The sequence below is a fragment of the Astatotilapia calliptera genome, chromosome 22 (assembly GCF_900246225.1).
Source record: "Astatotilapia calliptera chromosome 22, fAstCal1.2, whole genome shotgun sequence".
In the NCBI taxonomy this organism is placed as follows: Eukaryota; Metazoa; Chordata; class Actinopteri; order Cichliformes; family Cichlidae; genus Astatotilapia; species Astatotilapia calliptera.
This window is the reverse complement of record NC_039322.1, coordinates 13,414,827-13,486,915: the sequence shown is the minus strand read 5'-3', so window position 1 is coordinate 13,486,915 and position 72,089 is coordinate 13,414,827. Positions and strand designations below refer to the sequence as shown.

General features: G+C 40.8%; 2 protein-coding genes and 1 long non-coding RNA gene across 3 annotated transcripts in view; all 3 read left to right on the top strand.

Moving 5' to 3' along the window:
* Window positions 1–9,878, top strand: part of dennd3a (DENN/MADD domain containing 3a) — a 28,365-nt gene extending 18,487 nt beyond the window's left edge. The window contains exons 23-30 of the mRNA XM_026156295.1: window positions 1–37; window positions 2,419–2,516; window positions 4,225–4,379; window positions 5,000–5,066; window positions 5,144–5,216; window positions 5,323–5,441; window positions 5,540–5,677; window positions 7,692–9,878. The exon at window positions 1–37 is cut by the window's left edge and continues 71 nt beyond it. Of these exons, the coding sequence (XP_026012080.1) occupies window positions 1–37; window positions 2,419–2,516; window positions 4,225–4,379; window positions 5,000–5,066; window positions 5,144–5,216; window positions 5,323–5,441; window positions 5,540–5,677; window positions 7,692–7,886 (882 nt within the window). The 3' untranslated portion in view covers window positions 7,887–9,878. The remainder of the gene's footprint in view (window positions 38–2,418; window positions 2,517–4,224; window positions 4,380–4,999; window positions 5,067–5,143; window positions 5,217–5,322; window positions 5,442–5,539; window positions 5,678–7,691) is intronic.
* A 7,400-nt stretch (window positions 9,879–17,278) lies between these two features.
* On the top strand, window positions 17,279–37,369 carry LOC113014191 (uncharacterized). Its single transcript, XR_003270936.1, has 3 exons — window positions 17,279–17,449; window positions 18,630–18,711; window positions 37,063–37,369. It is a non-coding gene; the product is annotated as an uncharacterized LOC113014191 (long non-coding RNA).
* Window positions 37,370–37,400: 31 nt separating this feature from the next.
* Window positions 37,401–71,298, top strand: slc45a4a (solute carrier family 45 member 4a). The gene is made up of 14 exons (XM_026155556.1): window positions 37,401–38,410; window positions 61,123–61,311; window positions 62,569–62,748; window positions 62,851–63,041; window positions 63,128–63,308; window positions 63,703–64,164; window positions 64,418–64,689; window positions 64,783–64,944; window positions 65,232–65,331; window positions 65,439–65,519; window positions 65,616–65,746; window positions 65,910–65,978; window positions 66,064–66,218; window positions 67,004–71,298. The coding sequence occupies exons 1-14, from the start codon at window positions 38,092–38,094 to the stop codon at window positions 67,182–67,184; spliced, it is 2,673 nt and encodes an 890-aa protein (XP_026011341.1). The 5' UTR covers window positions 37,401–38,091; the 3' UTR covers window positions 67,185–71,298.
* The last annotated feature ends 791 nt before the right edge of the window (window positions 71,299–72,089 follow it).

The following is a 72,089-nucleotide window of genomic DNA, read 5'->3' as shown; positions in this document are numbered from 1 at the left end:
TCACCTCAGGCTGTGGATGTTCTTCTCTACACATCAGGTACACACACACACACACACACACAGCTTTTAAATGTGTCCCGTAAACGAGCAGTTTCTCCATCATTTCTCATCAACACTGTTACAACAAGTTTCAGCCTCTTCCCCTTTTTTATTGGTCATTGTGGGAGTCGATGATGTGATTGGCTCTTTGGAGCAGCAGAGCAATTTCCCAATCTAACTGTGACACTAACGCGCATGCACTGACATATATGTTGACTAATGCACAAAAAAAACCAACCTGGTGTTTATCTGTCATCACTGTGGCACACACTGACATAAAAAACATGCAGATGCAATAAAGTTCCTCAACCACACTTCCTCCCCAGTCTCATATTACAGTAAACAGCAAAAGGAGTTGCAAGATATTTAAAAACATGCTGGGAAGGAAACCTCTCCTCAATCTCTTAAATAAATGGTCATAAATATGTGGACTCTCTTCTTTTTATTGTGAGCTGTGAAATCATAGGAAAGCACAGGATAAGTGCTTTACATAGTGATTACAAAACTGCAGCGGGAATGGCTGTATGGGCTGTCTGGGTCCTGGGGAGGCCATGACTGAGGGTGTGCAAATGTTTTTTGTTTTTGTTTTATCAAGGTTTGCTTGAATTGCGTCGGCAGTGGGTCTGGGATCATTGTCATGCTGAAAAAGTAAGCTGTTAATATTTCAGGGTGTAAAAGTCTCATGGTACTTCTTTTCTCTCATAATTCTGTCAATTTAAAAAAAAAAAAGATTGCAGACTCTACTTCTTTCTAAAAGGAAGTATAAAGAACAGACACTGACACAAGTTATGAAGAAATGTAAGGACTGCAGAAGTAGGGCTGTTCGATATAACGATATATATTGGATAACGATATAAAAACGTCTATCGTCTATCGCCGAAAACGGCGGCCTTTACAACTTATGTCTAAAAATGTATAGTTTCATGCATCTGTTATACAGTCATTGGTTAAAACACTCGACTCCAGCTACATGACGCGCAGCTGGAAACACTTCCCGCAAGACGAGCTGCCCGAGATTCACATAATTTATAGAAAATGTTACATTTCTGTGATTTATATCGTTATCGGGACGATAGAATTCTTACATCGGGATATGAGATTTTGGCCATATCGCACAGCCCTATGCAGAAGGTTGGGTTTTTTTTTAAGTAATTACTTTAGGGGTTTTTTTCTGTCCTAATTAGTTGTTGACTGTAAACAAGGGGAAGAGAGTTTGTGTAATAAAAGTCTCTGTCTGGACGTGACCTGTGGACTGTTGTTGGCTGGCGGCTTGATCCTGACAGGCCAAAGGGATGAGTGATTTGATGAGAATGCAGATCATTTTATGGCCTTCACAGTCACCTGATTTAAACACCTAAGAAGACACAGTAAACTGTGCGTTCCACCACACCGGAAAAACATTAAATAACATAGAATATCTTCTTTTTTTTTTAATGATATTCATCCTTATATTAGTGTAAAGCAATAGAAGAGTAACTGCCAAGGAAGTGAAACTATCTTCTTGTAGTTTGTGGTTTATTTATTTCTTTTCTTCCTTTAATATGTCACCTATGAATTGTGGTTATTATTTGTGGCCTTTGTTGTTTAGTGCATCCTTGATTTTTATCCTGGGGCACCGACAGCCTGGCACATTATATGGCAGGAAGACCGTGAGTGAAAAGCTTTAAAAAAAGATCCACAGAGCCATTCAGTGGCCTTCAGCAGGCAGCCATCTGGGTCCACTTAAATACATGCTGGTGGCAGACTAACCCCTGCCACTAGCACAGTCACACTCAGTGATCCACACATTAACAAACACATTTCAGTTCTTCTGTAGCAGTCTGCTGCTCTTTGGGATTTCTGCTGGTGAAAAAGAACAAATCTGGCCATTCAGGTCCTCCCTCCCCGGCCCTCTCGGACTCTTTCTCCCTCTCCGGTTTGAATATAGGTCACTGAATTGAGTTCCTGGCACAGATCCGGTTCACACCCCCTCTCCTCTCCCCTCTGTTCTCACCACACTTTTTTCTTTTTCTAACTTTTTCACTTCATAAGTCCTCTTACCTTCTGTTCCACTGCCCTTTTCTGCTCCTTGAAGTAAAAACACAGGATGTTACTTTTTTTTTTCTTCTCCATGAGCTGGGGCATTTTTTAAAAGTGCTGAATCCGTTGGGAGAAATCTGACCGTTGGTTTGGTTGGGTGGAGTCGAGCTGCAAAATAACATTGACATGAAGTGCTTCCCTTCACACTGCTGGAAGAAAACTCCTAAGTAGCCTCTGGAGTAGAAGACAGAAATCTGTATAAGTAATATTCACTGCAGGCCAAGTGTAATGATAGGGTGTTGAGAAATAACTGATAAAGTGTGTGTGTGTGTGTGTGTGTGTGTGTGTGTTCTATTTCAGGTCAACTATGGGTATCGGTAAATAAGGGGAAGGTGATGGTGTTTGATGCCTCAAGCTGGTCCCTCACACACACCTGCCATGTTGGGAATGCTAGACTGGTGAGAGGAACACATGAAACGAATAATCAGGCTCAGACTGCTCTAAATGATTGTTTCCAGACATTTTTACTTAACGTCTGGTGCATGACTCCGGTTATCAGTGCAAAAACTCCACCCATCTGCCGTTCAAAACTTTATTTCAAAGGGGCAACCAATCAGAAGAAAGCTAAAACATCTTGTTTAAGACAACGAATGAAATAGATTTTTTTTTAAACTGTAAACTTTAGAACTACAACAGTTAAGCTCTAATATAAATGTCAATACAATATGGAGCTGGAAATGAACATTGCAGGTCCACTCTTAACACAGTTACAATTTTATTTTTATTCATGAAAATATTTGTATTCAGTTATATGGGTTGGCTGATGCCTGTCCCAGATGTGACAAGGCAAAAAGGAGGGGTACGCTATGGACACGTTGCTTGACTAAGGGCTAAAACACACAGGCAGTCAGGCATTCCTGACCAGATTCATACATGGAGTCACCAGTTAGCCTAACCTGCATGTCTTTGGATTGTGGGAGGAGGCTGGAGTATTGGAGGGAGAGGGAAAACTTTCCAACTCCACACAGTTCAAATCCACTGACCAGTTGTGTCAGTGGATTTGAACCTGGGACTGTCTTGCTGTGATATAACAGTGCCATAGACTGCACTACTGTGCTATGCATGAAAATCAAAAGAAAAGACCCAAAAAAGCAGTAGTAAATATTCAAATTTGATCCTTTCACACAGTTAAGCCTCTACATGTTAAACTGGCTTCTCTAAACCTCTGCTAGTAGTCTTTTTTTCCACCACTAAATAAAAACACCTGGCCAGATGTTTGCTCATCGCTGAACTAAATCAGCAGATAAGCACACCACAGACATCAGGTACATATTAAGTATATATATTAAGTGGTTTTTGTTTCTCCTTCTCTGGCTTCACTTCAAACATTATCTTTCAACATGAAATCTCATGTTTGTAGGGAATCCATGGTGTGTTTTGAATAGTTTACATTCCCTCAAAGAACAAAGCATTTTCCAGTGATAGCTGGCTGGAGGGTTGAAAGCACCAGCCAGTGGTCGAGCTTCATAAACATTTTCTCCAGGAGAAAGGATTTGTGAGGTTTTAAGACACTTCTTAAGTCTAACCCTTACTTCAACTGTGCAGTTCAGTTACATGAAATATGTTGGAAGTGTGAGACAGAGATGGGCGGAGTATGTGTTTTCACTTATAAAACACTGGCATGACGATTTCTAACTTTCACCAGCAGCGTGAAAACAGCTGTTGAGAAAATATCATGAAATTATTGTAGACAAAGTAATTTAAACATTTTTTCCTATTGATAATTTTTAGCTGTAACTTCCAAGTCTATTTGCACATTCTGTAACACAGAGGTACTTGATATTAGAAGTAATGTTTGTCAGGTAGTGTTTCAGTAGTTTATTAGAACAATTTTGCCGCCTAGTGGACATGCTGAGTATTGCGTCCTGCATGAAGCTCTTAGCAGCTCAGCTGGAAGAGCTTCTGACATTTAAAAATATGCAAAGACACCTGCTGTGGCGACCCCATTGTGAATGTGGGAGCAGCTGAAAGGAGCTTTAGAATTAATTGACTGAGTTGTTGGTTTTTTTGTTACCCAGGTAGAAGATTTTGAAGATCCAGGTAAAAAATTTGTGTAAAGCTGTAATACCTGCGGACTCGTGCTCAGAAACATGTTTCTGGTTTCAGAACTGCATGTTGGAGGTTGACAAAGATCAGGTGTGGATGGGCTCTGAGGACTCAGTGATCTACATCATCAGCATAGTGGCCATGGTGTGTAACAGACAGCTGACTGAGCACAGGGCAGAGGTCACAGGACTGGCGGTCGACAAAGACAAATACAGGTAACGCAGAACAACAGCCACAACAAAAATACACAATCACCCCCCCCCCAACTCGGGCCGCACTGCCTCACTGCCCTCACATCACATACCGAACACACCTTCCCAGATTTTCTGCTAAAGCTGCAAATTGTCTCCTCTCTCATTCTAATGTGCTGTTCTTGCTGTCACTCTGCTGTTTCGACCCTTAAACCTCCAGTATTCTCATGGAGGCTTTATAAAGAAGTTTATTCATCACTGCCAATATGATATGTATGAGTACCAACTTCTGATCGAGGGAACACCCAGTTTCTGTTTGTGTATTCTAATCAAACAGTTAATAATTTCAGTTATAAATTCGCAGTTTAAAGAAATGAACTTTGAAACAGAAAGTTAAGAAAAACAGCAAATAAGCCATCAGCAATATAAAAGCATTCAATTTGTTTGATGAATTTCTTGAACTTGTATACTATTCTTATTCAGATGAATAACAATATCATAAGTCGAGTGGTTGTTTCAGCAGTATTATCATTATTGTTAGGTAATTAAAGTTGTATTCAAGGAATGGAAATGTTTGTGTCTAATCCACTCTGTTCTTGAAATGTACATTAAAAATAATCTTACCAGCCTGCTTTGTTCTTCAGCCAAAAGGTGGCATACTCCTGCAGTGCAGAGGGGACAGTCATGGCGTGGGATGTCTCCACATTGCAGGTTGGTTTAATATCAACCATTGTTCACACCTGTTTGCATTTCTCTTTCAGCTTGTTTGACTTTTCCTTTTCCTTCAGGTGAAGAAGCACTTCCGCCTCTCCTGCAGCCGTCTGCAGTCCATTTACAGCTGCAGCGGCACGCTTTGGTGTTGTAAGTTTCCTTCACACTGGACAGTTGGAAAAATGGAAAATCTGAGACTTTGATGATGTAAAGTGAATACCCTCTCTTTCCGTCTTTCCCTCTGGTCTGGTTTAAGGCTCCAGAGACAGGATAATGGAGGTGTGGAGGAATGGTTCATTAAAACGTTGCATGAATTTACCAGAACAACAAAAAGGCTCCACAACTACTTTCAGCTGTGCTCTGATCTTACCAGAGGTACAAACACACATTTTGCTCTTAATATTGTTTTTCTTTAATAAATGTATTTTCATTTTGTAAGAGTGACCCCGTTTCACCTGATGTGTTTGTGTCAGCGGGAGGAAATGTGGAGTGTGTGTGCAGATTCTGGAGAGGTGTCTATTTGGCACATTAAAGACTGCAGCAAACCGTTCCACCGCATCACCCTACAGGACTGCACCGGATGCTACTGCATAATTAAAGTTAAAAACCAGGTTAATACACACACGCACGCACACGTACAGAGCAATATGGAAAATATTCTTATTTTTATGGTTGATGTTAATATGATAATCAGTGAGTCTCAGAAGTGCTAATTTTTCACATTTGAACATTCAAAATACAATGTTTTTGTTTTATTTTTATTTGTTTTAGTCCTTCTTTAATTTGTTAAATTCTAAGAGAAGTTAACTAGTTGCAATAGGAGCTTAGGGGAGAGTGGGGCAATGTAAGAAATCTTTCAGTGAAGTTAGCCTTTCAATCATGAATACAACACAAGAATAAAATGGGTATAATGCGGCTTCAGGATCTTAGTTGTTATTCAAACCATAGCAGCAGAAGCAGATCATTAAAAACAATATAAGGCACAAATAAAGGGGTCCTTCAGTCTACTTGCCCTTATGAGGAGCAAAGCTCCATCCACACAAAGCCCCCATCCATTCACCATAAAAAGTTAATGACATTCAGCGACTTCAAGTTTATTTTTAGAAAGAGGGGCAATACATATTAATGAACATTTTAACAAATGTAAATATGCCAGATTATAGCCTTGGGCTAATTTCCATCTGCAGACCCTCTGGCAGGTTGGTGTTAAACACAAGTTAGTAAAAACATACAGAGACACTATTTACAGGTCATGTGACAAGGACAAAAACAGTGATCACATTATACTAGAACAAACAATGACAAGGAGAGTGGACACAGAGGACAGTATAGATAACAATAACGGAAACACATCAATTATATTGCACAAACCCAGTATTGTATATGCCCTGACCGTCGTGATATTGCGTTCACCCATTGCACTAACAGTTGTTTCCCTTTTTGTAATACACTAACTCTTTTTCCCGTCCAATATAAAACATGATTATTAAACATGATTACATGTTTGTGTGTCCCTCAGCCGCCCTTTTAAGTGACTCTTAAAGATGGGTAGACTTGTACTTTCCCTCACTGACAGTGGAAGACTATTCCAGAAGCTCACTCCCTGATATGACAGAGCATTCTGTGAAAAGGTGGTCCGCCTGAATGCCAGTTCACAATCACCTCTAACAGTGGCTCGAGTCAGTCGAGACCCGGCAACACTGCTAGACTTTTGTTTAATAAAATCACTCATTGGTGGAGGCGCCAGACCATATATAACTTTGTATATTAGACAGGCAGATATAATTTGAAATTAGTAAAATTTAAAAACTTGTATTTTTCTAAAATTTGACAATGGTGATATGAAAAAGGTTTTTTTTATCTAATATTTTCAATGCTCTTTTGTAGCATACTTCAATTGGCCCAGTAGCAGCAGAGCTCGTATAGGACCAACTTGTAATACAATATTCAATATGAGCCAGTATCATTGAGTGCAGGAATGTAATCGCTGCTGTGTCTGTTAATGATGTGCGGATATGTCTAAAGTTCTGTATATTAACATTTACAGTTTTCACTACTTTTTTTTAATGTGTTTTTTAAAGGATAATTTAGAGTCTAGTAGCACTCCCAAGTACTTAAATTCCTCAACATTAATTAATGTTAATTAATTCTTGTGCACCTTTGATCATTGTATTGGTGCACGACAGTTTCAGCTAAGCTTTAGCTGTCAGACTGTCGGCCTCACATTTGACTCTGGAATACTTTGGCATACACAGAATTTTGTGGTCAGCTGCAAAGACTGCAAGGTACCCAAGTCCTGGCGATGCAAAACAAGCCCAAATCACCATGTTTCACAGTTGGTATGAGGTGTCTGTGCTCACATGCTGTGTTTAGTTTTCACCTGTGCATTATAGCTAAGCGCCTCCACTTTGGTCTCAGCTGTGACACGTGATGTCACATGTTATCTAAGACTGCTCCTTTGCTAGCAAAAACGGAAAAATTAGTGTATAATTCTTTAGGATGAATTTGGCCCCACCTGCTCATCTTACCCCACTTTCCCCCGGTTGTTAACGAATGTTAATCTTAACTGATGCTTGAGAAACTATTTGACATTTAACCAAATTAACTAACCTCTTTGCTGTGTAGGTGTGGGTTGGCGGCATGGGTCGCAGTTCAACCAAAGGGAAGGTTTACATCCTGGACACAGAGCGGTACCAGGTCCTGAAGGAGCTTCACGGCCATACCGACAAAGTGACAGGGCTGTGCTCAGCTGAGGACCGCTACGTCCTCAGTGGAGCTGGAAAACATGATGGGAAGATCGCCATCTGGAAGGTGGAGTAAAGAGGCAGAAGGACTGAAATTATGTTTTATAGTCAGAGTGCAAGTTCTCACTGAATTCCCTCTGTTCAAACAAATCCTGGATAATGAAGGGAAGATCCATATTTGGAAAGCACAGCAAGGAGAAAAGCAATCTGCATCACCGGGATATGAAGGAATGCAAAGAAGCTCAAAGTCTACATGAAGTATGACCAACCCGGGCAGCTTCTCCTGTCTTCTATGAAGTTAAGATTAGAAATACTAACAGAACTTATTTTATCATTTAATGAAGGAAAACTCAAGCCTGAAAGAGGGAAAGTGAGCTCATGTTCTGCTGGATAATTTTTCAATCCAAAATGCATCAAAGTTCACTTTAATGAAGGTTTTGAACACATTTAGTGTTTATGTACGTGCGAACACACATGTGGTAACAGCGTGTGACTGAGCCATACCTCCAACCGTGTTTTTGACGTTAGTGTCTGCAGCTCAGAGGAGTCAGAATACCCCGAAAACAAAACTGCGGTTGAAGATTTCACCATCACAGTGGGAAAGCCCCGATAGAAGATTATTTTGATGAAGGGGATGCTTTAATGGACAGGAAATATGATGATACGCAATGGTGGGAACTGGGCTTAAACTTGATCGACACTCAGGTGTGGGTCAGAGGATCTGCAGCAGCTGGAATATGTTTGAACAGGTAATAAAATAGGGGCTAACTGTACAGTATGTCAACAGTAAGAGATATTTTTCCATTGTTGGACAAAGTTTTTCCTTTAATTTTTTTTTTTTAAATCTTTGTGAAGGAAGTTATGTATTTGTAGTTTTTCCCTCTATCAGGAGGATTATGTAGAAACCAACTGGCCAATTTCCCGTAAAATTGCCAAGCAGGTGGAGTATGGGTAAATGAAGGAACCATTTTATTGTTTTCTGGGTTTTTAACACTATGTAGCCACTTGAAAGTCAGAGTTGCACATGTTTGTGACAAATTACAAAGGAGTTAGCATTGGGTTTCTTTGGATCAAGCTGAAAAAATCTATCACATTAGATTTTCCCCGTAAACTTTATCCAGAATTCACACAAGTGGACTGCAAACCAAGCTTTACCAAAGTTATTGTATAGATTTTTTTTCTTTTCCAAAGATTTTCAGTCTATTATAGCCAATCAAAACCAACGACAAATAGGAAGTTGTGTCACGATGCTGCATCGTTTTGATCTACAGGTTGAACTTGACATACAAACTTGGACTTCAGCATTAGACCTCGAGCATGCTCAGTGTACAGAGGCATCTAGTCTGTTTATTTTCAGAGCAGTTTAACAGTTTTCTCTTTGGCAGGCTGCTGTTCAAGAAGATTAACCAACCGAAAGGTCAAAATTCCTGTTCACGCGGTGCCTTACAGATATTAAACATTCAGATATTTATTAGGTTAAATCAAAACCAGAGGCTATAAAATGTTTCACGCATGTTATAATATATTTATATTTTGTGATTTTAAGATGGCTTTCAACTCGGTGTTGTTTTAATAGTAGCATTATTTATATTAACTTAGTGGAACTGGAGAAAGTGTCTCACACATAGAGAACATTAAGAGTTTTAAGCGTTTATTAAGTGTATTATAAAACTAAAGCCAACTTCATCATCAGTGGTTCTGGTTCACAGAACTATTTTTACATTTTGTCATCTGAGGTTCAAACTGAAGGTTAAACTTGTCCTTTACTCTTGTATTTATACTCTGTATATAACTGCGACAAATGACGATGTTGTAAATTAAACGAATGACAACTCAGCCATTGTATTTATACCTTTGCAACCTTTGCTTTTGCACAAGCATGAAAATGTACATATTCTCTTTTTTTCTTTTTCTTTTTTTTTAAACTGACAGTCAGTACACTTATTAAAGGAAACCTCAAGTCTGTTTTTATTCTCAGCAAACCGAAGCTTCAGTTTACTTTCTGCTCAGTTAGAAGGATGGTTCACAGGATGGACAACAATAAATACTTAATGAAAAAACAATTTAAGACTCCTCTGACTTTGCGTCTTTCTTTTGAACTAAATCCAAATAATAAAAAATGCTGTTTGCTGATAAATCCTGAGTGGTTTCTCGGACTCACAAACTATTGCTCTATTAGTTCAGTTGGCTTTGTCGTCTAACCAGTGTAATGATTTGTTACTGCGCAAATCTCGACCTGCATACTGTTTGCAAAACTGTTTATTTTGCACTTTCTAGAGTTCGTCAGAAGAGGGCGCAATTTGATACCAAGTTCATATTGGGTAAAGCCTGAGGCTTGATGAAGTGGAGGTTCATAGTTTAGAGTTAGCGACATTAACACAGTTCAGACACACATAACCTGCTTGTTTCCCCTGTGAACTAATAATTGCTTGTAAAACGTTTGAAATCAGTATAAATGACATTTTAATTTTCAATCACCAATTTAAGTTGTTTTACTTGGAGTAGAATTTATTTTTATTTCAATAAATATAAACTCATCACACTGACAAACATGCAACTAGCAACTATTACCCCAAGATTAAAAGAATAAAAACCGGTTGATAATTTCAGGTCTGCAGTGTAAAACTGTTCAGAAAACAAAGAGGCTATTTGACTCCTGGCTCAATCCCTGCTTAGGCTGCAGGGTGGGAGACCTGCAGTAACAAAGGTACAGCAGACTGGGTCCACCCTGCTCAAGTGTCCTTGAGCAAAACACTGAATCCCTGCAGGGCTGCTGTTATGTGAATGACCTCCCTGTGGAGTTTGCCAAGGTGTTTTTACAACGAGGCTTCTCTGAAAATCCTTTCTAATACTCAGAACACTGTGTTATATGCACTTGCGTGCAGTTGTATTTGTGTGTGTGTTTGACATTGTTTTGTAACATAAAGCCATAAGCAGCTGTTAATCTCTCACCATGCAGGTCCACTAATGCCTCAGCACAGTACATGATAAGTTGTTTTCTGTGCCTCCTGCAGCTTTTAATCAGTTTCCTTTAATCCATAAACTTTTACTTCAGGAAAAGGAAAACACAACTGTTTGTGCTGCACTTTAACATACAAAGGCACAGTAGTCTGTGCTATAATGCTATAGAGAAGTTCCTGATGCCTTTATTAAGAATTTATCAGCTAATGCTGACATGCATGTTTTATTCATCTTCTTTTAACTCTCTGTTATATATAAAATAGGCAATACCTCTGTAGTTGTTGTCCAAACAGCACCCTTCAACATAATGAGTCATGCCCTTAATGTTCCATTCTTTTTTTTAAAATTGCCTTCTTTTCAGTTTAATTTATACAGCATCAAAACACACGATTAACGTCAAGATACCTTATACCTTTTTTATATTAAAAAGTCTACACAACATTTGGCAACAGTGTGGGGAAAAAAACCCTTTAAAGAGGACGAAAGCCCCGGCAGATCTAGGCTCAGGGTGGAGCAGCTGCCTGCATCGGCTGACTGGAGTGGGGAGAAAGAGAAACGGTAAACTGCAACCGCAGCAGGAAGAAGAGAAAATGTGGACATGCATGTGAATGTGGCATACACAACAAATGCACCGCATGTGATAAAGAGGGAGTATCCCAGCAGCCTGAGCCCATAGAAGTGTTACAGCAGCAAGGGTTAAGCCCGGGTTAAAGAAATTTTGAAGGCTAATTTTAAAAGGAGACAATGCGTCTGTCTCCTGAATCCACCTTGGGAGCTGGGTCTACTGGAGAGGGGCTCTTCAAAGCTTGTTGAAACACAAGCCAGCATGCAGTCTTAGAGCAAAGTGCTCTATAATAACATGATAATATAACAAATATGATAGTGTAAGGTCTTTGATAGCTTAAAGTTTTCAGGCTTTGCATATAGGGAGAAAAAATTTGAATTCAATTCTGGATTTGATAGTGAGCCAATGAAGAGATGCTAATATAGTGGCAATATGATCTCTCTTTGGCCTGTTTCCCCATCGATGCGGTGCTGATGCAGAGCCATTTGTGCCTTTTGAAAACCAGCCTGCATTTCACAGGAAATGAAAACTGAATGCTACGCAGCGTTAGGATAACTTGGGCACATTTCTGTGGAAAGAACATAACTGCTGAGTCAGCAATTCATAGCTGGGCCCAACACGTTTGTGCTAACTGTAGTTTTGTCAGTGGGAATGTGTGGAACTGGTTCTAGATTTGGCTTGGGCACCTTGTACATGGAAAAGGGGCATTTTCAGTACCCTTGCTTATTGAAAGCATTAACAGCATAAACATATTAAATGACTGTTTGTAAAGAATATAACCTGTTCCTTGAGTTCCTTGTCTTGTGTTTAGTCTTCACGCTGTGGGTTTCAGGGGGAAGGACATGTTCTGTATATATGGGACAGCTGAAAAAAAATGTTGACGTTGTCTGTGGTTTGAACAGACAACAGTTCAATGCTCAGCAGAATTTTTTGCCAGCTGACCATTGTCCACTTTAAAACAGTAAGAAGACACTGCTTTGAGGGTGGGACAATATTTTTTCATGTCAGACAACTTACATTGCTTTAACATGTAAACAGCGTTTATGCAGAGCCACATAAGTCACAGTAAGATTAGCAAGACTGCATTTTTGAGTCTATAAACGGGGTCTTGAGATACAGCAGGTCATAGAGTTCAAGCGAGACGTGATTTTATGTTTTCTGTAACAACTAGTCGGTTTAGTTTTTGCAAACTTCACTCAAACAGAAGTAAATAGCTCCTCTGTTGGGACCTATTTCTACACATTTATTAATAATGACTACAACGAATACAATATTTAAAACACATATTCACAGAAAAAAACATTTACAGTACTGACTCATTGGTTTACATTATTTCTAAAAGCATCATGTTTGCATGTCTTCAGTTAAGTATGGTTACAGTTACGGTTAGGGGTCAGCTTTTGGGCCGTCATTGATGACGGCCTTGACCTCAGAGGGTTAAACTTTGGAGGACGGGAGCTCTGCTCATGGAGTCGCCTGTAAAATAATACAGTGTGTTTGTTTTAGTAACTCTGGTTTCTTAAGTTTAAAAAGGCTCTGATATTACACTGTAATAAATGATGAACTACTAAGACATGCATTTTATCATTGAATGCAACCCCCCCCCCCCCCCCCCAATCCAAAAAACCACCCATTCTAATATACAGTAACATTTTCCCTCCTGAGTTTCCCTCATTTGTGCTTTTCACATTCATTGTTTCAAAAAGAAAAGACAGACACTGTGGTGCAGAGCTGTAACTCACACAGAGCCATTAGCTATATTTTATTTATTTTCTGTTGATGGAGATTGTTTTCCAAAAAGAAGTGTCACTATCATATTGCAAAGCTGTAAATCCATCATTTCACTTTCAGTTGTGCTTAAGTGCTGCAGACCAAGCAGATTTGAAGTTAGTTAAATTAGTCATTTGCAGTCAGCTGACTGGGGCTGCTAACAATTTATATACAATTAAGCAGGCTGCTTGAATCCTTGACATCTCATCAGTTATGAAAATTGCTGCCAGTTGAATCAATTAGTCAGCTAATCTATGGCTTGTTTACATCATTAACACCTTATGAAATGCAACATGTATATGATTGATTAAAACAAAAACAGCTCTAAAAGTATCATGGTGCAATTGTAGCTTTAAAAAAGCAGCTTAAATTCTGTTTAAAGGAAATTTGTCCCCTGAAAATCCTGCGATACAGTTAGCAACGCATAACCATGGATATTGCTTTGTCAGCTTCATGAGTTTTACTGATTTTATGAGAAATTTCCTTTTGATTAGATTTTTCATGTTTAAAAGTCCCAGACAGAAAACGAGGCATCAATCATTTCGTATCTAAATTATGTTAATATATAAGCACTTTTGTTAACCTTCCCTCCCAAATCAACAGGCCTATTTACCTTTCCAAAGGTGTGAATATGGAGCTTATTTAATTTGACCTTTCAGCAAGAAAGTGAAGCCAAAGTTAACATTGCTAGAATTTAGACGATGGTCTTAGAATAATCAATGAAATGACATAAAAACAATCTGTTATAACTGAGGTCCTGATTTCAAGGGGATGCTGTGGTGTGTGAGTTTTCCCCTAATGTTGTAGCCATGAAGAGAGAGCAAATTTAACATTTCTGTTTACTCCTTTATAACCATCACTTTTGCCTTTATGATGTTGCTGTTGTCACTATATTTGTCCTCACATTCATTTGCATTTGAAATTTTATATGAAAGAAAGAAAGAAAAAAAAGCAATAATACTGAAACAATAAATTTAAAACTTACAAACTGCAGGGATCCAGCTTTCTCATACTTATTGCCCAAAACAAATTAGATGTTTTGAGGCCAACTGCTCCTTATTAGGCTGCACAATAAATAGGGAAAACTGGTTTCCAGCAGTTCGTTTTATTTTCTTCTTTTTTCTTCTTTATAAAACTGGATTTTAATACAAGGATGTTATACATTATGCATTGACCCAAACCTGGAGGTCTGTGGGCTTGTTTGAAAGGATTGCAAGGAGAAAGCCTCTTTTACTTTGTGAAATGAACATGGAAGCTTCTGGAAGACTTCTGGAACAAGGTCCTTTGGACAGATGAGACCAAAGTGCAGATGTCTGGCCAAAGTGCACAGCAGCAATTTTGGTGAAAACCACCCACAGCACATTGGCAAAAACCAATTGTTAAGCACGGTGGTGGAGGGATGGTGATCTGTGTACAGGAACTGGACACCTTGCAGTCGCTGAGTTGATCACGAACTCCTCTGCTATACCAAAGTATTCTACAGGGAGTGCAGAATTATTAGGCAAATGAGTATTTTGTCCACATCATCCTCTTCATGCATGTTGTCTTACTCCAAGCTGTATAGGCTCGAAAGCCTACTACCAATTAAGCATATTAGGTGATGTGCAACTGTGTAATGAGAAGGGGTGTGGTCTAATGACATCAACACCCTATATCAGGTGTGCATAATTATTAGGCAACGTCCTTTCCTTTGGCAAAATGGGTCAAAAGAAGGACTTGACAGGCTCAGAAAAGTCAAAAATAGTGAGATATCTTGCAGAGGGATGCAGCAGTCTCAAAATTGCAAAGCTTCTGAAGCGTGATCATCGAACAATCAAGCGTTTCATTCAAAATAGTCAACAGGGTCGCAAGAAGCGTGTGGAAAAACCAAGGTGCAAAATAACTGCCCATGAACTGAGAAAAGTCAAGCGTGCAGCTGCCAAGATGCCACTTGCCACCACTTTGGCCATATTTCAGAGCTGCAACATCACTGGAGTGCCCAAAAGCACAAGGTGTGCAATACTCAGAGACATGGCCAAGGTAAGAAAGGCTGAAAGACGACCACCACTGAACAAGACACACAAGCTGAAACGTCAAGACTGGGCCAAGAAATATCTCAAGACTGGTTATTCTAAGGTTTTATGGACTGATGAAATGAGAGTGAGTCTTGATGGGCCAGATGGATGGGCCCGTGGCTGGATTGGTAAAGGGCAGAGAGCTCCAGTCCGACTCAGACGCCAGCAAGGTGGAGGTGGAGTACTGGTTTGGGCTGGTATCATCAAAGATGAGCTTGTGGGGCCTTTTCGGGTTGAGGATGGAGTCAAGCTCAACTCCCAGTCCTACTGCCAGTTTCTGGAAGACACCTTCTTCAAGCAGTGGTACAGGAAGAAGTCTGCATCCTTCAAGAAAAACATGATTTTCATGCAGGACAATGCTCCATCACACGCGTCCAAGTACTCCATAGCGTGGCTGGCAAGAAAGGGTATAAAAGAGGAAAAACTAATGACATGGCCTCCTTGTTCACCTGATCTGAACCCCATTGAGAACCTGTGGTCCATCATCAAATGTGAGATTTACAAGGAGGGAAAACAGTACACCTCTCTGAACAGTGTCTGGGAGGCTGTGGTTGCTGCTGCACGCAATGTTGATGGTGAACAGATCAAAACACTGACAGAATCCATGGATGGCAGGCTTTTGAGTGTCCTTGCAAAGAAAGGTGGCTATATTGGTCGTTGATTTGTTTTTGTTTTGTTTTTGAATGTCAGAAACGTATATTTGTGAATGTGGAGATGTTATATTGGTTTCACTGGTAAAAATAAATAATTGAAATGGGTATATATTTGTTTTTTGTTAAGTTGCCTAATAATTATGCACAGTAATAGTCACCTGCACACACAGATATCCCCCTAAAATAGCTAAAACTAAAAACAAACTAAAAACTACTTCCAAAAACATTCAGCTTTGATATTAATGAGTTTTTTGGGTTCATTGAGAACATGGTTGTTGTTCAATAATAAAATTATTCCTCAAAAATACAACTTGCCTAATAATTCTGCACTCCGTGTAGAGTCAAATGTAAATGGTAAATGGCCTGTATTTATATAGCGCTTTACTAGTCCCTAAGGACCCCAAAGCGCTTTACATATCCAGTCATCCACCCATTCACACACACATTCACACACTGAATGTGAGGCCGTTTGTCTAATAACTAAAGCTTGACTGAAACTGGGGCATGCAACAGCACAATGATCGAAGCTGTTCCAATGCACCCCTCTAAGCCAGACCTCAGCCTGACTGAAAAGCTGTGGAGGACTTTATAAGAACTGTTTATAAACTAATCCCTGGATCTCTCAATGAACTCCAAGTAATGCTCTAAAGAAGAGTGGGGCAAATTTCCACCGCAATGATGCGAGAGACTGGAAAAGTCATACAGTCATACAGAAAACGAGTACGTTTTGTGCCGATCGTGGCTCAAGAGTTGGCGGTTCGTCTTGTAATTGGAAGGTTGCCGGTTTGATCCCCGGTTCTGACAGTCTTGGTCGTTATGTCCTTGGGCAAGACAATTCACCTGTTGCCTACTGGTGGTGGTCAGAGGGCCCGGTGACGCCAGTGTCTGGCAGCCTCGCCTCTGTCAGTGAGCCCCAGGGCAGCTGTGGCTACAATGTAGCTTGCCATCACCAGTGTGTGTGAATGAGTGGATGACTGAATGTAGTGTAAAGCGCTTTAGGGTCCATACAGACTAAGTAAAGCGCTATACAAATACATGCCATTTACGTCAAGTTATTGCTGCAGAAGGCAGTATTACGATCTACTGAATTATGGCGTGCACTCAATTTCATGCAAACTGCTTCTACATTTTCGCTTAGCTTTTCATTAAACAAATAATGAACGTGCAAAATACCATGTGTTGTTGTTCTTTTGAGGTTGTATATGGTACCTTGGTGTATAAAACATTAGAAATAATAGACGGTGTAACGAGAAACTTAAACTAGTTATGAAAAGACAGGAAAAGCTAACTAAAACTGTACATGTAAAAAATAAAGCAAAATAAAGCATTGATACCTCTGTTTTGAGCGAGAACTGCACTATTTTTAACGGCATTTCCCTTTAAGAGTTCAGTTTCTCTGCTTCTTTGTATACCAACACCAAGACTCCGCCTCTTTATGCAAATGAGCCGTGACGTCGACGGAAGCTAGCGCTACGTCTCCTCTTCCGACAGATGCTGCTTTAAAAGCGTATTTAAAGCCCTGGCTGTAGTTGCGGGAGCAGTAGACAACCTATGCAACAAAAGCTGCTGCAGAGCCGAGAACTGTCCGACCACATAGCGGACGAAAACACGGAGCCAACGGCTGACACACGGCGAGGTGAGCGCGATGCCCGGGGGAAGCAGCAGAGACGAGTCGGGACGGATTTTTAACATTTTATAGCCGCTGCTGGTCGGCTCCGCCAGGCGGAATGCAAAGCATCTCAGGTTGCTGCTGCAGAGACAGGAGCAGGAGGAGGAGGAGGAGGAGGCATTTACTGTAGTTTTCTGCAGGCCTGTTTCAAAAACAGGAGAGAGGCTAGAGGGGGGTTGCAATCTGCAGGGTACAGGTCAGGATAAAAATTAGGCTTCTCTTATTATAAAGTGTAAAACAAAATGGTGCAAGTGGGTGGTGTTTAAATTTAAAGTAAATGAAGCAGAAGAGGCTCAGCGGTGGTTGTTTACAGTTTACATGTTGAGAATACTGGCATTAGAATAATTTTCATTTCCTCCATCACTGCTGTGTGTGTGTGTGTGTGTGTGTGTGTGTGTGTGTGTGTGTGTGTGTGTGTGTGTGTGTGTGTGTGTGTGAGAGAGAGAGAGTGTGAGTGTGTGAGTGTAAAATTTACCAGGAAGGAGTAGTTTATTGTAGTGTATAACACACTGGTGACTGAAACCAAGCATCTACCGGTATATTTGGTTTACAGAGAGAGAAATCTGCGAGGTAGTGGTCGTGGGTTCGAGTCCAGCGGCCGGCCGTAGTGTGGATGATCACCCCAGAGGCATTAATCTTAGTTAAGTTAATTGGCGATTCTAAATTGGCCGTGAATGTGAATCTGCTATAGATCGGTGACCTGTCCGGGGTGTAACCCCCACCCCCCGTGACAGCTGGGATAGAATTCAGCCCATCCGTGACCCTGAGCTGTTGTGTTTCGCTCTTGCCGGGGAAAAATTAGTGTAATGGATGAGAAGTGTCCTGCACTGTAACCACTGATTCATCGTCACTGGTTGTAGGTGTGTTTGTTGAACACATCAGCTGTGGTTTCCTACCTGACTGCATAGGGTTCAAGTGTTAAAGTATCTCTTTCTCATTTTTGTGTTTACTGGCAGTTTATGTGGATGTGTCTTGGTCTTAGATCCTTAGAGAGCACAACAAATGGATTAATGCAGAAATAATGGCCTTGATAAAAGCATTACTTGTAATGTTAGTTATACCGTAATAATCCATGAGTTAAGTGTCATTGACCTGAGATGACTGTAATCTGTATTAATTTGTTTCTTTTTCAATGTTGCATGCTTAGGTACGACTGCAGGGCTTAAGATTGCAGCTTGGACCAAACTACAACGTCTCAACGACATTTATGAAGCTTTCAAGGCCTTTTGGTGAGTCTTGCGTACACATGCACACGAAAAGCATTTTAAAGATCATCTCGTGTGTTTCACTTTGGTGTTTGGTCCACGCAAAAATATAAAAGACTTGAAGAAAGAGTCGTAAATGGCCAACAGATGTTGTTTTAAGTTTAATATGTTTCTGTTGTGCCGAATCGGAGGTTCACTCCGAGTGACGTGATCTTGGTTTTGGTTTGGCTTGACCTGACAGTGCACACACAGACGCACGCTCATGTGATGTTTGTTACTTCCTCAAAAAAACTATGTCAGGCTCCTGGTTTCGATGTGGTTTAGGTTTCAGTTTGTGTGCTAAAGACTAGATTGTTTAGCTGAAGTGAAAGCTACCGACTTCCTCTTGAAGAAATGTTTGCTGACTATCAACTGCTGCTGTGTCAGGTTATTACCCCTCACAAATGTAGCCAGACCCAAGTGGTCATGTGCAGATAGTCACATGAACACACTCCCCAAATGCACATAAAGATACATTTTCTCAGATCTTAAGCAAACACTGTCAACACCTCCCTCTGTACCTTCACATAGGAAGATATAGTAACTACCTTCATGCAGATGTTTGATATTTGCATGTAGAGTTGGTGGGTATTTCCATAAACAAAACATCCATGATAGTTCTGTCTTCCTGGGACTGCTGTTTATGTGGACCTCTAGTAATTTCTGATAACTGCAGAGACTGTCCTTGACCAGACCTGCTCAGACCTTCCCCTGCTGAGGTACCACCTCCTCTGGCCCTGGGGGAGGATGGTAAGGCATGCTTGAACCATGTCAGTCGATTCCTTTGTGACGAGGCGGAACCCCTACCAAATGACTAAGCTCTGTCTGGGTGAGGCCCCAGACAACTCTTATATTTTTATTGTTGACTACAGGTGAGGACAGGAATGTAGATCGACCAGTAGGCTTTCCCGTTCAGCTACTTCTTCCGCATTACTGTAGATGTTGCACCGATCTGCTTGGCCCACCGCTCGTGAACAGAACACTGTCTGCACATGCTAATAGGACTATAGTTTTAGTATGCTACTATTAGTTAACACTAGTGTCTGCAATAAATAGATGGCATTCATGTTTGGAATGGTTTATTTCGGTGTTTTAAGCTGGCTCAGATACTACCCTTTCCAAAAAAACAAACAAAAAAAGCCCCGACATACCTGTGTGTGTTGTTTTTCAAACCGATGTCCCGAGGCTGATGTCGAAAGGTTAAACGCACCCTCACTGTGACTCCAGATCTGTTGTTTTACTAGTTTTCATAGCACGAGTTCTGATGTGAGCAGAAAACAAGAAGCTCTCCTCCTTCAGAGAGATCGTAGCTCAACCTGAACTCTCAGTTTCCCATAAAACCAACATATCAAAACAAAATCTTTAAGGCAAACAAACAGAGCTACAACGGAATTAAGGGCTGAAAGAATTTGGAAGGGTTAAATCTGCATAGCATTAAATAGAAATAGGATGACATTTAGGTAAGTATGTTTTTTATGAGGTTGAACTTCAGAATGGATACCCGTGTTTTCTGTATGTGCGAAATATCTTGCTGCACAGATGGAAACAGATTGAATGGCTCAGGGAGAAGACAAGGAACAGCCTACAACCCTTCTTTAAAAGCAAAGGAGTGTGTTCCAAAGGTGTTTGATTACTGAGTACAGACAGGGGTTTACGGTGCTGTCATGCATCATTTTAAAGCAATGAAATTATTTCTGCAACAGTCGTGTCAGTGACCTAGTGGTTTAAAAATAAGTATAAATGAACTGCAGCTCTTCTTTTTGCTCCAAAACCACCAGATGATTTAGCTTGAAGTAATACTGGCTGCCTGAATCTCACTCATCCTCCTTGCATTTCACTCACACTCACACACAAACAGCAGATCTGGCTCACTATCCCGAGTCCTGATCCTGTGTGTAGATAACCCATTTCCTACTGGTGAGAGGTTTTCATACACAAACATGAGAGGGGAGCGGGGGAAAGAAAGGAGTGAGCTAATATGTTTTTCCACTTACGATCACAGGGCAAATGCGTGTGTTTATGTGTATTTGTTCATCATCTCGCTTGCATCCGAGCCATCAACAGCCTCGCTCCCCTCTCGTCTATAACAAGTCTTTCTAAGATGCTGTGCATGTATAAATGCCACTGCATTGTTTAGAGTCACTTTATCCTCAGTGAACTATGTTTTCTTCAGAGTTCAGGTGGGCCCCTGTAATGAAGAAGATATAATGGTTTGATTTGCTGGTGACCTCACAGATGTGTGTTGAGGGGAATCTGCAGCCCGGCACGTTTTTGTGTGTGGAGAGTATCTGTAATGCATGGCTGGTTGATTTTCTAAACTTGGAGGACTGTTATCAAAGTCAATACTGTATTTAGCCCCGGTTTTGAGTTGGAGGACACACCCCTAACCCATAGGTAACCCATAGAGTTACCTATGGGTAACTCTATAGGTAACTCCTTTGACTACGATGACCTGGATGACTGAGAACCTTCACAGACACATAGGGTTAGGGTTAGGTTTAGGTACACTCTGTACCTGTGTGTGTGGGAAGATATTGCCAGTAGTACAAAACGTCTTCTAAGGACTTGGTGTCCTCTGCACTTCCACTTTGCTTGCTCCTCCTCTACTCTGTCTTGTATGCATTTTTTTCTTTTTTCAGACTCGTTTCTTTTCTCTTCACTCTGTCATTTGCGTCTTCAGTCTTTGTTTGTATTTATTTTGACACGTCTTAAACTCGAGCAGACGTTCCAGTTATACAACCTGCTTGTGGCGCTTTGAGCTCATTAAGTAGAGTCATGGGAAAGTTAGGTGTGAGGTGATGCTTTACAAGTTTCCTTGTTGTTCATACAAAAGCAGACGAGGTTAAAGCCTCGGCAAGTTTAAGGTCAAGGTGTTTTGGCCGTCATCGTGGTCATCAAAAAAAGCATCCGGGATTAGAGTTGAAATGTCTTCATAAACTTAAAGAAGTCCTTTCGGCTTCTTTTTCAGGAACTCAAGAGCACCACGATCTGGATGACTGTGAACCTACGCATACGTCTAACTACAACTCTCATTCATGCAATCACACGAGCACCTTTTTCTGTCCCTAAGAGCTTTACCTAACATTCACACACACTGCATGAGTGCAAACTAGGGGAGGCAGGGAGTAGACCTCTGACCTTCTGATCAACTTGCTACCTCCGGAGTCACAACCACTTATAAGGTGGTCCATACAAGATGTTCATATGATCATGTGACCACAAAGCAGGAGAGGCCAGTCGAAAACCTGGCAGACACCAAATGTGGTTTAAAAGCATCCAGATCTGCAAAACCAGCACCACATGAACCAAATCCTGGAGATTTGGATTATCTTGGCTGGATTCTTATTCAGATTATTTTAAGCCTTTAAGTGATGAAGCTGGTGAAATTTAGTAGCCAATTTTTAGGTTTAACTGCAGAAAGTACAGAAAGTTATGGGAAAGATCAGATTTTCGTTTTCCTCTGGGGCAGGCCAAAGTCTGAACATACTTGGCTTCAGCACATTGAGAGCTTTTCGGGCTCAGCTGCCCAGGGTTAACTTTAACACCGCGTCAGTGCGCTCTGCTCTTCAATGAAAAATCTGCACTCAAGGCGTATTTAAAGTTTCCCTGTCCAAAGTCTTTCTGAAGTCATTTGTCTCTTATCTTTGTGTCGTTTTTTTCTAATCTCCGTCCTCATCTTTACTGACTCATCCTGAGTAGAAAATGTCTGAGAGCTAAAAGAGGCTCAACTTTCCAATTAAATTAGCAAAAAGCTGAGTGGATGCCAGGAATGACTGGCAGCACATCGGACTTCTTTTGGGTTGTAAATCTTGGCTGCCTTTAGAGCTTCGTGGATGAAGCACACACCTCATCCTCACTAGCATTTGCAGTTAACTCTTGGAGTATGTTTTATCAAACAGGATAATTGCCATCTGGGACTAAGAGAAGGCAGCACAACAGTTACACTCTCAATCCCTTAGCTTTTTTTTTTTTTTTTTTTTTTAACTTTTCCTCTTGAAGGAAACAGCCTCAGGTTCAGTCAGTAACATCTGCTAAACTCTAAAGACCAAAAAGAATAAAATGAGCCATTCCTGAAGACGTACAACTGCAACTCTACCAAATTTATTGCAACAGAATTGAAACGCACAAACTCTACATCTGCATTTGAGTCACAGTAGCAGCAGGTGTCCTCTTCTTCTCTTCTCCCTCCCCTCTTTTGTAGCTTATAAAATCTCTTAGATGTGTCACTTGATGTAAGACGAATACAATAAAATAAAATAAAATCCTAATTACAGAGAAAATAACCAGGTAGGAATAAGTGATATATCTGCCACTGTATCTCAGATTCTTTAATATCTTGTTCAAAATTCAAAATCTACAGATGTTCATATTTAAGAAGGACCCAGTGAATAGCTTTCACTTTTCAAAGGTGCTCATAGGGTCACTGAATATTCATACAGACCGGTCGGGTATCCTGGGTCGGTGAGGAGAGAGGATAACTGGCTGCGTGCCAGTAATGTCATTAACGCTGTTAGTAATACTGCACTCAAACTAATGGTTGCACGCAAACACTTGGGCACTTTTGAGCTAATTTTCCTGCAACACAAGAAGAAGTGTTCAATCTGGGGTCCTTTTAAACCTTTTTATACCTGAGAGATTACACAAAGTGTCACGGGTTTAACTAAAGGTGCGGTGCTCTGATCACACATCATCCCTCGTAGTTTTTTAGCACACGTGGATGAAACGGTCCAGATGGTTGAATCAAGTCTGCGTGCTTGCACTTCGTCATTTGATATCCGTGTCTGTAAAGATGTTTGTGAAAATGTTCTAATTTGAAAGTTATTTGCCTTTTTTTGACTGTGAGTCACTAAGTTTGATCAGAGCATTATGTTGTCAGTGCTGCAGATGAAAAGAATAATAATACTGGAACTAAGTAAGGAGTTAATATAGCAGATCTTTGCATCCTTTCTCATTTGCTGCTAATGATCTCAGGTTTGGATGCTGTTGCTGTTAGACGCATTAGATCCCAAATCATTTGTAATTCACCACAGATTGGTTGCAGCATGATGTAGTTTGTTGTTGTCATGAGCGCGAGGCTGTCAGTGTAGGATGGCAGGTGGTTAGTCCTTTTGAATACAGTTTGCATAATGAAACAATTTAAATCTGCCATTTGAAACACACTCACTCAATCACTTCTTTATTTACTTGTTTTTTACATCAGTGTGCCTAAATAAAAAAGGAGGCAAAAAGTTAGACGATCCATTGCACATCCAGACTCATTTTAAAACAGAAAATTGTCAGTACTTGTATGTCTTATGTACTCTACAGTAAATTAGAATTGGGTTGGGTTCACTTTTATGGTTTGACTGACTAGCAAAAACCTGCCCTGCCGGTGGTTTTTGCCAGGGCCTTTTTTACTTTGCTCATGTATTAATACACAGACATGTCTGTTCATTTGTCTTGTTATTCTGCTTATCTTCATTATATCACCGTATATATAGTCGGTTGTCAAAAATGTCTGTTCATAAACAACGACGTTGCTGTTTGTTTTGAGCTCAGCTGCTACACAGAAGCTATATAGATGCTGATAATCCTGGTACCCTAGGCAGTTTATGTAGTAAGTTTAATCAGGATTGATTGATGTGTCTAGGAGGAAATACACATACATACATTACTACAGTCATTACGTTATACGTTCATATCCTTGGGCAACAGACGCGCTAGTGTTAGCTCCAGGTCCTTCTGCGACTTTGGCTTTCAGGCTATCAAATATAGTAAACTCGCCTGATTTTAGACATATTGTGTATTTAACCAGATATGTTTGTGTTGCCATGGCGCGCTTTGATTCGTGCTACAAATGTTTGAGAGAGTGTTAGCTGCATCAAGTTTGAAAAAAGGGTAATCACACCTGAGACAGCTTTTGGTTTGCTGCCACATCGCAGGAGTCTCGCTCTCTTTCTTAAAGTTTCACACGGATCACATGAAAGCATGACCGTAATATAATTGTTAAATTGTGAATCATCTCCACGGCAGTCCTATAAAAACATTTGAAGGTACTTGCATGCTTGGGATTAGTTTACAAATATTGACTGCGTCACGGCGATAAAAGTCGTACAGAATCTTTTATTCTTGTCGTTTCCCTTTCATTCGTTATTTGTACTGCACCTCTCTTTGTTTGATGGCGTAAACTCCCAGCACTGGTAACTATTGTATGCTTTCTAAAGTAAACACAACACAGTTTTTTGCTGGTGTCACATTTCATTGCCGAATGTTAAGGCTAGCAGGTTTAGTGAGACGGAACAACAACAACAACAAATGAGCAGAGAAGCAAAGCAAGAAAACAAAACCTACCTTGACTTACTTCCATTGACCTATATTTGCTTTGTTTATTTGTTTTTCCCCCCAGAAATAAGACAGCAGTACCACACTGGATAAATCCTCACTAACAAGTTTTTACAACGTTACTGCTCTAGTAGCATGTTTCATTAGGTTTAATTACATTTATACTTTTGCATAATCGCAGTCAACTTGTCTGTTAACAACTACTGTAAAGTTGTGTGTTCCAGCAGTTGAGCGTTGTTCATATTCATTTGCCTTTATCAGCTTTAAGCATGTGTGTGTGTTTGTGTGTGTGTGTGTGTGATATTCCATCAGAAGTGTAGGCGGCGTCAGAACTTGTCGTCTGGAGGTTTAGTGCAGTCCTGAACTGGTCAGGGCAGGCACTTGTCATTCTTATGACTTGCTGTCATACGTGCTGATGTGAAACAATAATGTTGGTTACAAGACAAAAACAAACACACCAGTGTTTAACTGCTTTCAGCAGCCTCATGTGGTGAGCTTAGGGGTGGTGTGTGCGTTCTTACCGAGGTTTGCACTCACTCAGAGGCAGCTTTAGGGTTATGTTTTTATTCAAATGTCAGTGAGAGGCAAAAGTGTACTGAGACAGGCAGTGCTTGGCCACACTGGAGGCTGGAAAGAAGAAACGCACTAACGAGAGATAGAGAAAGTAGATTGATATCACCTCCTCTGTTTTTTGTTTTTTTTTTTGGTGGGGGGTTTTTCTGCCTTGTCTAGCTTGCAGCTCCCTTGTGGTTAGAAACCTCAGTGGGGGTGTTTGTGGGAAGATGCACACTCCAAAACACATACATGCACACGGTCTCTTTAAAAGTGGGCAGCCCCTTTGGGCCATGCATGTGGGGGTTACAGTAATACAATGTTGGATAGTGGGGGGGTACTGTAGTGTGCAGGGCTTGAGGTGGTTGAGCTACAGTGGTGTGTGTGTGTGTGTGTGTGGGTATGTATCGGGTCTGGGTGACACACGAGTACTCTGACTCTGGGGCAGAAGTAGGTCAGATCTGCTGTCAGCAGCTTGTCAAAACCTCACCGTAACCAGCTTCACCTATTCAGATGTGCAGGGCCGCTTTAACATCAGAGGCCTTTGATGGTCATTTGTTGGCCTGTTAATTTCTGGGTCAGCAGATTATCCTAATAATGATTAGAAATTAACCACACTGTAGACACAACGCTGACATCCAGTGTCTAGACAGGCTCAGATCACCAGGCCTTGCAGATTAAAACAACAGTGTGCAGGCACGTGCGTGGCCTCGGTGTTCAGCCTGTTTAACCATATAATAATAATTTATTACAAATGTGAAATAGAGTGGTGTTCTTAAAAAGCTGAAGAGAGGCTGTGTAACATTTTAGCACAAGTCTAGCTTGCTGTCTTTACTTTAGCCTCAAACCTGGAAAACTTAAGGCCAGCGATGTCGTTTATTTTGATTTTTGAAGTGTAAGGTAAGCTTGCTAGCTGTGTTGTGTTTGAATTGGCTGCAGTTCGTATGGTGGGCCAGACAGAGTGCTAACTAGCCAGCCTGTTAGCTAAGAGGGCTAAAAATAAACATTAAGATGACCAGGCTATTACAGGCTGCTAAGCAAGCTGACACAACATACAGTCAAGGTCTCATCTCTCCTTTCCTCTCCTGTTTTATTTGCTAACGCTAACATTGCCTGTATTTCTTCTTTAATTCTAAAGAGATGATCACGATCCTTTCTCCAAAGTTCAATCTAAAATAAGTGTGAGCTTAAATAATGAACCGTATGTGAAATATTCCAGTCCTGTGACACAATCCTAGCTTTGACACAGACCCTAATTAGAAATGAATACAAATCAATGTGTAATTTCTTATATAAATATGCACTTGTTTGTCGCTCAGATATTTGCTCAGAGATACTGGCAGCTCAGCGACACAGGCACGACGTCCTTGTCGTCACCAGATGACGCACCAGTCGTGCTAATTCATACAGATGCCACACTCAACATGTATGGATGCTTCTTCAGGATCCAATAAATTTACTACTACTCATAATATTTAGCATGCAGTGTTGATGCTGTGACTGGGTGTAAAAACAGGGCCACTGTTGAGTCAAGGCAGCACCACCAGAGGAGACCTTGCATGTGTCGTGACGTGAGCAGACTGGTTTGCTCGTCAAACGGACAAGAACACAACAGCCACTGATGAAAGAACTTGTTGATGTCTGTTCAGCTAAGCCATCGTTATCAGTGTACCTCTCTGTACGTCTGTTTTCTCTGTTTGTTGTGGCTAATCTCTTGGAATAATGGGAATAATGAGATTACTGCTAAATTGTTAGCTGTGTTGTAGCCACAACATGCAGTAGTGTGCAAAAGCCTTGAAGTACTCACAAATGAGCCTTGAGCTCATTCCTATGTATTTTGATAGGAAAATTAGAAATGGTGCAGCAGTTTATTGAAACCATGAACTCTACGTCTAACCCAAGGACCTAGCTGAAAATGGATGGAAGAGCAGTCAGTGTCCTAGCAAAAACATCAAAAGAGCCTCAGAGAGCCTGAACAGCTATTGACTACTATTGACTAAGACAACTTGAAAGACTTTAAAGACTAAATGGCGAGACAGTCTGGCTCCTTGGAAACAAAATATAAAGAAATGATTGAAAATTTTCAACCCATAAAACCAGATATAACCAGTGTAACTCTTTTATAATTAATTGAATTGGGCAAATTTAATTTTTATTTAGATGTCACTGCGAGCTGTGTGGTTGTTGTGCCGCAGGTTTGTTGACACGTCTGTAGTTCTGCTCTCTGACTGAAAACAAGGAGGCTCAGATTAATCGTCTCTCAGACTCAGCTGCTCCTAATTATGCTCTCAAGTGAATTTTGGTTAATGTTAGTATATTAGTTTTGCCAGAGTTATGTAAATAGATCTAATATATCATTTCCCACACCAAATGAACACACCTCCTGCCTTATGCAAGTGGGTGGAATAATTTTATTCTAGTTGTTTGAGCTACTCAGATGCATAATATGCGCAGACATCATATAATAACACACAAAAGGAAATGATGTTTTAGGCAAGAATGCAATGTGTGGTGTCTCGTTTTCAAATTCCCTGATTTAGTCCATTTTGTTTTGTGGTGGGGAGACTTTTCTGACGTCACTAGTCAGCCTGTCAGTGACTAGAAGGTTAACCTTGGCTGAACTCGCAGTAAAACAATTTTTGTGGTGTCTCGTCATTTCATGGCGATGGTTAAAGCAAGCAGAGACATTTGGCGTCTATTTTGAGAGAAGGCAGCTGGGAGTTTCAGGTGAGGCTGGGACTGGGGATTAATTTAGAGCTGCTTGGACACCACAGGGATAAAACCAAGTCGGTGGGAGGCTCTTCTAAGTGTTTTAATATGCGTGTGTGTTAGAGTGCATGTAAGTGAACAGCACTTATATTATGTCATATTCATGCCACCCGGTATAGTGATCTAAGCGCTGTGTAATGAGTAGGAGATGTGTCATTGAGGCTACAGCACGTTGATACACATGTGCCCCCCTGTACTCCCTGCACTGCAGCACTGCTGCACCATAACACTAACAGCCAGCTTCCGTCTACCTCCCAACCACGCTCTGTTTCTCTTGCTCTCTTACCCCTGCCATCTGCTCCCCAAAAACTGGCCAGTGGTTGTTTTTCATGGGAAAATCATCTACAGAAAAAGGCTGTTCAAGTCTTTTTGCACATGCAAAGGTTTGCGCAGCATCCTGCGTGTTTACATGCCGCTTTTAGGGTGTAGATAACTGAAATGTAGACAACAACAGAAGATAACTCTTCTGAAACAGAACACTAAACATCTGCCAGCGACATATTTGTATTTCATTTTTAAAGCCACATACTGTGCCAACCAACAAAGGTTTTTTTCTTCTGAGACTTTCTTCAGTGTTGGAAACATTTGACTTGAGCCAACTCTCTTACCCAGTTAAAGGCCCTGAGAATTTCCTAGTTTACATAGCAGTCATAATAAGCATAGCATAATAAGTATGTGCGGTATTAGGAATATCGAAGATATTTAGTACAGAAAAAAATTAAAAGGCTAATGTATAAATATACTAAAATATCCATGACTCCTGCTGCTGATACACATGTCTCGGCTTTGGATATCAGCCAATAACTGAGTACACAACCAGTATCAGTATTTAATAAGCGATAAACTGTCATCCTCAGTGTGAGTAAGAGACTGTGAATCAGTTGTTTTTTTTTTTAAACTCAGTCACAGTAGAGTACAAATAGGAAAACAACCTCCCTGCAATTTGTGAAAAATCTGTCATTTACTGACCGCTTTCATGTATCTGCGGTGACAAACTGGTATCCCAGAGATTGAGAGTGCAACACCCTCAACCTCTGTGTGACTGTTTCCTATCACAAGGCAAGTGCACAGGTCACCTGGTTGGAGGAAACCTGTCTCCAAACAGTTGCAGTCCAGTCACTCTTTGTCATTTTGGCGAAGGTTTGCAAATAATTGCGGTCACATTTATAAATATAGACAGCTTGATTGCATTTTGTTGGCAATCTGAGTCAGTCTGTGAGCTCAACCTTCTCTTTATAATAGAGACCGCAAGTCAACTGGTTTCCCAATAGCTTTATTCAGGTTATATTCCTATATAAAAGGAAGGTTGCTGAGTATCTCTGTCATTTTGCAGTCGAATCTTTGTCCTGCATAAACTGTATAACATTTGTGGAGGAATTTCTTTCAAATTATGTGGAATCCCAAACAGGTTTGCAGTTTTATGCAGATTTATTACAGTTAATTGCAGTATAATACAAAAAATTGCAAGTTCGCCGGATTCAGTTGCAGACTGATAGCAGTATGACTGCAAGTGGTTGACGACATGGTCCCCGCCTTCAAAAGCAAGAAGATTAAAGGGTCATGGCACATGATTGCAACAATAATTTTGATTCTCTTGCGTGACTTTAGCGTTAAGCAGTATTTAAAATTAGCTTAAAATTGACCCAGTTGACTACATCTTGCTAGATTGCTCTAAGAAGAAGTGCAATAAAAGCTTCCAAGTGTTAACTGTAACAAAACAAAACAAAGAAAGAGTGAAGTTGCCAGCCGTCCACTCGTCCACAGTGTGTTTGCTATAAATCACAACTGAATCTCAGACCAGTGCCAACAAACAGAACTTGTCAACACGGCTAGCTGACTAGCTACAGTTAAAATTTCTGGACTCAAAAGCATTCACACCACATGGACACAAGTTGACCGTGACTCAGAGGGAGACTTTATTCCGAATGTAGTCAAGGTGTAAGGGCTGTAGATGTAATGGGTTTTTTTTTTTGGAGATTAAACAGGCAGGCTGTGATGAAGAGAGGTGAAGCGTGGCTGGCACAGTGTGCAGGCAGACTGATGGCAGAGACCGGGTGAGCTGGCTGGGCAGACAGCTAGAGTGGGCAGGCAGGGAGAAAGGAGCTGCTGCCGGTGAGCTTGAGGAGCTGAAGCTTGAGAGCAGGCGGAGAGGTGGGGGTGAAATCTAAGCACAATGAAATGAAATGAGTTTAACTCACTCACAAACACAATAAACGTGATAATGGTGTCTCTCCTGTGATGTCTGTCAGATAGCGACTGGAGAGTCGAGTAGATGTATGGCTGGTGATGAGCTGATGAGCCACCGGTTTTAGATGCTGATCGAATTGACTGCAGGAAATGTGAATGGTGCTACAACTACAAGTGACACACAGAGAGGCAATAGGACAGGAAAACAAGAGACACAGAAGAAAGGAGACAGGAAGGAGTACAACAAGGGTCATGACACTGACAGCAGTCTGTGAAATTAGATTACACAATTCCCTGCCCTTTTTATCTTTCTTTGGATCACAAATCCTTAATCATAATAATGCACAATATTAGGCTACTGATCTTGGAGTAATAAAATGCCTGCCTCTTTATTTTTATTTACTCAATGCACAAAAGCATCTGCAGCCCCTGCAGAATGTGAATTTGATCCTGGCGTCCTTGTAATCTATATGTACCTCTATATAGGTCAGCGTGGCATTGTTTACAGAGTGCACACGTGCTTCACTGCTCTGCAGCAACACAACTTATGTTTACATATGTGAAACAGTGATGATTTGAGAAAAGAACACACATAATTAATAATAATTAATTCAATTGGTCTGTCAGAAAAATGATGAAAAATATATATCATAACATCCCGAAATCCAACGCCTATCCCTCACATAATGCGTCTGATTAACAGTAAAACCTTTCTAATATTTAAAGTTTTATATAAAAAAGGATAACTTTTCATATAAAACAGGTTATCAATTATTTTGACTGTCCAAGAATACCTTGAAAATGTTTCCTGATCTCACACCTGTGGTTACGTCTTGGTTACGAGTCAAGATTGTTGTTTGCACTCAACTTTCAAAGGCGTTGGTGGATGTGAGGGACAAACAGACTGAGCGGCAGGTGCAATATGTTGCACTGTAATCAAACAAATCAAACACTGTTCTCATTTTACTACAGCAGTCTGAAATTAAAGTAAATGAAGCGTGGATTATATGTTTCATGCTTTATCATATCTTATTCTGTCAGCATCCATGGTGGCAACCAACACTGTCGTAGACAAACAGTGAGATTGTAAAGAGGTTCGTTGTGCTAACACACATATGTGATGATGTGGACTGTGGATCATAGCAGGACCGCTGCCTTTGAGCAGAGTAGCCTCCACCATTAACTAAAGGTTAGCTTGCTGTTGAGGCTACGCCTGGCTCGTGTCCCAGCTTCTGTAAAGTTAAATATCTACTGTACATTATACAGCTTCAGGTAGCCCACCATCGCCAGAGTACAATCATCCTTAAATTTGTGATTTGGAAATACAATAAGACCGACTAGATTAAAATAAATATTTGTTGCTGTCTCAAAAGTTGAACATATTTTACAGTATTTGGAATCTAGTTGTTTTCAGTTCTTGCAGAGTGCTAAGTAGTTGTTTTTTACTGTGCCAGCTCCTCATTAAAAAAATTTCTAGGCTGGTTTCGCTTTCCATGAGAACAATGTTTAAAACTGGTTCTAAACCTAACACTGAGCTGTGGAAGAAATTAAGTACTGCGCCTTTGAAACAAAATGAAGCCAACAATCACATATACGTAAGCTCAATTTTCTCTTTACAGCAGTTAAAACAACGAAAAAAAGAAACATGAAATATTTTCGGTGAGTTAGTCACGTTAAGTTCAAATCGGGATTTGTTTGTTTGGGGTTGTGTGCTATGGGAAGCCGCTGGCTCCAACTGTTGTTGTTGCCGCTTGCTTTCCAGCTCCACCCCTGCGCCCAAATTAGATGTTCTCGGCTTTGCATAACTGATAAGACTTGCATGGTTTTCATGTCTGCAAAGTCAACTTGCTTTGCAGAAGCGAGTCATGAGTCAGCACTGAAAAAGAAAGAGGATCAGGGGAACGGAGAAGGTGGATGAAGTGAGAAAGACAGCGCTCGCTCTGATTTCACGTTTGTGTCACAGGTAATCTGGTCTATGGAGCAAGAATAAACACTCACTAAAATAGACTCGGGTTATGCGTGTTTAGTGTGTGCACTGAAGAGTCAGAAATCCTGTGTGTCTGTGTGTGTGTGTGTGTGTGTGTGTGTTGCTCTGTGAGACATGGGACATGGCAGACTCTTAATTTGTCTGACCTTGAACTTCACAGGCATCTCCTTTGCTTCCCTCCTGCTCTTATTTTCCTCTCATCTTCTTCAGTAGGATTTTTAAAGGTTCATTGCAAGCATTTGTCTTAGTTGTGTTTCAGTCTGTGAGTGAGTCTTTCCTTGCATTTCACTCGGTTGCTCCCTGGAAAGCTGAGTTTCAGTTCTATATAAGCTGGTGCCGCATGTGTGTGGACTGATGATTAGAAACCATGCATTGCTGTCTGTGTGTGTGTGTTTGAGGACTACAAATGCAGGATGAATAGTGCTGCCTGAGCAGGAGATTGCAAGCTACTGTCCTTAAAGGCACCCATCCTCATATTTACAACCTACACAAAATTAATTTAGGCCTAAAAAGGATCTGAAGAAGAGACTTGGACCATGGTGTTGGTGATGGTTTGCTATTAAGACTCGGGATTTCACTGTCAGAAGAGATGGATTAAAAGCTTCTTGTGTTTACCAAATTATTCAAATTGATTCAGCTCCTGTTTCATGGCAGTTTTCACCCTGACAACTCACGCTGTTTAGCATTTCTTTGGTTAATGCGGCCGTTTGTGCTCAGCAGGTGTCCTCTCCCAGTCACTTGAGTTATTTTTGAGTATCACAAAAATGAAGCACGTCCAACCTTCAGTTAGTTTTATGCATTTCTTTATAGGTTTACTTCCAGGCAGAGAAATGTCATTATATAAATGTCATTATAATACTGAAATCAAATTGCAGAGTTGTAAAGCTTGAAATTGGCAGCGAGCATTAGGTACTATTTATTCAATCATTGTGTGGTAATGTATGACTGTATGCATCAGCGCTGCCGTCATTTTTCACTAAAGCTATTCACTAAAATCTTGACTGTTACAGAAACTCCAGCTGTATACTTTCGGACAAAACATTTGCTAATCGAAGCTGCGTGACCTTAAATTTAAGGCTGTGCTATATAATACCAGTGCAATTTTTTTAACTTGACTTAGAGGTGTCACATGCCCATACCAGTCATATAGTCTCCACGCCTAGAGTGCACAACGAGACAAGCCCAGACATGTCTGAGGGCAAGAGCTGCACATCAGAGAGCTGCTTCAATGACCCTTCAACAAAGCTTAATACATTGTTCCAGCAAAAGGTGGGAACAACAAACGTCACCACCCAAGCTAAAAACACAAAGCTCTTGCAGCGGGTCATTTAGACAAAAGTAAACTAACGACTCAACCGACCATTGCTAGAGAACTTGCTAGTTGCACTCACTTACTGTGCAAGTTTAGTTACTTTAGTTATTAATAAACTGAAGCAGTTATGTCACATTTTTGCCTAAAAATCACTGGAAACTACAATCTAGGCTACTTTTGTACTTACATTTGACTTATTGTGTGTCACTGCTATAATCCTGCTGCTGATACCTTTAGTGTCAGTACTGTCAGTGACTGTAGCTCATTTGAAAAGAATACCCTTCATTTTCTTCACTCGTAAAGGCTGCTGCAATCACCAAGAAAACATTATTAATTGAAATATAGTTTTTAACCACTACTTTCCACCCCTTTTAAATTATTTCTTTTATTTTGAGACCCTGATGGTGTCAAAACTGATTATTAATATATTAAACGATTAGCAGAAAAATTGCTTTAGGAAATTCTCAATAGTTTATTATTAAGCAGTAAATTAAGAGCTGAATTTAGTGGTTGGCTGTAGCCCCTGAAGGCCTGTCATAGATGAAGAAACCAATTGACATCCTCACGATAAGTATTTAATCGTGTTGGTACTGTATCGGTTGTGTTTTTCTTCTTCATGTAGTTTTAAACTTCACATTGATGTGCGTACCATTTGGGGGGAAAAAAACTCATTGCTTCCCATGACCAGAATTGCAGCGTCTCCACCCTGTTGGGAACCATAAATTATGTCCACCATCACACATGAAGTATTTGGAGATATGTGGCCAACCAGATTGGAACATTTTGTTGGTGTTGGTGTTGTTGGCATGTTTCAACATGGAGACTTTCAGCACATCGCGTTCCCTCTGTCTTGACCGTGGAGATTCTGATGTTCTTTCTGTTGTTGTGCTCAAATCCAAACATAATTCACAAGAACATTTGGGGCATATTTGTATTTTAAATGTACGCCCGGAAAGAAGAGGGGCCGTTATGTAATCTGCTGCAGTGTGTGAGGTCAGGTGATGAGGGTCCTGTCTGTTTGTGCGCGATAAAATATTCAGGACCATCTCGGGGACATCATGAATCTTAATGAGGACATGTGAGTACACTAGGAGTGGAGGAAAGAAAGAAACTCTGTTGATCTGTCTCTTCTCCCCTCCATCGCTGGTTCCTCCCACCATCCACCTGTCAAAAACCCTCCTTCCTTCCACCCTTCCTCCCGTCACCGCTCTCCTTCCCTCACTCTAATTTTATTTACTTTCTCAATCTCTCGCTAAGAGGCTCGATAAGAGTCTTAGCACTGTTATTTTGCATGTGTGCTGTTCACGTGGCAAGCATTAGTGTGTGTTGGGTGTGATGAATCGTGCGGTCTCCATGGGTTTTAATCCAGTGGGCCACTGCGCACAAAAACACACACTTTGGAATTCGGCTCTGTGGGAAATTGTATTGAACTTCCATGCAGACTGTGTTTCTCTGTCTCTCCGTGAAGCGCGCTATTAGCTGAAGGCCTTCCCTTCTTGTACTCCTCTTTCTCCTTCTCCTTTTTAAAGATAGTTTTTTTTCATCTGCATGTCTGTCGTTTCTTCTCGCCACACACACAAGCCCTCTGTTTGAGACAGTAGCTCAACTTGAAAACATTTTAGCTCATAAAACACATGGCATTCTTTCATCCTTCCCGTCCAGTTTCAAAGACTGTCCGAGTGTCTGCGCGGATGAATCATGTGCTCAAACCAATTACACCGTTTAAAAATGAACTCTTTTCATACGAGAGAACACATACGTATGTGTCTGCCTGAATTGTGGTAGAAGCATGCTGATACTTAAAAAAACCCAAAAAACTCACACTTACAAATTCAAACACGTGTGACTTGGTTAGCCAAGTTACAGAAACAGACCTTTTCTCTATGCTGTGACCTTGTATATAACTTTGGTTTTATGTGTCCAGATTTGAATTATTGGTGAGTTATTGGAAGATTATTTTGTTGGTATTTTCACAACTTTTAATTGTAAAAAGCAGCAGAAACACTGGTTTATTTTGAGATGCTTATCCACAGGCTTTATAATGAAGACTTTTGAATAGGAACTTGTTTTCGAAAAGATTTTGATTTCCCATTTTTCTTTTGTTTTTAAAATCTTTCGTCATTACTTTTTTTTTTTTTGTGCCAGTATTTCGCTACGTATACTCGCTGGCCAGATTGTTATTTACACCTTGGTAGTATCTTCAGAGCTACTTTAATTCTTTGTGGCACAGAATCAACAAGTTGGTGGAAACATTCCTCAGAGATTTTGGTCCATATTGACTTGATAGCATCACACAGTTGCTGCAGATTTATCGGCTGCACATCCATGATGTGAATCTTCTGTTCTGCCACATCCCAGAAGGTGCTTTATTGACCTTCTGGTCACTCCAGAGGTTATTTGAGTATTTTGGTGACAGGAGTTGTTCTTAGCTGACAGGAGTTGCACCTTGTTTGATCTTCTACTCTTCTTCATACCTTGTGCAAGTGTTTTTGGGTTTTTTTTAGTTATTGCCTTCCTGTCAGCTCAAAGCAATCTGACTTCTGGCTTCAACAAAGCATTTTCACCCAAACAACTGCTGCTCACTGGATATTTCCTCTCTTTCTCTGTAAACCCTAGAGGTAGTTGTGTGGGAAACTCCCATCAGATCAGCAGTTTGTGAAAAACTCAGACCAGCCTGTCTGGCACCAACAACCATGCCCCTTTTTTAGAGTCACTTAAATCACCTTTCTTCCCCATTCTGATGCTCATTTTGAACTTTAGCACACCATTTTGATCATGTTTATATGCCTAAATGCACCTCGTTGCTGCCCTGGGATTGGCTGATTAGATATTTGCATTAACAAGCAGTTGAACAGGTGTATCTAATGAAATGGACCATAAGTGTAGATTGCATATGCATCGGTGCCAAATTTTATGAGAAGCCTGTTTGCACTGTGTTTTATAGTTGCTGATAAATCATGTAAGAGAAAAAAGAAACGGCTGTAGTTTCTTTTATACAAGCTCAGTTGTTGTTTTTGCAGCTGATCGTTATCACCTTCAAGAATAAAACCACTCCCTCATCTAATCTCAGCTGATGCATGAAAAATCACATCACTCGCACCTTCCCACACCTACCGAGCTCATTAGGAGATAACAGTAGGACATGTTTAAGATTTAAGCAGCTGTAGCTCACTGCTGTTTTTCTCTCCTCTTGCCATTTTTCTTCCAGATTGATCAGCCATTCGATGGGGATTTTCAGAGGAGCTCCGCCTACCGTCGCCGCATTCCCTCCTCCTCCTCCGACCCCCTCCCCCCGCGACCTTTTGATCGCCCCCACCCACTCCGTCATCCAGCCCTCCATCCAGCCCTCCATACAGAAAATGACTCTGGAACTCACTGAATGGTCTTCTATATGGATTTTTACTGCTTGTAATAGACAGTAAGAAAAAAGAGGCGCAAACCTCGATGACAAAAAAGCCATAAACACCCACAACACACACATACACACACACACACCCACACACACACACACACACACACACACACACACACACACTCACACACACAACAAACACAGCTACACACACAAACACTTTCATACCAAATAAAGCTGTTTTGCAAGCAGTTTCTCTCACACCTTGACGTGCACACACAAAAGAAGCAAGTGCACAAAGCCACTCTTGGAATGTACCGCTTACTCTTCCCATGAAATTCAACTGCTTCCTTTATTTTTCTGAGATTCTCTACAGGCCTTGAGAAAGCTGATTTTATTAGATTTTTTCCCTTCTTCCCAATTTAAACAAGGATTAAAAAGGTTGGGAATTTCAATTTGCAGTGTTTTTGGAGGACAACTTTAGAGGACAGCTGATTGCTAATTTTTTTCCTTCTTTTTCTGGATCTGTGATACATCTGGGGATAGCAGATTAGTTTATCTGCAAATATTTAGTGTCTTTAACCTTTATAGTTTTAGTAGGACCCAGTTTAACATACATTTTATTACCTCGCAGGCTGGGAAGCATCTATTACAGTTATTCAGCACTTCTTGAACACTTAAGAAATAGATGTAACAAGTGTATAACTAGCAAGTTACAACCACTGATTGCATTTTGTAGCTTGTAAAGATTGTAATGAAGTTACTTCTAGAAAGTCACTACTCGTTTTAAAGTACAAGTAACTTGAATTGAGGAGTATTAGGAGTAGTATTGTTTTTGTACTGTAGTATTGTTAGAAGGGGTGCGCTTGTTTTCCTGTTGCTTGCATGCCCTCCAACATGCCTCCCCAGAACACAGAGGCTGACACCATGCAGGTCGGATCTCTGGTGGGTGGGGTTAGCAGCAAAAACTCCACCGCATCAGGCTTGGATGAGGAGAAAGGAGGAGCAGGAGGCGAGACGGATGGATTGGGAGGCGGAGGCGGAGCGGCAGAAGGAGGCCGAGGAGGAGAGGAATCTGCTAGCGAAGGATCGATCGAAGGGATTCCTTTAAAGCGATGGGTGATGCACGGAGCCGTGATGTTCGGTCGGGAGTTCTGCTACGCCATGGAGACAGCGCTGGTGACGCCTGTGCTGCTGCAAATAGGTGAGCAGAGTCCAGATGATTTACATATGAAACATAGAAAGCCAACATCTGCAAAGTACTTCAGCTGCAAAATTGCTGTTTTTTAAAAATATCTGTTTCATGCGTTTTTTAAACTGTAGTTCAGGATCTACATCAAACTACAACGACCAAAATTATTAATTCACAAAAAAGGGAGGAAAAGAGCAGCAAGGTCTCACAATAAAGAGCAGCCACTCACAAAAAATGTTGATTCTGTCTTTCTGGACGTGGCGTTGACAGTGGGAGAAAGAATTTATCACTGGCTAGCTCACTGCTATCAGTGAGGTATAAAGTAGAGCAAAGAGTGTGTTGAAGACATTTCATGGTGTTGTGGAAAACATTTACTTCTAAGGATCGATGTTGGGATAAGCTCTGCAACATGTGCTTGACCAAGGTACCAGGGTTGTGACCAGCACTAGGCTGTCGTGTGGCCCGCCCATGGCTGGGTTCATGGGCATTAAGTTAATTGGTAATTCTAAACCGGTTGTAGGTGTGACTATGAGTGTGAATGGTTGCCTGTCTCTCTGTGACAGCCCTGACCCAAACTGACAACCTGTCCGAGTTCTACCCTGCCTCTTGCCCTATGACAGCTGGGATACGCTCCAGATGCTCCAACCCCTCAGATGGATGGATGGATGAAATGCTGTTGTCTCTTTAAATTGTAATGCCATTTAAGGGGACACCTTAGAAGCTAAAATGTCAGAGCACATATCTCATCTCCCCTTCACCTTGTTCGGATCTGCTTGGAGATTACCCGGCTTACACCCTGCCTCACAGCATGCACACACAGAGAACCAGACCTCCGGTCACAGTGGGAATGCTATCATTTAGAATAGAATAGAATAGAATTCAACTTTATTGTCATTGCACATGCACAGGTACAGGGCAACGAAATGCAGTTTGCATCCATCCAGAAGTGCTTTAGTGATATAGATATATTACAATATATATTAGCAATAATATAGATATGTGAGTATATTACAGAATGGGTCTATTATGGTATGTTATAATGTACACGGTATGAAGTATGTTGTGAATATTCTATAACTATAAGTATGTACAGGCTGTAGTGAGTACGAGCTATGTACAGGCTATGAACAGGATATAAATATGAAAAACTATACAGAATATGAAATAAATAACTTTACAGAATCTGAGATATACAGCTATACAGAAATGGGAACTATGCAAGTTGTAAACAGTTGTAGGGTTAAAAATTATCGTATGTACAGAATGATTATTTACACAGAGCTATACAGTAGTGCAGTTAAGATAAGTGAGACATGTGGATAATTTCTACAGAGGCTGTATAAAGTGCTAGTGGTTGTGAGTGGTGGTTCAGTCCATGTTATTATTGTGTGTTTGAGGGTACAGTTGTCCATTGTGGGTGTGTGTATGTTCAGTCCATGTGTTAACGTGGGTCAGGAGGCGGAGTTCAGGAGTCTGACAGCTGTGGGGAAGAAGCTGTTCCGGTACCTGGTGATCTTAGTCCGGAGGCTCCTGTAGCGCCTCCCAGAGGGCAGGAGGGTGAAGAGTCCATGTGATGGGTGGCTGGGGTCTTTGATGATTTTCCCAGCCCTTTTCAGACACCGCTTCCTGTAGATGTCTTTTATGGCAGGAAGTGGTGCTCCGGCGATGCGCTGGGCAGTTTTCACGACCCTCTGCAACGCCTTCCGGTCCGAGGCAGAGCAGTTCCCGTACCAGACTGTTATACAGTTGGTCAGGATGCTCTCGATGGTGCAACGATAGAAGTTCACCAGGATGTCTGAGGACAGGTGGTTCTTCCTCAGAGTCCTCAAGAAGAAGAGGCGCTGGTGAGCCTTCTTGACCAGTTTGGAGCAGTTGGTCGTCCAGGTGAGATCCTCGGAGATGTGGACTCCCGAGGATTTGCACCCAGTGTCATCTTTGCCTTTTGAAAATATGCCAAGTCCAGTTCTGTCTGGAGGGTACTGGAGTCTGTAGAGGAGATGGAGAGGGTGTGAAGAGAAAAATGTGAGAAACAGCCATAGCATTATTTGTACTATTTGTAGTTTCCATGTAAACCCCCCTCTTGCTTCTTTTTTTTCCTCTTCAAATTTCTCCTTCCCCTTCACTGACATTAGCGCGATGTCCTAGCTTACATAACCAAGGGGACATGAATAGGAAGTCGCTCTGTGGACACCGTGACTCCTGGCCGGCTCACCCGGGATGAGCCGCCACAGGGAACCGGGATCCCAAACATGCATTTCAAGTGTTTGTTGCGTCGAAGGCCAGCACTGAGATCAGCCAAATGTTGGAAATTTAAAGGCTTTCAGCTGAATTCAAAAGACTGGTGTGCTCTTGATGCGTAATATTAAAGCAGGAAAAGGCATCACAAGTAACAAAAAAATATAGTGTGTCTCCTGTGGACACATTACACGGGGGAGCCGCTGCATGTTTTGGTTCTAATTTTAGCCCCGATTTAGCTGCCCTAGCCTAATTTTTTTTTAGATCAGAATATGTCTGAGCTCCTCTTAGTAGATTTTGAAACTGCCGGGAGGTACAAGCCCCACAGATTAGTCTGCTAAAACTAAAGCAGACAGAACAGTGACTTTATTTGTCACTGAGAGGAAAGATAATCCATTTGTGTTTTTCATTCATTTTGACCGTTTACTCGTCGTAATTAATGAGAAGGTTGCCTTTCATCCGAATAAAGGAGATTCCAGTCAGTACAATACAGATAAACCGTGCTTGTTGTTATTATTACTACCAAATGCTCCGTGCAAAGCATTTTTATTAATAAGTTACAAATAAAAACGTGTACATTTGCGTCACACGTCGCTGACAAAGTGACACGCCTGCAGCTTCGACAGACTTGCTTTATTTTAGGCCTGGAAAAGACTACAAATGATGTTAAGATCTCGTGAAGCTGACGTGCCTATCATGTTAGCAGCTGCTGAAAATTAGGTCGATGAGAGTGAACCAAGACTGTACAGTCAAGATCTGTAAAGTCATAAAACAAGCTGAGCGAGGGACTGCAGGGATTGGAGTGGTCTGAGAGCTCATTAGTATGAGAGATTTGGGGAATAATGTAATAATTTCAACAAACTGTTTGGAAAAAATGGCAGGTTGGAATTTACTTTGCTTGTGGTAATCTTGTACTCTGTCTGACATTTTGGGAAGATTTTACTTCCCGTCCTGTTTTGTCTGCCATACATCATGTTTTGGATAGTTTAGCAGGTCTAAAAATGGAAATGAACTCCATGTATGCTTTGGTTAACCATGGAGAGTTTTCCTCATTTCCTGTGCATGCTGATTAGCCTCATGGATGTATTAATAGATCTTAATATGGCATGTCAGCACATCTTTCTTCCAGTAGCAAAGTAGAGCTAAAAAAAATCCCCTCTGGACCAGAGTGATTTTGCCTCATAAAAACACCATTGTAAAGTGTTGACAGGACCATTATAACAGAGCTGGAAAACTGCTGGCAGAACAAACAAGGTGGAAGCAAACCTGGAAGAGGAAGTTTTATTATGGCTTTTGGGTGAGCCACTTTGTTTTGAAATAGAAAAGGACTTTTCATTTCTTATTTTACAACATCCAGAACCATCTTGAGCGTTTGGTTTTTATATCAGTTTAGAAGTTATATGTCTGTGTACGACTACGTTTCCCCCGACCCTTCACAGCCACAAAGGTTGCTTGTGTTTGCATTCATTCATGTTTTTAGCCTGCTAGAGGAAAAACAAACAGATGTAGTACCTGAAAACAACCCCCTCCTCTAACTGTGGGCAGAGCTCCAAGTTTTGGGATAACAATATCCCGCCCTCCCACCCCCGCTCCTCTATGTAGTTAGTGCTCTATGCACTGACTGTAGCTACTAGAATTAGCTAGATCGTCAGTAAGCTGGCTGGTTGGCTCTGCCTGAGTGAAACCATTGTATGTGTAACCCCACAACATTGAGGTCACAGAAGGGGAGAGGGTGTGTGTCTGAGTGTGTGTGCAGCTGATACAATTTGGTCAAGGAGCCCATATTTACACAACGCGGAGAAAAGCTAAGAAACTTCTGCCTTACAAGGGCTTGTGCGGGGAGCATGCCGAGCTCTCGTCTGTTCTTATACAAGGAGGCAGGCCTTTCCCCTAAAGGCAAGGGCACATATTGGGGCTGTTGAGACAGTTATATTTATAATTTAGGCATCAAATCGGACCAAATTGGGCTTGAGTCTTGTACAGTCTGGGCTGCTAGTTGGAAACAGTCGATATAAGTGAGATAAGATGATCACTGTGCAGCTTTTGTCCTTGTTTCTTGCGTTCAATTAAGTAAATTCATTTAAGGTCAATTTTATTCATATAGCACATGTTCGCAACAATGATCATCTCAAGCTGCCATATATTGTAAGGTTAAAGATTCACCAATATTAGAGAAAACCCCACAGTGGGAATGACAAACTTCCTTTGTTTACAGTAACAAGTGGGCTCAAAGAGGGCAGCCATCTTCTGTGACGAGTTAGTGGGCGATGGGGAAAGGAGGAGACAAAAGAGGTGCGCAGAGAGACAAGGATTCAATAAGGAAAGTTTTAAACCTAATCTTAGCAGCAGAGCAGGTGTGTGTTTACTGAACCCAGAGTGGGAGCTTGTTCCACAGAAAGGGGTCTGATAGCTGAAGGCTCTGCCTCTGTGTACCCTGCATCTTACCCTGTAACAGCTGGGATATGCATTGATATCTTACATACCCTGAAATGTTCTTGTTTATTTCTCTGTAAACTCTGTGTTTGTGGCTATTTTTTAGGTCATTTAAGCTGCCACACAGAGAGGCGAAGAGTCTTTTGAAAAGACGTTTTGCATCCAGTGCACTGCCTTTGATTTGTTCTGCTTGACCTGCAGGGACATTTTCCTGTTGTCTTTGTTGAAAATCACCCTCAGCAGGAACACCACCTAATGCTCACACAGAGATAAGAGTGAAAGGGAGTCAGCTCTACAAATGGGATTAAGAAAAGTGATAAGGTAAAAGAAAAAGGGCAGCGTGGGGGGTGGGGGCGATGAGTCCAGACCGTGTGCTGTGTCGATCTTTTCGGTTATGAGCGTGTCACATTACATAATCAGCTTTCTCAGAACTGACATCATAGGCAACTCAAGACAACTAGTAAAGCATCAAAATACTCGTTATTTGTCTTTATCAAATATATATGTATATATGTGCAGCTCCATACTAACAGCAGGCTGTTGGACTAACATCAGATTAGGGACGTTATCAGAAGCATTGTGGTGTGAGAATTAAGTACCTACAGATACAAGGCAGTGCGTAAGAATCATGACAAAGAGTACATTTAATGTGAATACAGCAGAAGCTCGTGTTGGTTCATACAGAGTCACTTATAGCTCACATAGCCATTATTGTTTCACTTAATTTTGAGAACTGGATGTAATTTTATGAACCCCGTCGAGTACGTCGCTCGTTAAGTTACACCCACTGACCTCAAAAGTCGCTGTGTTTTGAATTCGATTAATAGAATAGAATAGAATCAAATAGAAAGCCTTTATTGTCATTGTATTCAGAATACAAACACAATGAGATAAGAAGGTCTCGCTTGGCAGAACTGTAAAAAAAAAAGAAAAAAACAGCCAGAAGCACACAGACACACACCCCCCCCCCCCACCCCCCCCACCCCCCCACACACACACACACACACACACACACACTGACCTGGAGAGCAAAGACTCCCAGCACTCACCTACTAAAAATTGTTATATTTTCTTGAAATTTCAACTTTCCTTTGATGCAGATGAGCTCGTTTCAGTTATTTTCAGCAGTTTGTGTTATTTTGCCCACGTTCCTACAAAAAAGTAGATTTCTTTTTCAATTATTTCACGGAACTGGCTGATCCTCTAATGAAGAAAGGGTTCAGTAAATCAACTTAATACAATAAAAAAATTGATAAATAAAAACGAGCATGAGGCTAAACAATCTCAGGAGTAGCACAGTCTGATTCAAAGGTCTCTTTCTGACCCGTAATTATTTATAATCTGTTTATTTGCATGGTTGACTGCCCACCTTTGCAGGAATGCCACCATTGTGTTACCCAAAAGAGTGCAGGCTGGCTACTCGACAACTTTGTTGTCCTTCTTTGGTGGCCTTCTTAAGGAGATTACTTCAATCCAAAATGAAATGACCTTGTCTGCGGCCCAAAGGTGGAGCTCTCTGGATTAGTGTCTTCACCTTTTACTACATCTGATTTCCTCGAATTCTGAAAAGCCATGTGCCTCTTAATATTTGCATACCAAACTAAATGACCCACAAAGTGGCAGTTAAAGTTAATGAAATAATGAAACCATTTGAGTGCTTGTTTACTTTACTAATCCATCGTGGCACGGCGCCGCGACAGCTTACTGGAGGCCAGATTTGCCAAGTTTGCTACAAGCAAACTGTTATTTTCAATTCATGTCACAAATTTTACCACATGCCAGTCTGCGCGTTAACTTTTCTTTTGCGCCGATTTCATGGGAGCTAGATAGTAGCTGGTACCCTGTTGTCATGTCACAATAGGAAATCTGCCCCCGCTGTTTAATTTGCAACAAATCAGCTTGATCTTACGCTGTTTATACTTGCATGCCAGGTAACCTAATCCACTGAGTGATCCTATCATGTTCATTGGTCTAATCTAGCAGATGACCTTGCAGACACTGTAATACAGGGTTACATAAATGACTGGCTTGATGTCACACTCACTAATCACTATAATCTGACCAAGTCATTCAAAGGATAGAAAAGATGGAGGACAGAGTGACAAACGCCTGCATTGGTGAAATGAGGGTTTATCAACACATAGCTAGAATATGGAGGTAGGAGAGAAACATCTGGATTGAAAAAAACGTGAGAAATAGGAGCCACTGTGTGTAAATCACAATCAGTCCTCATTAATCGTTTTACGCTTCTGCCTGTCACCACAGGGAAAGAGAGAGACACACAGAGAGAGAGAGAGAGAGACAAACACACCAGTCTGTTCAGTTATTTGAAGTCTTCTTATTTATAGCATTTGGACTCATCACAGCAGTAACTTTGTTCATGTTAATAACTTATCACTAACACAGACACTAAAAGTGTTTTTATGAAAGAGTTATTTGCACGTCAGTAGCTTTGCACAGTGGTGAACCACGGATGCCAGCGGTTCCCAGACTGTGGCGTGTGGACCGTTAGGGGTCGTTGAGAGAGTTAAACTGTAGTCAGAGCAGCAGCACAGGTTACTTTCACGGATCTGTTTTTTGCATTCGTGACATAGTGTAGATGCAGAGTCAACAAATACTTTAGTCAAAGACATATTATAGGTGTGCTATTTTTCCACCCAGCAGGCGATTAGCCAGGTATGTGAGTGCTATCGGTATACGATATGCGAGGAATGCAGAACTGAATGTGTGTGTGTGTGTCAGCACATTGTTCCCGCCCCTCTCTCGCTACAGACAAGCAAACAGCAAAGCTCTCAGGTGATGATGAGGGACAAAGAAACTTTGGGGGAAGCTGTTTTTAAAAATTCTTTTCGTTTTATTAAGATGATTATAGTTGTAATCAGTGGCCTACGGAATTTGTTTACAGAGAGTACCCTGAAACGTGGGGAAAAAACCCTCACAAACAGTTAATATGAATAAAAATACAAAATAAGAAAAAAAGACAGTTAAAGTTCAAATATGCGGAAGGTTGTTGGTTTGAAATTAGGAGGAGGAGGAAACATAAACTCAGCCCCAGGAGGGGTAACAAGCCGACATCTGGCATAAAAATCTCTGCCAGGTTGATCCATACACTGCGGTGACCTCTTGGGAAACAAGAGAGCAGCTGTAAGTACCGTATTTCCCGGACTACAGAGCGCACCTGAATATTAGCCGCACAAGCTAAAATCAGGGGAAAATCCTGTTTTGTACATACATTAGCCGCACCTGACTAAAAGCCGCAGGTGTTTCAATGTTGACTTATCATATGTAAAAGAAGATGCACAAAGGGAATTGTCAGGAAAGAGACGGCTGTTTGGAGACACACCCCTTTTATTAATATTTTGAAAAACAAGTGGGTACATATTTGCATAACTTTTTAGGGTATATGTACAAGTACCGGTAATTACAAGTACAAAACATGTACTGTGCTTCATAAATAAGTAACAAATGTAGTACATAATAACCTACAGCACACCAGAAAAATAGATTCGGACTACCTTTTAGGCTCAGGTGCAGTGACACGGCTTTAACAAGAAGAAAAGTCAGTCATTCACCATCTTTCTCTTCTTCCTGCGCACTAAAACCACCAAAGTCCTCTTCTCCAGTGTCGGAAACGAACAGGCTCAGGGTGGCTTCGTCATCCACTCTCCGCTTCTCTCCTTCGTTGTCACTTTCAAAACCAAACAAAGAAATCCTCGTTGTCAGTGTCAGAGTTGAACACCCTCAGAAGGGCCGTGGCGGTGTCCTCCTCTCCATCATGCAGCTGTCCAGCCCTTCGAAATCCGTTGGTGATCGTGGATGTTTTCACACTTTTCCACGCTGTCAGAATCCACCGGTGGAGTTGGGCATAACTTGCTTTTCGCAAGTTTAACGCCGCTCATCATCCACGCCTCCAGCTGAACGCGTAGCGCTACTTTGAAGTTTGTTTTTCGCGCTACTTCGTACGGCACTACGTTGCCTGGCGGATGGACATGTGACCAAAATACCACTCTTGAACCCCGATCCTTCCGCCAGGCAACGTAGTGCCGTACAACAGCGGAACAAACAAATCAAATCCGCTCATGGACAATCCATAGAAAAGCCGCACCTGACTAAAAGCCGCAGGGTTCAAAGCTTGTGCAAAAAGTAGCGGCTTATAGCCCGAAAATTACGGTACTTCAAAATGTAAAATGTTTATGCCCTGTTCAGGATTCTCAGTGTGACGCTGGCCCCTGGCCCCCTTCTTGCTCTGTTTGGCGTCAGTGGGAATAAGGAGCTTCTACGGCCTCTAAAAGACAGGCGTTATCATTCTGTTGGCCAGGAGGGCAATCCTACTGAGGTGGCGGGACGCTGCCCCTCCTACTCACAAACAGTGGTTAAATGACCTCATGTCGTGTCTAAAACTGGAAAATTTCTGCATTTCAAAATCTATATGAATTTTTCAGCAAACTCTCTTATGTCAGGTGTGGAAACACAGTGTACAGGTCTAGAGCAGTGACCTGGATAGGAATGAATAGGATTATTTTGCAGGGATTATGTTATTTGGGGAAATATTATACACGTTTATATTTCTCTCTTTTTTTTTCTTTATTTCCCTTTCTGTTTTTTCTTTATATCACAGCCTTAAAGCTAATTACCCCGAATGTACAGATCATCTGTAATCCTGTTCTTCTCTTTTTGTTTATATGTATAAAAGAAAAACTCTTAATAAAAAGACATTGTTTAAGACCTATAACCTGCTAAAAGGTATGCTAAATGCAGAGATTTGACCAGCAGTTGTTATCTTTGAAAATAAATAGAGAACATTAGCATAAATTTATGTTTTAACACAATAAATCGTTTACTCTTGTAAGTAACTTCATTGTAAGAATTTATTTTTAAAAAATCACAAAGCTGTGCTTCATTTTAGGGGACATCTGGAGAGATGATGCTGAAAAAAATCAAAAACGTATTTGTTATTAAATTTCTGTGAAATGCCTGTAAATTATCTTAGCACAGCAAAGAGGCTGGCGGAGTTGCCACATGTTGTTGGATGTGCAAATGGTGCTTGCTTGTTTGGGTTTTGAGCTCACAGCAGTTTTGCTTAATAAGATTCGTGTGATATGGAAATGAACCAGATGTAAATGCAAACCTCATCATGCATTAAGAGCTGACCTGCAGCTTGCTCAGCGCATCATTTATCCTAACCTCAGAGCACCGCAGTGGTATAAACACGAGGCTAATGTGACAAGAAGCTGCTCAAATTTTTTTTCTGTAACTCAAATTAATCACAACACACATGAAAACAGAAAAAAACCCAACCACACCTTAAAAATCTCTAAAGGAGGAAGGAGATTTACATCAAATAAAAAAAATAATACAAATACTATACAAATATTTGTTTCACAATAATAATAAAAAAAGGTTTTATGGACTTTATCCAGAAGCCTTAACACTGAACTCACTGTTTCCATTCCTTTTTTTTTTTTACAGCTTTACTTTTTTATATTTCACACTATACAAAACAAGTTGGACTGCAGTCAGTAATAGTGACCAGAAATCCATAAAACCAAGAGTGAAACACACAAACACACACAGGCCCAACAACAGCCACAAAACACATCAGTAATGGTTGGCCTGAGGGCAGTTGTGTGTGTGTGTGTGTGTGTGTGTGTGTGTGTGTGTGTGTGTGTGTGTGTGTGATTGGATGCGTATTTTAAAAGAGCAGAAAAACATCTGCTCTCTCACTGACTCTCGCTGACTTTGACCGTATATTAATGAGAGGAAGATGGATGAATACTGACAGACTGGTCCTGTGGAGTTGTTTACTCAGATAACTCCACACAGGACTTTCACTCAAGGAACTGGTGCTCAAATCCCACAAAAGAAGAGTATTTTTAGTCTTTTGGTAGTTAGGTTGTTGGTTAGGTTTAGAAATGGATGATGGTTTGGGTTAAGGCTGCTCTTTTTTTTTTTTTTTTTTAACAATTTAACCCAAATCTCAGAAAGCTGAATGTCCTACTTTTTTTGGAAGATGCACTTCAACGGCAAATAATTCATGTCCATGTACAGATAAATATAAGAGATTATATTTACAGGCTATTTTCATTATATAAATCCAGGCTGAAATATAGATTTCCACCTTAAAAAAATTGTTTATGATGTTTTTTGCCAGAAGGATCAGTTTAATTTCCTTTAAACTTTATTTTTATGGAAAACTGTTAATATTCACATGCCACATGTTTAAAGATGTTATTCATTAGTTTGTGTTTTTTTTTTTATTATTATTTTGACCTCCAGGTATTGCATCTCTGTGTGATACCACAGAGATCTGTGTCTGGATCAGTCATGAGGTCAGTACATATATGACATGTATTACTGTGCAATTTTAAACTTTTATGAACTTGTAAGGGTCACCTCTTACCACAGAAAGTTTTAGGTATTGCAAAATGCTTTGCAGCATAGTCACAAGGAAGAAGCCGTCTGACTTGTGACCATTACAAATTGTGACTTGGAAAAAAACTCATTAGGTTTCACATGGCATGACAATGAAATATACCTATATTTATTGCAGAGGCCATTTTTTGTAATGCAGGCCAAAAAACTTCCAGATATAAAATGAGAAAATCAGAGGGGACATATTAGTTTTTGCAACAGGTTCTGGCTCTACTTTCTTTGAAGCTGCTTGTCGTTTGTCTTCGCTTTGAAACTGTTGGAGCGTTTTGATTTGTGTGTCAATACTGAGTTGTGTGTCCCATGCGATTAGTGGTGGCTGGCCAATACACAAAGTAGATCAATAAAATAATTTCTGATTGTTGCATCATCACAGAAAACTGAAATTCCCCTTTGTGTGTCGAAGGGAACAATTGTATTTCAGGCTTTAATGTGTCACGTTTTGAATTAAGAAAATGCAGAATGCTACCTCGTTACATGGCTGACCTACTGTACTCGTCATTACGTAACATTACCGACTGATCACTGCCGATCGGCCTCATCGATCGCTTCTTTGGTAGTGAAAGGACAGCAAATGTTGCCAGCTGGAGCATCCTGTGTGTTATAGGTCAGTCCCAGCCAGAGACCTGACTCCCTGCTGTCAATCACACGAGGCCATATATCGGTGCCAATGACAGATAGCTTGAAAGAGTAAATTCACTCATTCAGTCTGATTTCACTCATCAAACTTCGCGCTCGGTGTAAATGTCTCCATCTGTCTGGCTCTCCTTCCTCTCTCCGTCTCAGTGGGAGGCTCCTAGTTTACTGCAGTGCTGTTACATAACTCTGCTGACTAGAAGCAGCTGCGTGTGTGTGCATGTACATGCAAGCTTCATGCATCTTGGTGGTGGATTTTGCCCCTGTGTTTTAGCACTCTCGCTCACGCAGAGGATAATATCTGCTCTTTTTTGTGTTAAATGAGCTGAATAAACCTCTCTTAAAGCAGTTTCCAGTCAATATAAAACAGATTTGTGTGTGCGTGCGTGTGTGCATGTGTGTGTGGAGTGTAAAAACCCACCTTTCTCTCAAGAATAGGGTTATAAAGCTGTGATACACACACTCATCTGTATCAGGTAGAAATTTCTTTGAGATTTCTTGCTTTCATTGATTGAGTTAGCAGTTTGCTGTATTTCTCCCTAATAGGCACTTTGTTAATTACAACCTTGGTGGTGGAGCTTGCCCACTTGGATCTGCATTTTCTTCAGTGTGTGTGTGCACGCGCCTTGGTACTAGCATCCATGTGTGTCTGTTGTGTGATTGATGCTCTCACCATCTCTTGCTGCTGGGAAGCACTGTGACTCATTCCTGTCTCTCCTGATGTCTCCCTCTGTCTGTCTCAGGCATTTCTTTCTATTCACTCCCCAGTCACTGTGAACATAAATGTTGGCCAAGTTTGCTTTTAGCAGATGCCACAATACAATAATAATAATGCAATGAATTAGCATTCCCAGTAGGGGTGGGCAATATAAACGATATACGATAGAAACAATATAAATTTGGCCAACGATAGAGATTTTGTATCGCGATAGCGCATGTTGATGATGTCATCAAGCTGCACCTGTTTTGGTCGAAAGCATCACAGTGGCTACAACCATTATCATCTGCAAATTATGCCGACAGTCATAGCACAGAGATGAACATAATGTTGAATTCTCTTGCAGCTGCTCTATTCCCATGTTGTTGCAGTATATTAATAACTAACCTTGTATTGTGGATGAATAATCTCAGTTGTTCTCCTGACTGAAATTTGCCCCGTGTATAGCATCCTGCTATGCGATTGCATTTGTCCCTGACCACCAGAATCCCTCACGTTAACTTCTATCGAGTGGAAAAAAAGTTGGCGTTCATCCTCCAGCTTCACTGTGCTAATATTATGCTAACATAGCTGTGTCGCTAGCAATCACGTAGCACAACATTATATACCAGGTAGTCCAACTTCAGTAACCCTACAAACGCCACTGCTGTTTAGTTTTCTGTCTTCATTTATATCGGAAGTGGTCGCGGAGCTGTACGCTTTAATTAGTTTCAAAAATCACTCAGAACATGGTATGTCATGTTTAGGTGGAAACTAGCGAGCTAACTACCTGCTAACTTCTAACTCCAATAAATTTAATAACTTCTGTTTTCATGGATGCCTGGATGTTAAACTTAATTGTTACACCTGGTAAAGCGGCAACGCTGATGATTTTATTAAAGATTAAAGAATTTAGACCGTTTTTAACTCTCAGTGTTCGTTTGACTTTGGGACCTGAAATGGACGGAGTTTTGGACCCAGATTACTCCGCGAAGCAGCCGTAATGCTCTGACAATCCATCAAGCAGTGCGGCTTACCAAAGTTGTACTAAAACATTTTTAACAGATTTCTGCACGCCAAAATCGGTTCGAGGTCAGTAAGCACAACCAGAATTCATACATAAGGAACACTCTCGATTTTTGAGAAAATTAAAGGATTTTAAGTGTGCTTTATAGTGTGGAAAATACGTTATACAGAAGAAAAGAATATATCGCGATATATATCGTTACCGCACATGCTTCAAATTATATCGTGATATGAATTTTAGGCCATATCGCCCAGCCCTAATTCCCAGCTCTTCCAGTTAGGGCAAATGGCAGGTTAAAAGGAAAAGCATGAACACCAACAGCAAATTAGAGCGTAAAATGTCCTTTGAAGCTCAGTTTGTACTTCAGCAATCACTCGGTTTAATCTTCCTTCAAACCACTTTCTTCCAGAATAAATTAAAAAGGTAAAAAACAACATGAGGATTTGTTTTCCTCACAGATATACGCTGAAATTTTGCTTTAACACCAGCAGATATCTGTCCCAGACTTCAAAGATATTAATTCTACATATTTGCAGATTTTAAATGAGCTGCAAGAAGAACTCTTCTTCCCTCCTGCTGAAATCGAACCCACTGCCAAACACTTATCAATAATGAAATATTGACCAGTCTAAATTTTAATTCTGCCCTCATGGCCCCATCTGTTACAAACCACATTTCTTCCCTTTCTTTCTTCCTTCCTCTTTGAGTGCTACACCTGACTCAGTTTGCATGTTTTGTTTATTTAAGACCACCTGCTTCCTCCTTTCCTCTTCTCGCGCTCTCTGTCTCTCGTTCTCTCGCGCTCGCCCTCCTTCCTTCCTGCCCACTTTCTCCCATCATGACCTCTACCCTACTCTCACTTTTCACACCGTTTCTCTCCCTCTTTTCTGGACCCTTGTCATTTTTCTTGTGGTTTTCTCACGCCAGTGCAGGATATGAAAGGATTGTTTTTGGGGGGTTTATGGGAGAATGGGAACGGGAGGAATGGGAACGGAAAGAGAGAGAGAGAGAGAGTAGAAGTGAAGGGCTGGAATAGGAGAGAATAAGATTGTTAGTTTTGTAAGAAAGGGACTGATTGTTTGATTTTACGTTTGGAGTTGAGTTTTGTTGTTTTCCAGTGGAGCTAGATCATTTACAGTTAATGGTGCAAGACCAGGTACCAGTATGTTGGCTCAACAGGCTAAACAATTAAGAAAATTAAAAAAAAAAATTAGATTTATTGTAGTTTATTATTTATATTAAAAAATAAATAAATAAATAAATAAATAAAAAAAAAAAAAAAATATATATATATATATATATATATATATGAATGGAATTTTGCAGAAATGCCCTTTAAAACGGACATAAAAGCGTATAGTTTGCACAATACGTGCATCATCTTCAAATGATTTGTTTGTTATTTGTTGTGAAGAAATAAACCCCTTTAGTTTGAGCGGACAGAATAGTCACAGCTAGAGTGGATAAATTAGCCGACAGAGTGTGCGAAGCAAAACATTTCTTCTGAAGTTTTTCTCTGTAACCTGCTGCTGAGTCCACAGTTTTCACTCTACAGGCGTCATTTTATCAGCAAATTTAGGGAAAATTCGTCGTATTCCAACTGTGTCCTTTTCAAAAGTGGCACACTTGCATTCTTTGATCTGGAGGCATTTGGGTCAGAGCAGTGGTGTTTGATTGCCCAACAGAGATCAATTAGAACTGATTAAGAACTTTTCGAGGAAAAGCAGAAACGAACTCTCGCTGTCTCACTTATGTGACCACATTTTTAAGCAAGGAGCAAAAAAGAAGTGCAGATGTGTAGAGCAACTTCTTTGGCTGCTTATGTTTTTGGTTTTTCTTTAAATAAGGTGAATATGAGTTACACTTTGGAGGATTAGACTACTATTAGACAGTTAGATGACTTAGACCAGCAGGAGCAACCATCCGTGTCTAGCCTCTCCTCCATGTGCAAGCATTTCAATCTAGAAGAAATTTAAGAAGTGATATTATCAGATAAACTTTACTGTTTGATGTCCGGGGGCCAGAATGGGCCCACTGCACACATTTACTTCTTACAGTTTACGTTTGAGTTTAAGCCCAAAGAAGCATTAATTTATCATGTAGAAAAACTGCAATGTATTGTTGAAATTTCACTTCTTATTATACATTAAAATATTTCTGGGATTAAATGCGTAGTTAAACTTCTTTACACTAACAGAAAGAGGAGTTTTTGCTGGTCCGGCCCACTGGAGTCAAAGTGGGGTGGACGTGCCCCACGTTGTAAAATTACTTTGACATGCCTGATCTAATAGAAAATGACTGAAAACGGACGCGATTTATTCGGACACTTAATTATCAGTCACATACAGACAACATGCAGCTGTCAGTGGTATGAACTGAGCATCACATGTTTAAGTTATGATTATTCCAGCTGCCGGCTAATATGTCAAACTGCCTTTGATTTAAACTTCTTGTTACACTTTAGCATTAACTTGATTTAAGTTGGTCATTTTGTTTAGACAGCTCTGCAGATAATTAAAGAGAGGCGCCACTCACTGTTGTCGTATTTATATTTGATAAATGAGTCTTGCTTTGAAACCCCGTTATAGCAACAGAAAGCATCTGATAGGTTTTACAACTTTTGGAGAAGTTTTTCGCTTAACATGTAGCTAAAGGGAACAAATTCAAATGAACTGTACAAGAGAAAACAAGGAGGGGACTGTTGTGAAAATGTGAGAGAAGCATGAAGGCTGTAAGTGATCTGAGGACTTTCTTTGCAGAACATAAAAGCACAGTGGGAGTAATTTATTCCAAGTAGTTTGAAAGTAGTTTGCTTAAATGAAGATCTCAGTGTGAACTTCAGGTCAACCTCAGATTCATTGTCCTTTTGATTGACACTAGAATACAGCATATCTTGATATAGTGTTTCAAAGCTGCTTTATTCACAATAAAAGTGGTTTGAAAACAATTGAAGCTACAAAGTTTTACTGTGTATTTTATAGTGCAGTGACGACAAGACACACATGAAATCTGGGATGAATGGGAGATTTGTGTTTCCAACAGTCACACATTAAGCTCAGTTTTTAGTCCGTGCACACGTGTGTGCGCGTATATTCAGGAAATGTGCGTAGCTTAAAAAAAAAACAAACAACAAAAAACCCTCTTTGATGATAGATGGAGGAGATTGAACATTTTTCTTTCCCACAATCAATTGGCGTTGCTTAACAGCCATGTGACAGCCCGAATATGAACTTTTTCTGTCCCTCTATCTTCATTCTTCCGTCTTTCCTCCCTTTTCTCCTCCTCTCACCTTATCCTAACTCTGTTTTCAAATGCTTTGATCTTAATCCTTTCTCACACTCCCTCTTTCTCTCCGTTTCCTCCCTTCCTTGTCTGTTACTGCACTTGTTTCTTGTTCTCTCTTTTCTAAAATGCTTCCTGCTTCTTGATTCTCTCAGTATTGTTCCCTGTGTGAGTGTGCATTTGGCCTTACTGTACTCAAACTGTGTGGGAACTCAGCTGTGTGAGCTCCTTTTTATTAATATTATTATTATTATTTCCATAGGTGAGACTGTAAGTCTGTGGCTATGTGTGGGAACTGAGACATGTGTGTATTTCCTGCATGTTGACTGTGTTTCTGGTGTTTTGTGTGGGAACTGTTTACTAGAAACAGTTTTCCTGTTTTGATGTTGACAAACCTACCGACAGACCGATTCCTATCTGCTGCTTTGTCTCCCGCTTTATTGCCGTGCCACTGTTTGACTTTTTAACAGGTCTTGCGTTTGTGGCTTTTGCATGTTATGTGTTATTTTCGTGGGTATTCGTGCGTTCTTGGGTGTGTTAGTGTATGTGTTTATGAGAGAGAGAAACAAAAGATTGAAAAGGGTATTAAAAAATTGAGAAAAAAACTTAAAGAAACAAATTGTTCCTCAGTCTGAACTCACCAAACAACAGGAAGCACTGTGTGAATGACACAGCCATATTAGGAGCCAGGAAGCAAAGGTGATGGAGTCTCCGTGGCGACAGAGTTCCCAAGACCTGGTCGCCACGGTGACAAGGGTCAAGCCTAGTTTACGGCCTGTTCATGAGAAAGAGAGAGGTGAACATTTGTACGGGACAACAGGATGATGAGCTGTAAAGTCAAAGTGAGGTCAAAGGCTCAATGTTCCTGCACTTAAAAGTGCTTATAGCTATAGCCTCTGGAAAAACATACAAATCCAAGGTGGCAGGCACAAGGACACACATTATATTCACGTGTACATGCCTCACAGACCAAGAGACTTGACCACAGTGCTCCTCAAGACTCAATGAGCTCTCTGTTTGGATGAGTGGGGCAGAAATGTACTTGTTGATAAATCTGTTTGTTGATACGCTGAAAATGAATAGCCTACCATTTAAAAAATGTGAAGATTTACAACTTTTCATCATCTCTCATGAGATAAGGCTGATTATCTCTAGAGTTTAGGTTGTTAGCCAGACAGAGCTGTAGTCCATAAAAGATGTATGTCACTGGTTTGTGGACACAGATTGAAGTTGCAGTTTCCACACCGTCGGAGACAACGTGACGGACTAGCTTATCGGGTAACGCTAGCAAGCCTAGGGCATATCACACAAACACAAATACCTGTTGATTAGTAAGGTATTTAAAGAATACTAGAATGTCATTCACTAAAGCATAAACGCAGACTTCTTTGGCATCTGCAAACCAGATTATTTATCAGTTAAAAAGCATTTAAGAAGAGGCTTCTGCGAGGTCTTTGTTGGCTGTTTTTTTTCTCTCCCTTTGATTACTCATATCCTTCATTAGTTGTAACAGTTAATAAGTCATTTTTTGAGGCTATGGCTATGGCTATAGGTAATTATATTTGCATAGTCCAGCCTGTTGTTTTTCTTTGGTAGCATGCTGAGATAACCTGAGCAGCAGTATGTAATGCACTCTGCTTCAAGTGAGTCACATCAGCAGCTGTTACAGTAAAGAAATGTGTCACAGTGATATCAGTTTCGGTGTGATCGAAGCTAAGCGGCCTTCATCCAGAGTCCATGACGACACCTCCGCTGTGAGTGAGTGCCGATGTTGCTGATCAATGTGTTTAAGTGCTATAGCGGATGAAGTCTCGACACCTGGAGTTCACGTGATCTGCTAATGAAAAGTTTCCAAATGTAAATGTAGGCCGACTTGTTATTCTTGTTCAGCCTTCAGTTGCCTCTGCCTCCTGCTTCTTCGCAGTGAAAAGCGATGGAAAAGATTTGCTCCGTGTGAATTGCAGTCTCTGTTTTGTCCTTTGCAGCAATCTAGCAAAAGCAAAGGGATGTGAGACTGTCTCACTTTTCTCACTGCTGCTTGTCCAGCTCTCAGTGTTCCTATGAGAAAACGCAGTTTAACCTTGAAGTTGCTGTTTCTGCTTCAGGGTTTGTTTCACGGATCTGCACGGCTATCGTCAGACCACAATTCCTGCCAAACAGAAACATGTGATTCATCAACAGGAGTGAAAACATAAAAATTACCATGATTGCAGCAGACAGTTTTTCACATGATGGCAGGGTTTTGCAAGCAAACAACTCCATTCCCACAAATTTCCAAGGAATTTCTACACATCAACATCGGTCATCAACACTGGTTATTTAAAAGAAATGAGTCAGATTAGATTTGTCGCCTGGACTTCTATGGACTGATGAGGATTGTGTGAAAGGATCTTGACCCTGCACCTGACATGGCGACCTCGATGTTTACCGTCTGTTCGTGGACTTCTGGGGAGGTTTTAGATCAGCTCTTGCTAATTAGATATGGTGGCACTCAGTTATTGACGTCTATCTATTAAAAGAGGACTCCTTGAGAAAATCGAAAGTCCATTTAAAAATTAAGATAAGTCTTAATCTTCTCTCAATTAGATTTGATGCCATCAACTCACTTGCTCTCTCCAAGTTTCTTCCATCTGTTGGCCCACTGAGGAATTAACTATCATTCGCATCTTGCTTGTATTGATCAGCAGTTCTGCATTTCTGCTGTCTTTCTTCTTATTAAAGTGAATTATTGCAGAATTAACTAAAATAAATAAAAATAAAAAAACTTTGGCCACTTCTTCACACTACACACAGGTAGGTATTTATTGCACTGTATTAAGCATTATAATTTTAATGAAGTAATGCATTAGTTTAGTTACGTATCTCCTGTGAGTGATTTCTTACATTCATTGCAGTGTAATCTTTACATGTACCCACACATACATATGCATATAAAGCATACACAAAATCGTTCTTTTTCTACTCTTTAATAAAGCGTACCTCAAAGCCAGACAGTAGAAAGAAAGAACGAAAATGTGAAACGGCAAACACAAGGTCCAACTGCAGTACTGGCTGTAGGCCATAGTGACTTAAAATAAAAGTGATAACTGTAATGTGACTACTAAATTTGGGACCAGGAGTTTTATTGCTGTAACCATTTAGTTACAGCAATGTGCTACTCTTTATTGTTTATATCCACAACGCTGCTGGTGGCTTCTGCCCAAATTGGCCTTTTAGATTGGTGTGGTTCAGTAAATAGTGGTCAACCCTCTCGTTTTGACATTAAAGAGGCGTGGTGCTTTTTGAATACTTTGAAAGTTAATTTTCCAGTTTTTAAGCAGGGTTCAGAGAATGACCTCATACCTTTTCAGTGTTTCAGCGTCTCTCCTTGTCTCTGTGCAGCAGCCAAATGGCATTCATTTTTCAGTGAGTCACATCAAGCGATAGTTTGCCAGTGAGGCAACGATAAAGTTGTGATTTAATTATTTGCAATTCAGCTGACTTCACTTAGCTTAAAGGGCTGCCTGCCTCCACCTCCTCCGCTTCCCATCTCACTAATGCATTGATAACTAAATGGGCGTGATGACTCAAAGAAACTTGATTTTACTTTCTGTTTATCAGTGAAACAAATTAGGAAAATTAAATTATCTGACTGAATACACAGACTTAGAAGCAAATAAAAGTAATGCCAGTTTTCTGGTTTACAGCTATCCTTTTATCCTATCACTCCACTCAGATAACTTTATTTTTTTCCATCTGATCCCAGTCTAGTGTCACTGTTTAGCAAAACAGTGAGTCTGACTGGTTTCACTAAATGCCGTGGATTGAGAACACGTTTCAAAAAGTCAAACGCAAGGCTTTCCGAGTATCTTGACAAATCCTACTTGATACCTGCCCTCAAGGAGGAAGTGCTGAATCGGCAGAGGCAGCATGTGGGGGGAAGTCAGATGGTTTGTAGAAGCAAAGACTAAGCAAACAGCTTGTCTTAGAAGTGAGAAGTTGTTGCCTCTGGGTTTGACTCACAGCTTTGCTAAAGTCCCGATGATTTTCTTCTTGCTTGCAACAGTTTGTATAAGATACAGGTGTAAACAGCTGGCTTGGACACAGCCAACACTGGATCCCAATGGCTGACTGATGGCTGATCATCCTTAAATATCTTCCTGGGGCAGATTCAACAAAGTGCCTCTCCTGCTCCACTAGATCCCAAAGTGCTCTATTGCATTAGTAGTTAACCATCTATCATGTTCAAGAAAACAGTTCCAGGTGATTTCGTGTGCCATCTTGCTGGAAGCAGGTCACCCTTCCAATGTCTGAACACTTAAATGCACTGAGATGCTGACACGTGATTGGCTAATTAGATATTTGTGTTAAGGAGCTAGAAGTGGTTCATTTCTGAACTGTGTCATGTCAGGTGGCTTTTAAATGGACCAGAAATCTGTTTTACTTTGCAGTAACCTTATCTCTGCTAATCTCATAATGTGTTTCAATGTATTTTTAATCTTTGATGATGATAATCAACAGTGAATTTATGGTAGGTTTATAAAATATTAAGTACATACTTCAGGTTAAGAGGGGTTAAGAGGTATTTTTGCTGGCGACAGGTGTGTTTGATGGGTTTACACAGTGTTGAGTGGTATTATTGAGAGATATCAAAAGCATGTGTGCATTTCCATTAGTTTGCTGCATCCTAAGTGTCTCTTTAGTTATTTCCACTGGCCCATCCTAATTTGGGGCCCCATCATTCATCGGATGTGTTTGAAATCCTCACCTGGTTTCCGACGCTGGAAAGTCGGCGCATAAAGATAATTAAATGTGCGCTCAGTAACAAGGTCACGTTCACATAACAGTCTGGGTTATGCTGAGCTCAATCCATTTAATTCAGGAAATGAATGTTGAATAGAAAAATAAAAGTTTTCCTGTCTTTCTTTGCTCCTATTTAGTCAGAAGTAATACTTTCCGTTTACTGCTTTCAGGTTTATGAGTTTATTTAAGCAGTAGTAGAAATGCATAAGTGCTCTTGTGCTTTCAGAAGAAGCAACAAAAAGGAGATTTCCTTCCTTCGTTTGAGAGCTCATAATTGAATTGTTTAACACAGGCGAGTCACTGTCGGGCAGTTTCTTTTGTGTCGATTACTGACAAAAGCCTGACTAACCTGATCACTGAGCCTCCACACTCAATTTTCGCTCATTTTCTCTGCATTAAAAAGAGCACAGGAGTCTCTGTCGAATTCCTTTGTGCGATAATCCAGGGGGAACGTTAACACACAGAAGCTCAGCAGACCTGAGATAAATCCTGCCGTTGGGGCCGGTTGCTGTGGCTTTCTCCTTTTTATCTTCGTGTAGGCTTTAACAGAAGGTGTTGAAAAAGTCAGCCTCAGGTCAGCTCTTAGGCAGCAGCAGTAACAGCACAAACAACCAATTTATGTGGCAGTGCACTTCACCTGTGACTGCGACCTGCTGTCACATAGTGAGTCACTGAAAATCCTATTACCCGATTGCAATATTACATGTGTTAATTAATATCAGATAAGCAGGATATTATTATGTTAATCATGATGACAGTGAGCAGCATTAACCAGCAGGCTGGCTGATTGCTGCTTTTGTTGAAAGAATCGTTTCTGCTGTTGGATGGATGAAATTATATTTCTAAATAATTGTAAGCCAAGGATGTCTGTATGCAATGATGCTGAACAGTCTTTTTATGGGTATCTAATCATATAAATAAAGTTATGTTTAATATTAGTGTCACAGTTTATGCCACCTGTGGCTAATTTAAATTTTGAAATTGCCTAATTTCTATATTAAAACAATAAAATATTTATTTAATATTTAATTTAAAATATTTAATATTTATACTAATCAGAAATTCTCTCACCCTGAACAGTTTGAATGCAGCTTGCGCCCCCTGGTGGAAGCACAGTCACATCTGTGTTGCGCACCTGCTGTTAGCTCTCACTGTCTCTATCTCTGCTCACACCTCATCTGTCTCTGTGTCTGTGCTGTGCAGGTCTTCCAGAGCAGTACTACAGTCTGACGTGGTTCCTCAGTCCAGTTCTTGGACTCTTGTTCACTCCTCTGATCGGCTCGGCCAGTGACCGCTGCACTCTGCGATGGGGCAGGAGGAGACCGTTCATCCTGGCTCTCTGTATAGGAACACTGATTGGAGTGGCTCTGTTTCTGAATGGATCACTGATAGGTACGTTTTTGGGTTTTTTTTTTTTCTTAATGAGACATTTTCTGTGTGCATTAGCTGAGAAGAGAACAACAGAGCATTTATAGCAAACTTCACTATAGGGGTCAAGAGTTCAGGATTTTCCTTTGGCCATAATATAATAGTGTGACCCATAATCAAATGTGTGCCTAATGCAGAACAATAGTGTACGGGGCCTGTACACATCTCTAAATATAACCAAATGAAATGTCAAAGGAGTTATAAATAAGAGCAAGAGGTGTGTGAACAGTTTTCTGTCAGCAAATTCTATTCAGTTTTACTCACATCTATTCTGTTCTGCCTCTATTCTTCTGCAGTGGCACCCGGGTCAATTAAGGGCACCAGGGAGGTGTGTGTGTGTGTGTGTTTTTGCTGGGAGGGTTAACGTGGGAAACAAACAGTGACCTGTCTGAGAGAAATGAGTGAATAAATAAGAGAACGTGTGCGTTTCCATGTAAGTATAGGCGAATGTGTGTGTGAATGAGCCAGGACGACATGGGAAAGCTGTAGTAACCTGTGAATGAATGTGTGTGTGTGTGTGTGTGTGTGTGTGTGTGTGTGTGTGTAGCTGTAAGTGAGTGTGTGTGTTGACATGGGAACACAAGAGCAGGCATTTCACAGGGAAATGCTTCCTGTTTGCTTCCCCCTTTCTACCAATCACAGTTCACTTCCTGTCTGGGTGCCTTGCTAGTGCGTACTGTGGCTCCATTGTCCCCCCACCCCCTATGCACACGCATACACACAAATACACAAAACACCCGCATGTACACAAGCGCACATACTGACACGCCGCTGTTCTTTCTACGAATGTTTCTATTTCCCTGACGTTAATGGATTTGAGTTTGTCATGCTTAGTCACACTGCCTCGACAACACACAATACACTCAAAGTACACACCCCACTGCACACTGTGTTGTTTACATACATTTATACAGCTTCAGGCCCTCGGGGTGCTGGGGGGGGTGCAGACCGGGTCACAAATGTCATGTGGTACACAAGGTCACACACGACATGCAACGCAGTATGGGAAATGTGCAGTGACCTGTTTGTGTCTATAGCTGCTATTGTCATTCAGTAATGTGCTGTTAGCTCTTACCATGCTTGGTTACATCAGCATAAATTTATTTATTTTTTTCGTTGTGCTACACATTTCTTCTTGATAATTATTGGCCTTTTTATTTTTGTATTTCTAAACCTAAAGTAAGATAAGCACTGAAAATCATCTCTGTGTTTCTCTGACAGGTCTGTCACTCGGTGATGAGCAGGGGAGACAGCCAATAGGGATTGTTCTTACTGTGCTGGGTGTGGTGGTGCTGGACTTTTGTGCGGATGCCACAGAGGGACCAATCAGAGCATACCTGTTAGACGTGGCAGACACAGAGGAGCAAGACATGGCACTGAATATCCACGCCGCCTCTGCAGGTACAGCTGATGATAAACACAGCGATAAAATATTTTCCGCCATTACTGCGAAAGAGCAGAATTCACCTCTCGCGTGTTTGTTGTGTGTGTTCTTGCCCGCAGGTCTAGGCGGCGCAGTCGGCTACGCGCTTGGAGGTTTGGACTGGACGCACACGTTCCTCGGAGCAGTCTTCAAGTCGCAGGAGCAGATCCTCTTCTTCTTTGCAGCCATCCTCTTCTCTGTCTCCGTCGTGCTGCATCTCTTAAGTATCGAGGAGCAGCAGTACTCTCCGCAACATGACAGGCTCGAGCAGGTACTGAACTGTGAAGTTCAGTTTTAGCAGAAATAGAATTTTTAAGTGACTTCACAGAAAACATCCTTTCACTGCTCTCTCGACAGGAAAGTCTGGATCCTGCCCACCTTCAAACATCGGCCAATGGCAGGGCTGGACTTCTCGGCGCCAAATTAGAAATGATCGGTGAGGATGATACGGTAGAGAGCTACGACCTCTATGACCCATACGAAGATGACCAGTCAGAGCATGGAGACATGGACTTCCTAGAGGCGGAGCTTGTGAGAAGTAAGTTCAGAAACTTCTGGGTTTTTTTTTAAATTAGCAAAATCAATTTTAAATGGTTTTCAATTCAAATGATCAAAAAAAGATGGTCACTGTGCCAAGGGAATCCAAATAAACCCGAAGTTAGCAACATATGTATACTTTTTTGGTGTTTGGTTTTTATGTTTCCTAGGCAAAAAGAGAGCAAAAGGAAGTTCAGGATCCGTGTGACCATATGTCACAAAGACTTTTATTTCCACTTATAAGAATGCTTAATTGCTCTTTCTCTCTTTTTTTTTTCCAGTCATGACAGGGCAGCTGTAACTTCATCCCTTTTTCTCTGCCCTGTTTCTTTCGCTTTTCTCTAAATTTCTGACACCTAAACTGATCGCATCACCTCCCTCTCTTCTTTCTCCAGGTAAAAGCGACAGCGTCCTCGCCATGGCAGACGCAACCCTCGATCACCTCGACCACGATGCGATGTTCTTGTGCCACATAGAGCCTTCCATCTTCGCCGATCACCTCTCGCCCTATCACGGCTCACCCTCCACGACCGCTTCCTTCTTCAACCCCAATCGCAGCACCCCACCCCCCCGATTCGCCAGCATCAGACGCAGCAGCAGCACGGGAAGTCAAGACTTCCTCCGCCCCCAAAACAGCAGTAATCAAACGAATGTTACCACCCCCAGGATTTCCCGCCTCTCAGCTTTCCTGCAAGAAATGGAAAATGACGATGGGCAGGAGGCGCTGCTGAACAACCAGCTCAACGAGCAGCGGACGCTGAACGGGCGGCTGTTAGCCAGCGTTACTAATACTGACAGACTTGGCACTAACAGGCTGAGCTCCAAAGGACAGGCACACCGTGCTGGAATGGTCAAAGGTCAGCATCTTTACGTTATTATAGCCATGTTGTTGATATATGTTAACCCAGTCATATTTAGTTATACTGGGAAAGTCAGATTTGGTCATGTGAAATTGTTCTGATATAAACAACTTTAGTTTAGAAAAATAGCACAATAATGCTAAATCAGTTTCTTTAAATTTTAGCATGAAAGACCTGGATAATTTCCCTACAGTGTTATTATAGTAGTTATTAAAAGATGAACCCATTAACAAACTCTCTCTTCATCCAGCTGCCAGTACTGGAGCTCCTATGAGACAGTCACGCCACCGCCACACCTTCTACCGCCAGCCGTCCTGCACTTTTTCTTACTACGGCCGCGTGGGTAATCATCGTTACCGCTACCGCCGAGCCAATGCAGCTTTTCTCATCAAGCCGTCCCGCAGCATGAATGACCTGTACGAAGTGGAGGCCAGGCACAGGAGGAGGAACAGGCAGAGGAACAGACACCGCAGCGGGAACACCAACTCCTCCAGCGGGGACACGGAGAGTGAAGAGGGCGAGGTGTGTGGATGGAGGGGTGTGATGCTTAACGAGTCTGTATTGTTTGTCCTCGCTGGTAACTGTAATGTGTGATGAATTATCTTCTCCCCTCAGGTTGAGACCACCGTGCGCCTGCTGTGGCTCTCCATGCTAAAGATGCCCCAGGAGCTGCTGCGGCTTTGTGCCTGTCACCTGCTCACCTGGTTCTCCATCATTGCAGAGGCGGTCTTCTTCACCGACTTCATGGGACAAGTCATCTACCACGGAGATCCTAAAGTATGAGAAACAGTCAAAAATGCACAGATATACATACATTCACTTCATCTCACTTTACTTTACCAACATATACCGTGTTTTTTTTTTTTTTTTAATTATTTACCCTAAAAACATTTATCAATCTTCTTTCAGTTTTTCTTTTCTTTTTTTTTAAATGCTTTGCACAGGCTTCTTTTCATTTCTCTGATTTTTGTCATTTATTTTGCTGCAGGAGGATAAAAAAGAGCAAAACAGTCTCCATCTTACGTAAAAAGTGATGTAACTAAGCCCAGTTTTCTGTCTCACAGGCTCCTTCTAACTCAACCTTATTGGATAACTATCACAAAGGAGTTCAGATGGGATGCTGGGGCCTGGGTATATATGCCATGACTGCAGCTACATGTTCAGGTAGCCATGCGCAAGAGCACATGCTCATATCATTCAGTTTTCCTGGTTAGAAAGTGGATTTTCTTTTAATCATTTGAGTAAACAATCCACAAATCTCTCTTTTCTAGCTATTCTTCAAAAATATCTCGACAACTTTGACTTGAGCATTAAGGTTATCTACATCCTGGGTACACTTGGATTCTCCATAGGTATGAACTGCATTAATAGACCACAGTAGAGTAGAAAAGCACACTGGATAGTCAGTAGTGCCCTAATCTCCCTCTTTTTTGTGTTTTCCTTCATAGGAACTGCAGTCATGGCAATTTTCCCTAATGTGTACGTGGCCATGGTGATGATCAGCAGCATGGGCATCATCTCCATGAGTATCTCCTACTGTCCTTATGCTCTACTGGGACAATATCACGAAATGAAAGCGGTACAGATATATTCAATTAAAAAGGCTGAATGATCTAATATAGATATGAATCTACAAAGATATGAATTAATGCATAGTTAAAGAATAGCTAGTAATCTACTTTTTTTGTTAGAAGATAATTATCATGTCTTTTGGGACTAATAACTTTCTTTGCATTTTTCAGTATATCCAGCACAGTCCTGGCAACTCTCGCAGAGGCTTTGGCATCGACTGTGCCATCCTGTCCTGTCAGGTGAGCGTCGAATAAAGTTATTTAGTTCTGCCACTTACATTCATGTCATATATTGTATCGAGAAAACTGTGTTGTGATTCTTCAGGTGTACATCAGCCAGATATTGGTGGCCTCAGCTCTGGGTTCTGTAGTGGAAGCTGTTGGCAGCGTTCGTGTCATTCCCATGGTGGCCTCTGGGGGCTCCCTCCTTGGATTCTTTACTGCCTGCTTCCTGGTTATTTATCCAACTCCAAACAACGGGTGAGAAAACTACACGTTCTTAGCCATAAAGCAATACACACACAAACTAAGAAATAGGCCTCTACTGAGGTTTTGCAGTCAGATGATCACTAACGTGACATTAACTTGTTTGCCATTTTGGAAGTGGGACAATGTAGGTTAAACCACATAAGGAACCAGTCACCTAGACTTAGGGACCTGTCCTCAACCATCTGGCTATCAAAGGTTGCTAGGAAAAAACTGCTCAGGGTTGATGACAGTTGCTGTGAAACATAGCCCCAGTCACGCAGGCCTACTCCAACTAGACTCCAACTACTCCATGAAAATGTGATGACTGCAGTGCTAATGCACAACTTTTACTTTGAAAGTGAACCTTTTCAAGTTTACTACCATATGGTGAGTTGTTAGTGAGTATTTGCAGATGGATTGCTGTGCTCCATGGAAAATACTATTAACTGTTGCAGCCTGCCAGCAGTTAAAGCCATTACAAGGAAGTTTTCGATGTAGCACCTACTTTGGGACCAGTTTCAACTAGCAGCAGCCAGCAACCTACAGCAACCACTTGCTCATCAGTTGAGGAAAACACATTTCTTCCTAGCAACCTCACATCTAGTGTGGCAGCAAATTCTCAGGCAATTTGTGCATGACATCATACAAGAAACTTCTATAGATAAAGGCCTAAATATGGTACTCATGCCTGCGCTTTAAGTTAGCTTAACGTTGAGACTGTTTCATTTGACCTACTTAATCTGTAGCTGTTTTTAAGCCCATTGTGAAGTCCTAACAAATTTTATTTCAATTGTCAGGGACGGGGAATCAGCCAAAGCTTCAGAGAAACGGACTTTGCCATCGCTGGAAAATCCCAATAGCGGCGAAGGGGCTGTTACCGTAGTGATTGAGAAACCCAGCTTCCTGAAACTCAACAAGGAGGGGAAGGCCACCAGCACTACTGCTTCCTGTCAGGTGGAAAATGAGTCTGCTCTGTGATTGGCTGACTGCGCCGACAGACACTTTGCTGCAGAAACAACTTGATTTGTCATTGCTGATGGAAAAGACTCGAAGGTGTGCCTTGATGTGAATTTGCTTTGGTCCACTCTTGGCGTTTGTTCTGGCTTTAACAGGGTTTTTATTTTTAATTTTTAATGTCACACTGAAGAAAACATCACAGTCTACCGTGGGACCAGCGTCACATTAGACCAACTTACCCAACAAAAGTCATTCTGGTCCCAGTGCCGCTTCAGCTGTTGACGAAGTTCCTTCCACTTATCCCTTACGGACTTTTGATCAATCCGTCAGGGTCGTCCAGGATTGAGTAATTAATTGGCCGTCGTTTTAAGGAGAGGTTGTCTCCTGTCTCTCAGGGCCTCTAGGAGGTGCTACTGAGCAGCCACCTGGACAGGAAACTTCAGGGGACTCACATACTCATTCAAACCCTCACACGCTCACATTTCCTCATCTAAGTTCAACACAATCGAATGAACACCCTAATAATGAACTCTATCGATGAACATTAGTCCTTGAAGCTGCAATCATTACAAAATGCTGAAAATCGTTCTTCCGCACTGTGGAGTCAGGTTGATTGAGTTTTTGCTTCGTGATGTGGACGCTGATTTACGAGAATGTGTGTGTCTGCTGACTTAAAACACCAAAACAACCCCAACAACACAGTCGGCTTTGCGGGACATTGCAGCGACACTAGCTTTAAGACTCTAAAGACTTTTGGAAGTGGCATTTTTTGAAATCGCAAGCCCGAAGCCTGGTTCCTGGGGAATTGATTGACCATAAAATTGATGCTGTTGCCCTCTTTCATATGGCAGGACTGACAAAATCTTTAATTCAGCCTTCAACGCGGGGGAAAGAGGACAATAATCCAGAGGATCTGCTCAGAAATATTGAGCATGAGAATAAAGTCGCATGTATATCGAACGATAAAACGACAGTCAAAACATACGCATGTTTACCGGGTGAAATTCGACAAGCGTGAAAGTAAGAGCCTAGATGCAGTGTGTGCAGTATATGGGGCATTACAATCAAATATTGTTTTCAAGATTTAGTGAGGAACCACAGTGATGTTTCTGTTTGTTTTGACTAATCAAACTAACCTATGCTGCATGTTAGACTAGCTGAGGAGCGACAAACCAAACACCAGAGAGGAAAAGAAAGAGGAAACAGAGTTGTTCTCCTTTTCTTTACTTTTTCGCTTATTTTTTTGTTTGTTTGTTTTAAAAAAGATACTGTCAGCATAAAGTTTGCCACTCACTGCACATTGTTGGAAAAGAAATGTCACAAGGTTCAGCTAGAACAGCGTTACCTTTTGGATTTGGGGTTCTAATATTTTTTATGGATGCTGAATTTTATGGAAATGTTTAAAAAAAGGCAAACAAATCTCCATTGTGTTGACAGGAGTCATTTATGACAACAGTTTAAGGCTTGTTGCGTAAGCTTCAAGAGAAGGTCATGGCCCTGTTGTGGGTCTTTCCACATCACCAAAAGAAGAACAGAGTAGATTCTATATTTTTCAAAGCAGACCCGGACCCGGTTTTAAGCTCTGTAACTTTCACAGAACAAAAGATAGCACCAAGAATTTAGAGTTTCACTAATTTTGATTGAAGTGTTGTGACATTTATTTTACAATACAGTCAAAAGGCTTTGGGAAAAATGGTTAAATCTGCTACGGTAGCCACAGCAAAGGAAGCAAAACTGCCGAGTTTAGCAATCCTTAAAGCCGGGATAGATACGAAGACCTTGATGACTGAGTGTGCGATGACGTTAAACGATCTTAATCTTCTGAATGTTTCTTTAGCTGATTATGCTGGACATGTAAAAAGTCATTTTAAAGTGTTGTGTTGTTTGTGCCCCGATAAATCAGGCCTTTAGTTGCAATAAGGACCCTTGTGTATCAGAGTACTGTGCAGAGCTTGTGCAGGCTGAGCAGGGTTGTTGGTGGTGGTGCATATTTTTGGGTCAGTTTTCCTTTCGTTTCAATCAGCTGAAGCAAGCAGCTTGAAGGGAAACAAAATGTAAATTGCAGTGGGGGTGGTGACTAAATAGAAAGAACTGTTTGTATGTATGAACGTATGTAAAGCATTTAGTGGAAAAGGTGTTTTTATTTTGGGGGGTTTTTTTTCAACTTGAGCGACTTTAGAAGAGAATTCAGAGGATGTTTTTTTTGGAGGGGGGGATGTGTTTGTGATTTTTCACTCTTGTGCAAAGTTTAACATTTTCTTCTAATACTAATTCGATTCCTTCCATACTTTCAGGTACATTGAATCAGAGAGTAAGATAAAACGTTGCTAAGATTGGATGTTTTAAAAAACGGCCCCCTGCAGCCATTAGCGCAATAAAATATTCTGAATAAACATAAAAAAATAATTTAAAAAATCAACTTTGGGGTTATGGAGCTTTGCATGCGACGACAACGATATGCATGTTCAGAACACCAAAGTATGACTGTACAAATCACTCGAGCTCTTTTCTTTAATCGTAATAGGTCAGGGATGTATTTTCTAATGCACGGCTGGATGTTTGTGTCTTTTTGTTTTCGTTTGAACTTAAACGTGTTAAAAAAAAAAGAATTAAACGCAACATGTACTCTTTAAGCTGAAGCATTGTGCTTGGTCTGGGTCAGTACACTCCTAACAGGTGAGCGAGTTTTAAACATCCACTTTATCACTTTTCAAGCTGGAAAGTGAAGAAATGTGTTACAGGATGAGACGTCGTTCATTACAAGTGTAGGTTAGAGACTCCTGGCCGTGAATACTTGAAGTGCAACTAGAGTGTTTCTGTTCCAATGCAGTGAGGAAGTAGTTGATTTTATGGGGAAGTGGGGGGGTTGTTGTTCCAATGATGTCCCAAGCCTTTTATCACAGACTCTGGGATGTTCCGGCGACTCGGTTCAGCTCAGCCGCTTCGCTTGGCCTGCTGGGAGATTGAGTTCTTAACCTCTGATTCCATCTGGTGACTTAAAATGTTAATGTTTTTTTTGTTTGTTTGTTTGTTTGTTTTAAAGTCAACGAATGTGAGTTTTGTTTTTGGTTTTGATGTTTGACGATCCAGGGTGGGAGTCCTGACATTGCACAGAACTTGCACATAAGTAAAAAAAAATAAATAAATAAACAAGTAGAACTTTATTGCAAAAGGAGGAAAAAAAACAAGTAACTGTGGATATTTATTTTTTGAGCTTTCTTGTCTATAAAGGACATTTAGTTTGCAAATGAGTAAATTAAAGCTATTCTATTTGCTGTTACAGGTGAACTGGACTTTGTGTGTGTGCGTGTGTGTGAGAGAGTGTGTGTGTGTGTGAGAGAGTGTGTGTGTGTGTGTGAGAGAGAGAGCATAGGTCCTCTCACAGCTGGCAAAGCAAAAAGACAGCAGTGTGTTAAAACTGTCATCTCAGTGTTCACTTTTTGGTCCTGGTTCTCTGTTCTGCAATCACCTGGTTTACACTTAGCTCTGGAATCGATGGTGATGATGCCTGAAGTCTTTTTTTTGTCTCTGTTCTGTTGTTTTAATTCAACTAGAAACTTTTTTTTTGTGTGTGTTGTGTTTTATTTGAATCCTAGGCAGAGCCACACACGTCAAATTTTGGCCTTTGTACATTTTCAGTGTTTGCTCTCCACCGTCCGCATCACTGAATGAATGTGGAGACGCGGTGATGCTGTTTCATATTTCCTGGCAGCAGCGTGACGGCCATGCAGTCAGTCCAGCCTCTGTGCATGCGTGTTTGTGTGTTTGTGGCTCTGCCTTTAGTAAACTGTGTGTTAATGACGGAGGAGAGCGATGCCTATATACTTTGATTTTCATAGAGATTAAATCAAGATGAATACTTAAAGAATGGGAAAGTAAATATACGCAGTGTACTATATATAATATGCCTTGTTATTTGGAAAAAAAAGATGTAAATATACATATTTCTCTTTTAGTTTCTTCTTTTTTGCTGCTATAAAAAAGATGATTATTTTTGTTAGTAGTGTTGTTTTCTATATAAAGTCTGTATATATATCTCTATGTTATGTAAATATGCTTGAGCCTTCATATGTAGGACTCTGGATGAACACTGTATGGAACGCACCTTAAACTCTGTTCAGAAGCAAACAACCAATGACGTTTTTCATCATTTGGCATTTTCACTCAGAATTCAAAATGTGACAAGAATCAATAATAAAGAAGGGTCTCACCATACAGGCAAAAAAAAGAGAAAAAAATCTGCTCTGGATGAAAATAAAAGTTCATTTGATCAAAAAAGATTTCTGCAACTGGGAGTGTCTCACTTCATAAAGACATAAATATACAGTGATACCCACAAAATACATGTTTTTATATGCAATAATAATCAGAGAAACAAATTCATTTTAAAAATAGAACGTTTTTAATACTTAGAGGAAAATGCTTTGCAGTGCATTTAACATGAGTTGAGAAAGATGCTCAGAAAGGTCTTGATCTTGAGTGTAGCTGTTAGTTTACTCTTATTAGTATTACATTGCAAAATTTTTTACCACACATGTAAATAATGAAATATTAAGGGATAACAGTGTCTAAAAAACATGTTAATAAAATGCACTAATGTCCTTCTGTATATTGTTACCTCACTTATTATCTTTAGGGAGTCTTAAGCTTTAAGCAGACTGGTTTTATCAGGCTTGATGCACATTTTCTTGCAAGTATACGAGCATCTTATTCCTTGGAAAGTAAGATTTCTGTAAAATATTAATTACATGTTAATTAGAGAATTTTCATTCTTTATTATAAAGATTTGGCAAGCATTTCCAAATCGTACTTTTTTTTTTGTAAAGGAGGTATTTAGAGTATTTTTATCTGAAGAAATGATAAAACTCAATTGCACTTCAACAGAAACAGAAATCTGCACAACAACTAAGGGTGTAATTCCCCTGT

Excerpts from the sequence above, each read along its gene's own strand:
- slc45a4a (XM_026155556.1), top strand. The coding sequence starts at position 38,092 with ATGCCCTCCAACATGCCTCCCCAGAACACAGAGGCTGACACCATGCAG. Across the intron at positions 65,747-65,909 it reads AATATCACGAAATGAAAGCG|TATATCCAGCACAGTCCTGG; the intron begins GTACAGATATAT and ends TGCATTTTTCAG. Across the intron at positions 65,979-66,063 it reads GTGCCATCCTGTCCTGTCAG|GTGTACATCAGCCAGATATT; the intron begins GTGAGCGTCGAA and ends GTGATTCTTCAG.